At 44.1% G+C, this 65,111-nt stretch overlaps 2 protein-coding genes across 3 annotated transcripts; one reads left to right on the top strand and one right to left on the bottom strand.

The window, feature by feature from the left end:
* Window positions 1–8,023: 8,023 nt before the first annotated feature.
* CPA1 (carboxypeptidase A1) lies at window positions 8,024–14,233 on the top strand (the record flags this gene model as incomplete). Its single annotated transcript, XM_079785803.1, has 10 exons — window positions 8,024–8,088; window positions 8,521–8,602; window positions 9,036–9,269; window positions 9,475–9,576; window positions 10,051–10,152; window positions 10,344–10,454; window positions 11,136–11,226; window positions 11,707–11,906; window positions 12,392–12,476; window positions 14,046–14,233. The coding sequence occupies 10 exons, from the start codon at window positions 8,024–8,026 to the stop codon at window positions 14,231–14,233; spliced, it is 1,260 nt and encodes a 419-aa protein (XP_079641929.1).
* Window positions 14,234–23,613: 9,380 nt separating this feature from the next.
* On the bottom strand, window positions 23,614–58,775 carry CEP41 (centrosomal protein 41). 2 transcript variants are annotated; one of them, XM_079786634.1, is made up of 11 exons: window positions 58,657–58,775; window positions 51,067–51,130; window positions 40,429–40,476; window positions 36,276–36,337; window positions 34,971–35,040; window positions 29,106–29,250; window positions 27,339–27,490; window positions 26,865–26,932; window positions 25,450–25,564; window positions 24,595–24,810; window positions 23,614–24,009 (listed from the first exon to the last, which is right to left on the bottom strand). In XM_079786634.1, the coding sequence occupies exons 1-11, from the start codon at window positions 58,687–58,689 to the stop codon at window positions 23,861–23,863; spliced, it is 1,122 nt and encodes a 373-aa protein (XP_079642760.1). In that variant the 5' UTR covers window positions 58,690–58,775; the 3' UTR covers window positions 23,614–23,860. The 2 variants fall into 2 exon arrangements, with proteins under 2 accessions (XP_079642760.1, XP_079642761.1); XM_079786635.1 differs by lacking the exons at window positions 51,067–51,130; window positions 58,657–58,775 and adding an exon at window positions 41,132–41,242.
* Between the last annotated feature and the right edge of the window lie 6,336 nt (window positions 58,776–65,111).

Genomic DNA, 65,111 nt, shown 5'->3' with positions numbered 1-65,111 from the left:
AAAATATATTAAAAAAAAAAAAAAAAAGAAGCACTGGCCTAGAGGCAGGAGTCTCTGGACCCTGGTGGATTTCCCAGTGACAGTGAAAGTAACAAACCCGTTTCTAGCACTTACTATGTGCCAGGCATGGTTCCAAATGCATGACAGGATTCAACACATTGCCTCCTCACAGCTCTCAGGGGTAGGACTGTTACCGTCCTTGTTTTCCGCTGAGGGAGCTCAGAGAGGAGAGTGGCAAAAGGGCACACAGCTCCTGAGTGGCAAGCCTGGGACTGGCCTTCAGGTGAGCCTGAGTCAGAGGCCCAAAGCCCCCTGGGACAATGGGCTGGGAACTTTTCTCACAGCCATGTTGGCATGATCTCTGTGCCGCCAGCAGCCCACAAAAGTTGGGGCTGAAACTGCTTTTCGGGTAGGCACCTTCTTAGAATGCAACTTTCTCCTTAAAAATCCTTCAATGACCTAAAATGCAACCTGCCCCCAGGGCCGCATGGCCGGCCCTGCCTACCTCTCCCGTCTTGTTTCACTACCGCGCTCACCAGCTCCAAGTTCACGGGCTTCCTCTCAGTTCCTTCCACTCCTTCCCAGCCAGAGGCCTTCGCATGGGTTGTTCCTTCCTGTCTGGAATATTCATTCTTCTCACTCTTCCTTCAAACAGCCACTTCTTAGATTTCCCCCTTCAGTATCATTTCCTCACTAGTCCTTCTAGGCCCACCCACTGGAAGTAGATCTATTATTCTATTTTCCAAGGCCTTATTTATTTTCTCTATAGCAGTGGTCGGCAAACTGCCACATGCGGCTCTTTGGCCCCTTGAGTGTGGCTCTTCCACAAAATACCACGGCCTGGGTGAGTCTATTTTGAAGAAGTGGCGTTAGAAGAAGTTTAAAAAATTTGGCTCTCAAAAGAAATTTCAATCGTTGTACTGTTGATATTTGGCTCTGTTGACTAATGAGTTTGCCGACCACTGCTCTATAGCAATGATGATAATTAATGGATGCCCTTGTCTATTTGTTATTGTTTGTCTCCACCACTGATTTGAGACTCTAGGAGAGTAGGGACCATGTCTGGGTTATTCATCCTCACTCAGTTCCGACAGGCACATAGTAGGTACTAAATATTTGGTGAAGGATTGTTGCTCCTCCTCATCCTAGTACAAATTAGGACTAGAGTTAGCATTATGTGACAGAAAGCCACTTCATAGTGGGTTAACCAGATGAGGGGTTTCTTTCTATCACAGAACAAGAAGACATCCGAAGTGGGCAGTTCCCTCTAGTTCAGTGACGCCTTCATGCACTGGGGACCCGGACGCCTGTGGCCTGATCTGTTTTGCCACTCTGCTGCCGCTCTGACCCCTAGACTACCTCCATCACATAACTGCATCCCAGGCAGGAGAGGCGAGGGGCAAAAAAATGTGAGCCAGCTACGGATTTCAACTCACACCTTCTTGGCTGGGACTGTGTGGGGTGGCCACGCCCAGGTGCAAGGGAGGCTGGGAATCGCTTTAGGGCTGGGCACCTTGCTCCCCAAGTGAAACTTGGGGTTCTGCTGGTCAGGAGGAAAGGGAGAATGGATATGGGGAGGGCGGCCGGCAGAGTCTGCTGCAGCTGCTCTGAAGAGGCCTCCACATCAGTTTCTTTGCTCTCGTTTATCAAGTGACTGAATTACAAGCCGCTGAACTAACTCTCCAGATGAAAGGGTCCTTTACATGCTTCTAGTCCAGCGCCCTCGTTTTGTCGTTATAAAAAGGGGGGGGGGGCGCCTCTGGATCATCCAATTTACTCAAGGTCCCACATGGACCCAGGCAGGGGCTGCCTCCCAGGACGGGGCCTCCTCAGCAAGCCCAGGGAGGCGAGGGCTGGCGGTGAAGTTTATCAAATAAAAGCTCAAGACTTCGACACACAAGTTGTAGAGATATTACAGAATAATCTCTTTTTCATAAAACCTTAACTTTCAAAAAAATTTATTTCGTAGGTATAGAATGCTAAACAAGAGTGCAGTTTCTCTACATCCAGCTTCGTGTTTTTTTTTTTCCCCCTCCCAACAAACTGCTCCTTTTAGGTATGTTTTTTCATCCTTTTCACCAGTAAAATTTATGAGCATTTATTTAAAGGAAAAAAACATTGGAAAAACCGAAGAGAGAAAGAGCGATTATACATATGGAAAGCCATAAAGAGCCGCAGTGAATGTGCTGCGGTTATTGCCTTCTTACAAAAACAAACCGGGCGGCGGCTTGGAATGTGAAGGCGGCCTGTGTGAGGGCAGGCGGAGGCCGGGGCCCTGGGCCCGGGGCCCGGCTCCAGGAGGCCCGCGAGGGGCACCCAGCCTCTTCTGTCTCCCCTCTGACAGCCCCAGACAAAGCCAGAGAGAAAATGACTTTACCAAAAATTTTTCAATTTAAAAAAGCTTCTTTATTTAAAAAAAAATAAAAATCTTTTGTAGAAACCTAAGGAGGCCCAGGCAGACATTTAGTGCGAGCTGAGAGAGAATCCCCCCAATGGGCCTGTCAGTGCTCCCCAGACGGGTGAGGCCACACCACAACCGAGCGTGTGTATGCGTGTGTATGTGTGCGTGTGCATATGTGCGTGTGCGTGTGTATGTGTGCGTGTGCGTGCATGCGTGTGTATGTGTGCGTGTGCATATGTGTGTGTGTGTGTGTGTGTGCGTGCAAATAATTGTCTTCTGGGGAGGGGGTGGTGTCCTGAAGAGCAACTTGGGGAGGTTCTCCTTCCCTGAGTACTTGGGACAAGCCTTGGGAACGAGGACATGTTTGCAAATCCATTTTTGGCTTGTTTGCCCCCCCCTCCCCCTGCCACCCCTGAGGTCTGGCGTTGGCCTCCTGCTCTCCCCTAACCAGCTTCACTAAGCTCTGTGGCTCTCCGTCCACCCTCCTGCCGCTCAGCTCACCTCCCCCAACTCCCCAAAGCATAGCTGAGACCACAGGGTAACATTTTCTCAAAAGTGTACTTGGGAACAGAAGGGAAAGGCAGCGGAGAAAATACACCCCTTTTCCTGCACGCTGGCGTCCGAGTTGGTTCCTGTCCTTGGTGAGGCACGCCCTCCCTACAGCGCTCGCTGCCCTTGACCCTCGGCCTGCTCCCCGATCCCAAGGGCAGCCCATTCTGCTCCCCAAGTCCAGGAACGACCCTCCCCACTCTCTCTCTCTCAGGCGAAGGGAGAAGCGAACCTCCCCACCCCCATATCCCCTTTTCCTCCGTGGCCACTCTCTTCCAGATCTCTGTTCTGGGATTTGGGCTGCGACTTGACGTTCCCCAAAGACCCCCTGGAGCACTTCTGTCTTCAGGTGACTCTTCCTCCAGAGACCTTCTGGGCCCTTCTGGCGACGAGCACCACTGGCCACTGTAAAGCCACAGTTCTGCAGCTTCCAGTATAACCAGCAGTAGGCTCTGGGCAGTCAGTTACGGAAGCACAGCTCAGAGGACCCCGTCGGAACCTCCTCCTCCCAGCCTGCCAGGCACCCCAAGCTCCAGACCCCCCACTGGGCCTCAGCAGGATGGGGGCCCCTCTTGACCGGCCCTGCCCCGGGAGCCCTTCTCTTGCGAGTAGGCCGCAGGGCCCCTGTGGCTCTATTCCGGTCTCCACACACCGGGGAAGCCGCTCCGCCCTGCCCCGAGCGGTCACCGCAGCTGTGATCCGAAACACAAGTGCCCTAGCACCCATGTCACCGCTGGAAAGCACCATGGAGGTCATGGTGCCCACCTACTCGCTTCATCACTGAGGGAAGTGAGGCCCAGGGGTGTGCAGGGCCCTGCTCGGAATCAGAGCATGGGTTTGAGGCAATCTCCTTTAGAAGGCATTCCCTCCTTCCTTTTCCTCTCTGCTGAAGCTGGAGAATATCTTTGTGTTGCTGTGCATTTTTTCAGTCACATGGGACAGAAAACCAACTTGAAAATGCTTGAGAAAGAAAGGAATTAGTTGGCTCATTCCTAGAGCTGGGGTGGGTGAGGGTGGGTTGGTCCTGAATCACATGGCCTCCGATTAAGGGAAATGGAGGTGCTGTTACCAGAAGGAGGAGGATGCTGGAGGGGGAGAGTGGGGTGTCTGTTACAGTCCACCTCTTGGCTGCCCTAAATTCTCATCGACTTCTCTTCCCATACACACAACTGCGCCACATACAACCTTAAACACGCTGGCCACGGGAAGACAGCTGAAGTCTCCCCCTTTACTGGGTCCAGCCATTCTGACCGCGCCCGTTGGTGCGCTCTGCGAGGATCTCCCTGGCCCACTGTCCCCTTTGCTCCCTCATATGGACACGGGGAACTGGTTCTTCTGCCTCTTTAACAGCCTGTTCTCTAGGTTTTGGTCTGAGGGTCTCTGAGCAGCGTCCTAGAGCCTCTGCTTACCACGTTTGGGCGTTCTCTGGCCACAGGGCTGTCGGGGTGCTTGTCCAGCTTGTGCGCGGACAAAGGCATTCTGCTGGGAGGATGAGGGGCTGTGTCTGCCCAGAGGGGAAGGGGCCCTGTCCCATGTCACATAAAGGTTCCCTAGGCTGAACATTGTACTGTCTCCTGACAGTACAAGCACTTAAAAGCGTAATAAGTACATCATTTGGAATGCTTTTCATTTTAATCGATTAATTAATTAATTTATTTAATCCTCACCCAAGGATATTTTCCCATTGATTCTTAGGGAGAGTGGAAGAGAGAGGGCAAGACACAGAGGAACATTGAACACATCGATTGCTTGCCTCCTGCAGGAGCCCCCACCAAGGCCTGGGCCAGGGAGGAGCCTGCAACCAAGGTACGTGCCCTGGACCGGAATTGAACCCGGAACCTTTTAGTCCGCAGGCTGACACTCTGTCCACTGAGCCAAACCGGCGAGGGCAGGGACCGGCGAGGGCAGGAGTGCTTTTCCCAAAAACAACAGAAACCCCAGTTAGTAAAAAGGACAATATGCCGAGAAAGGTACGTCTTTTTCAAGAGTGAGGAAGTGTCTTCTAGAAACTTCTTTGCTGGCCTCCCCCCACATCTCATTGGCAACACTGGGTCACACGCCCATTCCTAAACCAATCACCTGACTGCTCTTAGACTTAGCCCCTGCGCTGGGAATGGGGTGACTTCCCTGAGGGGTGATGGCTGCACACAATCTGGGTTGGTTCAGCCAGGAAGAAGGGAGGGACGCTGTGAACACCAGTCCGTGGGCCTCCATCAGGCCTCTGCCTATTTGCATTCAGGCACTTGCCTGGCCACCTGTCCTTGAATCTAGAAGCCAGCCTGGTGGTTTCCTTCTCATGCTCACAGGTCTTGGTTCTCTGCCTATTCCCCCAGCTTTCAGCCTTCAGCTCCGCCTTGCTTTGGACCCGTGTGAGACAAGCCCATGGAATGGGAAGGCAGAGCTGTGGCCCTCTGCCCCGGGTCCCATTCTAGCAAATGGGTCTTTACCAAGAGGCAATCAATGCTCAGCTTCCTGAGGTGCTTTGCAAAAACTTGGGGAGTTAGGCTAGTCTCCACCTGGGACCCCATTCCTCAGCTTCCGGCTAGTGCAGGCCCTAATTTGTTTACAGCATCGAGTTAATCTTTCCCAACTTTGCAAGAAAATAGATTCTATGGCTCCTGGATACCTTCGATGGCTGGCGGGAGGCTGCAAGAGGCCCTCCTGCGGAGGCTGTGCCCTGTCCCACCCCTCCCCCCTTTTCCCATGGGCCTGTCTTTTCTGGAATTCACAGAAGGCCGAAGCATTAGCCAACACCCCAAACATGTGTAGTGTACATAAAACAGAGTCAAAATTATTATAGGGCAGCTTTAGATTTAGACATAGAAAAATATTTTTTTAATAATGCAAACCAAAGAAGGCCTCCACCAGCCTTCTTTCCTGGTGGGGGCAGATTGGAAAGTTTGGGAAGACGGCAGGGCACTGAGATGAGACCATGAGGACCAGGTAAGACGGGTCCTCATCTGAGCACATTTAGAGTCTGGCTGGGGAGGTAGAAATAACACTCCAGCAACAATGAAGGAGGAGTAAGTGTGAGTTCGTGTGATAAGCACCCTTTCTCTTCCTGGCCTGGCAAAATCCTGTCATGAAGACGCAGATGAAATGTCCCCTTCTTGGTAAAGTCTCCCCGGGACCCTCCTGTATGGACCCATAGTGCTGAGTCCAAAGCCCTCCTGGTGCTTTTCATGCCACATCCCAGAGAACCCCCCCCCCCCCCCCCCCCCCCCGCTCAGGTCTCCTGCAGCGAGGGGAGCATCTCCCGGAAGTCTCGTGTGTCTAATTCTGCTTTGGCAACAGCTTCTTGGAAGACCTCTCGGAGAACCAGCACGTTAGTTGGTCACTTTCCCTCCAGACCGTGAGCTCTCTGAGACCGGGGACCAGTCAGCAGGGTACACAGCTGCCTGACCGCCGTGCGGAGACGAGGGCACACTTCCCACGGCTGTTCCCAGCTGGCGACAGCACAGCATGGGCACTGGGGCCAGCCTTCCTGAGGAATGCAGGACTCGCCGATGACATGGTTGGCTCACAGATCAATCACACAACAGCCTGGCTGTCATGGTCTCATCCTTCCCGCTCCATCCTCCCCCCTCCATCCTTCCCGCTCCGTTCCCAGGTGTCAGACCCCACATCTGGTGAAGGTTCTCCTGCCTTCCAATCCCTCCTCGTTATCCTTCGTGGGCATTTCTTCCCAGGAATCTCTGGCGTGTCTAGTCTTGTCTTGATGGCAGCTTCTTGGAGGACCTGAGAGTTGGTTATTTGTCTTCCCTGCTGGGCCCTGAGCTCCCTGAGATCAGGGACCAGGGGTCTTGGGCATCATCCCACAGTGGGGCACAGTGCCTGGCCCAGAAGGAGGACTGAACAAAGGGATGCGACTTCAGAGGAGGGGCAGATGAGTGGGGGAGAAAGAAGCCAGAGGAAGCTTCAGGGAGGAAGCGAGCCTTGCCCGGGCCTGGCGGCTGCGGAGTGGAAAACAACAGTCTTCATGGAGGCGCAGCACCTGGGGAGGGTGGGTTAGTGTTTCATCGCCTGGGTTCAGGAGGGGGCTGGGGGCTACTAGAATGGGTCACTCTGCCTCGCCATGGGAGGGTTGGCAGGTGGGGGTGGGGCAGAGAGGCAGAGCGAGCACATGGGAACCAGGAAGGGCAACCGTGGAGGCTCTGACACAGAGCAGGGCCCCCAGGTGGTGCCGGGAACTGCTGGGCCCCTGTGGATCAGGGCGGGTTTTCCTCACGTGTCTCCACGATGAGGTCAGCGTCCAGAGCCAGAGCGAGTTCCCCTTCGAGAGTTCCAGTGCCTCCTGGGCACTGTGCAGTCCCAGCCGCCTGGCCCTGGCTCCCAGCACCACGCTGTCTGCTCCGATGACATCTGTTTACAGTTCCCCTCCAGCAGCCCTGCTCCCAGAGCCCTGTGGTGGGGGCGGTGGGGGGAGACGCTGGCAAGAATTGGGCTTCTGCCCCAGCGGTGGCCCAACTCCCACAGGCCACCGAGGCTGATAGGAGTGGGGCTGGGAAGTGCCCTTCCAGGGACTGTCCCCGGGGGGGGGGTGGGGTGCCATGCACAGGGAAGGGAGAGCCCTGGATAAGGCCAACGTGGTGAGGAGCAGCGGGTACAGCAACTGGGAGGGGTACAGGGTCCCGCTTGCTCTGTCACAAGAACAGACCAGCTGGCCTCAGGGAACACTTCACACGAGGCCCCAGCTGGTGCGGCTCCTCCAAAGTCCTGGCTCCTTCTCCGCTGCCCAGGCCAGCTGTGGGCGCCTGGGCTTGGGGGCTGCAGCACCGTGGGCTGTGGGCGAGCAGGGTTCCAGATGGGGGGGGCCTTACACCCCAGTGACCTTCAGGCCCTTCATGGTCAAGGGATTGAGCCCCCGCTTATCTCTCCAGCTGCCCTGTTCCCTGCCACTTTATCAGGAAGGTATCGGAGCTCGGGACTCCCGCCTCTCCCTCCCCGTGGGATAGCACCCAGGTGCAGGGGGAGGCCAGCTCCCGGGCACAGGCAGGAAACCTCTGTCCTGGGAGCGTTTAAAAGGCCCCAGGATCTTCTCGGTCTCAGTTGACCTTCCCAACTGGCCTCAGCATGCGGGGGCTGCTGATTTTGAGTCTCCTGCTGGGGGCTGTCCTTGGCAAAGACGACTTCGTGGGGTAAGAGGGGAGATGGGGAGGACTCAGCCTCCAGCCACCATCTGGAGGAGATGGACAGACAGACACACTCTGGGAGGCAGGCTGACCAGGGACCAGGGCTGAGAAAGGGCCCGTCTGTCAGGGCCGCCCCCTGAGCCCTAGATACCTAAGCTCTGAGGAGGAATTTCCCGGAGAAGAGGCAGGAGGAGGCTTGGCTGGCTTTGGAGAGAGACAGAGAGTCTCCACAGGGATTTGGGACATCAGCAGTGTCCAGAAGGTTCGCAGGAGCCCAGGCCATCTATTGCGTAGACCCCTTGTGCTTCCCCCAGCTCAGCCCAGAGGACTGAGGCCCAGCCTGGGTTTCTAGGCACCTGCCGCCCTCCTCCCACCGGGGAATGTGCACGGCCAGTAGGGGCTTCGCAGACCCTCAATCTCCCCTTCCGCTCCGCCCAGGCACCAGGTGCTCCGAATCTCTGTGGCTGATGAAGCCCAGGTCCAGAAGGTGACGGAGCTGGAGGATCTGGAGCACCTGCAGGTCAGAGGACGGAGGAGCCTTCCCTGAGGCCCCGGGTGCCTCTCAGCCACCTGGGCCCGCCCTCGGCCCTCACCGACCCCTGGAGCCTGGGCTCTCCCCCCAAGCCTTCTAGAAACAGCCATGGGACTGATCCTTGTTAGGAAGTGATTAAACCCCCGGTTCCTGGATCTTGGTGCCTTTGATCACCTGAGCAAAGGGGAATCCCCATTCTAGTCCTCCCCCCGCCCCCTGTCCCGCTGTCTCCAAGTCCTCACCCCACTCTGCTTTCTGGGCCGTTTCTCTGATCATACTGGACTTTGTCCTGTGTCCAGGGGTTCCCTTCGTCCCCTGTCCCTAACACCCCGATTGTATGAGAAATTCTGCCACCAACACCCTTTCCCAGGCTGGCCCTTCCCCAGCCCGCTGGGACAGTGCCGGTTCTTGTCCTTCCCAGCTGGACTTCTGGCGGGGCCCTGCCCAGCCTGGCTCCCCCATCGATGTCCGAGTGCCCTTCCCCAGCCTCCAGGCTGTCAAAGTCTTCCTGGAGGCCCACGGCATCGAGTACACCATCATGATCGAGGACGTGCAGTCGCTGCTGGACGAGGAGGAGGAGCAGATGTTCGCCTTCCAGGCCCGGGCCGCCTCCACCGACACCTTTAACTACGCCACCTACCACACCCTGGAGGAGGTGAGGGACCTCCGGCCACGCCCGCAGGCACCAGGCTCTGGGTCAGGCTGGCAGAGCCTGGGTGTGCGTGGCACCTGCCCCGTCTTCACGTGGCCTGGGTCCCACATTGCAGGGCTCACAGCTGGCCGGCTAGTGGAGCTGTTAAGGGAGGCATCTGGGTGCCTGGAAGCCATTAAAGCCGGCCTTCCCTCCTGTCCCTTCTCAGATCTATGGCTTCATGGACATGCTGGTGGCTGAGCACCCACAGCTTGTCAGCAAGCTCCAGATCGGCAAAACCTATGAAGGCCGCCCCATCTACGTGCTGAAGGTAATGAGCTCCTGCAGGTGGTGTACACGGCACATACGCAAGAATGGGCACCCGCATCCGTGTGTAGGGGGAGCCTGTGGTCACGGGGAACACAGTGTTTAACGACGCTCCGTGCCAACCGTGGGAAGGTCTGAATTTCCATGCTGGTCTAGGTGTGTGCGCATCTGTATGCACAATTTTCACTTTTAAGTGACCTACGTGTTTCCAATCAAGTGTCACATTGTGGAAAGTATCCGGGAGTTGGGGTAACCCAGACCAAATGTTTTGTGATCTCCAATGGGGAGGAACAGGGTGGGGCTGAGGGCAGGAGGCCACGTTCTGTGGGGGTCTCTGTCCAGGCCGCGCCCCTATGCCTCACCTGAGTGGTAGCCCCACAAACAGAGTCTCAGCCTGTGATACCCAGAGAGCAGCTGGCCTCTGGCCCCGGGGCGAGACCAGGCCCAGCCGGACCACCTCTCTGCTCTCCTCGTTTAGTTCAGCACCGGGGGAAGCAACCGCCCCGCCATCTGGATCGACACGGGCATCCACTCCCGGGAGTGGGTCACTCAGGCCAGCGGGATCTGGTTTGCAAAGAAGGTAAGCCTGGGGAGCTGAGGGGGGCTCTGGCCAGTGGAGCACTGGTGTCCGAGGCCCATAGAATACCGGCCTCCTCTTCCCACCCAGAAACCGTGACGGCAGAGGGGGGCCGCGGGCAGGTGTCTACCGGTCTAGCATGGCAGACGCCTGAGCTGGCCCACTCCACCTCTCTGCCTTCCCACCCTCACCAGATCACACAGGACTATGGCCAGAACCCGGCTTTCACCGCCATTCTTGACAACATGGACATTTTCCTGGAGATTGTCACCAATCCTGATGGTTTTGCCTTCACCCACAGCAAGGTATCCGCCGTCTCCTGTTCTTGGGGGAAAGCAAGTTGGGCCTCTGGTTCCTGAGACTAAGTTACTCACCCCTCTTCTCAACCTCCAGAAGGGAAGGGAAGGGCAAACAGACCTGCCCCCCCTAGACCAGGGTTCTCAACCTCGGCGTCCTTGCCATTTTGGGCAAGCTGAGTGTTTAGCACATCCTGACGAGTACTCATGAGATGCCAGTAGCAACGCCCTAGTTGAGATCACCAAAACGCCTTCAAACATTGCCAAATGTCCAGTTGTGTGTGTGTGGGGGGGGACAAAATTGTCCCCAGTGGAGACCCACTGCCCCAGACCTTACCTCCTGGTTTTATTTCATTGTTACGGCAGGTACAGCATGCTACCAATCGAATGCGAATGGGGTGGGCACCTCATACCTTTTCACTTTCCACCAGAAGAAACTTCTGCCCATCTGCCACCCACTGTCTCCTCCTCCATTCTCCTTCAACCAAGAGCCCCCTCTACTAGTATACATCTTCCTCCCGACAGCCAGTTGAGAGTGGTTTCCGATCCCACGCCCTGTCCACACCCAAGCTCCGGATCAGGGTGCTCTGAGTTGCCTGAGGCCGCTCCAGCCCACACTGCTCCCCGCGGGTGCTGAGCCCCAGGCTCGCGGGGTGATGGTGACAGACTGGTGTCTGATTCCTTCCTCAGAACCGCTTGTGGCGCAAGACTCGATCCATCACGGCAGGCTCCTCCTGTGTTGGGGTGGACCCCAACCGGAACTGGGATGCTGGCTTTGGGAGTAAGGCCCAGTGTGATCTGGGAGCAGGGATGGGACAACTGGGAACGCCTTCTTACACGTCTGTCCTATTGCCCCCCATCCCTGTCCTGCCCCAGCAGCAAGGGCTTGGGGTGGGGGTGGGGGGTGGGCTCAGTGAGGGAGGTGGCACTCTGAGGCTTGCTTGCCCCTCGTCTGTAACGAGGAAGTTCCTCTCAATGGAACTGAGATCGGAAACCTCCCTAGGGGTCTTCAGGCCGCCCTTCTGTGGCCACTTCACTGCAGGAATGGGTCTGGCTTGAGAGCCCTTCTCACCTCCTGGGCGGGTCCACCATCTCTGCCCACGGCCTGGAGAGGTGGGCCCCCCAGGTTATAAAAGGCCTCTGGCCTTTCCTTCATCGGAGGGTGGGGTGAGCCCTCCTACATCCACCTCACCCCCGACTCCGTGCAGGGACACTTGGCTTCGCTGTGAGGAATGCCAACTACCCCCTCTCTCCTCCTCAGAGGCTGGAGCCAGCAACAACCCCTGCTCTGAGACTTACCATGGCAAGTTTGCCAATTCCGAATCGGAGGTCAAGTCCATCGTGGACTTTGTGAAGAGCCATGGGAACATCAAGGCCTTCATCTCCATCCACAGCTACTCCCAGCTCCTCCTCTATCCCTATGGCTACACAACAGACCCCACCCCCGACCAGGCTGAGCTGGTACGTGCTCACCCCTGCTTGCCCTTGGATCCCAAAGGCAGCTTTGGGCAGCGGGCCTAGGGTTTCACCCATCAGATCTGCATAAGGCACGAGGGTCTACACATGCCTGACACCCTGTTCCTCCCTGGGCCCCCGAGGGCTTGGGGAGACGGGAAAGACAGACCAGCCTCACTTTTCGTCTGGGAAACGGAGGCATCGAGTGGTTGAGTCACTTCTGTCACGTGGCAGACTGAGAGGAGGGGCTAGACTTTGAGCTTGTACCTCAAGTTCACACTTGGAGCTACAGTGTGACCCAAGGGCAGTACAGTGCCAGCCAGACATCCTGCAGGGTCAGAGGATCCCAGCTCCTGTGTTCTCTGCTGGGGACCTGCTTCTGTGGGGTGCGTGTCCCTGGTCACCCTGCCACCCCTGGGCTGCCCTGGCCCTGCTGTTCCGGGGGCTTGGTGTTGCTGGCCATGACGGGTTTGGTTTGGCATTTTCTCCAGGATCAGCTGGCCAAGTCTGCTGTGACGGCCCTGGCCTCTCTGTATGGGACCAAGTACAAGTACGGCAGCATCATCAAAGCCATTTGTAAGTGGGCGCATGGTCTCTGTGTGTGGCCCTGGGGGGAAGCTCAGTTGGCCAAGGGTGCCCAGATCCGGGGACCTGGGCAAGGAGCCCTGCTGATAACTGTGGGCTCCGTGGGCAGTGCTGCCCTTTCTCTGCTTCTCCAACACCTGCAAACAGACATGTCAGCTCCTCTGAGAACTCTGGTCCCTTGTCTTGGGGTTAAGTCCAGCTTCATGGAGAGTGAAGGTGGAGATTTCTGCTGGCATTCTTAGATCACCCAGAAATTCAACTTAAAAAACATCCCCTGCAGTGCCCTTCAATAAGAGAATACATCACTCTTTCCCCAGCTTGCTTATGCAGTGACTGTGGTAGGAACACGGCTACACAACAAATATTTGTCGAGCACCTACTGTGCACGAGGCCTTGTTTTACCTGCTTGGGAATAAAATAAGCACAGATTTAAAAAAACAAAACAAAAACAAAGCCTTACATTCTAGCCAGGGAGACTGACAAAGACCAAGAGTAAATGGTACAGTATGTTCAGGAGTAAAAGGAAAACTAGAACAGGGTGAGGGGACCCAGGAATCCTGGGGGTGGGAGTGGGCGGGTGAAGGGAAGGCCTCAATGAGGGAGTGACATTTGGACAAGCGTTGAAGGAAATACGGGAGGAAGCCAAGAGGCTATCTACCCGGGGAAGAGCTTCCAGACGGAGGAAGCTTCTAGAACAAAAGCCCTACCTTGTGGTTTGGCCCAGTGTTGTGGGACTAGCACAGAGACCCTCGTGGCTGCAGCCGAGTGAGAACACAGAATTGTGGAGGCAGGTGGGGTGCAGGCGGATCCGTGGGGCCCGGAGGGAACGCACCGAGTTAACCAGCTGACCGGAGGCAGGAGCACTGGAAAAGCAGGGCACAGGGACAGAGGTGGGGGGCGTGCACGTCTCACATCCTTCCTGCCCTCGGCCCAGGTTCTGGGGGGTCACCACCTTCCCCAGGGCTGGCCTTGCTTTTGGACTCCAGGCCTTCTTGGGCGACTGATTCAACACCAAGTCTGAGGCCTTTGCTTTCTCCAAGGCTGTCAAGTTCTGATATGCAGCCGCATGCCTCCTCTCTGCCCAATTTGAAACCAGCTTCCTAACTGCTTGGTAACCGCAAATCTGGGCCAAGTTTCTCCTGAAAAGACAGACAAGGAACTTTTGCTTTGACTCTGGCCCTTGCACTCCCCCCTGCAGACCACGGCCCCAGGGGACAAATCCTGGTGACCCCCGTGGGTAGCTGGAGTATTTGGAGGCTTGACCAAAATGGCTCCTGGAGGGCGGAGGCGGTTTTCAGTGGAGCTTTTGCAATCGCAGGAACTTTCCCGCATCCCCAGGGAGAGGAGAGCCCTTGCTGGTCTCCCTCTGGGGGCCTCTTGGGCTGAGAACCTTCTGGGGAGTTACTTGGGAGGAAGCCAGGCTGCTGGGTCAACAGCAGGCACGGAGTAGATGGTGACCCCATCAACCCTGCGGGGGCTCCGGGCTTTGGACCATCAGCCTGGCCCAGGAAATATTTCCAAGTGACTGACCTTGGCTCTCCCGTTTCTGCTCCTGCCCAGACCGAGCCAGTGGAGGTACCATTGACTGGACCTACAACCAGGGCATCAAGTACTCCTACACCTTTGAGCTCCGCGACACCGGGCGCTACGGCTTCCTGCTGCCGGCCTCCCAGATCGTGCCCACGGCCCAGGAGACCTGGCTGGCGCTCCAGACCATCATGGACCACACGCTGAAGCACCCCTACTGAACTGGCCCCGCGCTCTCTCCTCTTTAGCCCCCCTGGCCACCAAATAAAGCTCGAGTGTACATGGAACAGCATCTTGGGATGTGCATATGGGAACACATGTGGCGCGTCTGCTTTTTCAAGCTGGGGCAGGAGTGGTTTAGTTCCTGCAGGCCTCGCTGCAAATGTGTGGGTGGTTGGGCTAGCTGACCCCGAAATCCCGCCCCCGCATTCCAAGGGCCTGTGAATTTGTATCCAAGTGGCATCTGTTTTAATTAGACCACCCCGAGCTCAGCTCGTCAGTGGGGTGATTTGTTCATACCTTAGTAGCAAGCTGCAGTCACAGCTGCTAACCAAATGCCTGGCACCCTGCTGTGGCGAGGAATTCCGCTTGTACAATAGTCTAGCTGGTTGGACCCATTCATCTACAACAGCAATAACTTTTAGTATGAAATAGAATAATCGGGTGGCCACTGCGGCCCCAAATATAGATGTTGCAGCCAGGCAAAGCAAATTTCTGTAAAGCAAATAGGGTCTCCCCCTCCTGAATGAAATCGGAAGAGAGCAATTAGGTTAAATAGAATCATTTTCTGAAGATGAACACCACCAATCCCAGGACATCTTAAAAAAATATTTTTTATTGATTTCAGAGAGGAAGGGAGACGAAGAGAGAGAGAGAAACAGCGATGAGAGAGAATCATTGACCGGCTGCCTCCTGCACGTCCCACACTGGGGATTGAGCCCACAACCTGGGCATGTGCCCTGACCGGGAAGTGAACTGTGACCTCCTGGTTTGTGGTTGATGCTCAACCACTGAGCCACGCCAGCCAGGCCCAGGACATTTTATTAATTGTGGTTCATCATGAAGACTGCCTTTAGGGACAGAAGTAGTTTCCTTTACATTTGCACATCTTTTCCAGAATCTTTTGGTCCATTGTCTCTGCGCCCTTTCCTGCCCCACCCACCACCACTCCTGAACATTCACAAGCTTTCTCAAACATAAGGCTCTCCTCTCCATACCCTCCACAGAACCTAGAACTTGCCTTCCCTCATTTGCCTTGCTGGTTCTGATGGCGGTGATATCCTATGAGTGGCTAGCACAACAATATATAGGATATCTCAATCTTTTTTCAAAGCAAGAATCTACATTGTTTTCTCCAAATCTCTTAAGATGTGACTGTAGAGCAGCGGGTTACTCCAACATCCCAACTGAAGCCGATGCTTTCAAGTGGCCCTAGTTTCTATTCAACTAAGATGGATTCCTACAGAAGTCATTGGGAAGTGGGTGGGATGGATCGGCAGCTCCCCAGACAGAGGGGCAGGGGGTGGGGATGGCAGCCTCTTCCTGTATCAGTCGGGTTGGGAGGTCACAATGCATGCAGCTCTACTTGTCTTTTCCCACATAAAATGGCCTAAAGGTCAAGTGCCTGTTTTTAAGGGACCCTTGGGGAATTTTCATCTTGAAGTTGTTTTTTTTTTAATATATGTTTTTTTTGCTGCCAAACAAACTAAAAAGTGAAAAGAATAAAATGGACTATACATACGATATACGTAAACTTATAGGAGGCAAGGTAAAATAGTGTTTCCGCCTTTACGGAAACATGACCTAAAGATTTTAAACACTTCCTTCAAGTTACCTTTTGGCAAACATTTCCCTTCAGTCTATGAAGATAAGCTGAACCCCATTTTAATGGTTCAATTTGCGCAAGTAAAAAGCTGATCAAAGTTTTTGTTTAATAAAGAATAATAAGTGAATAAATACTGTCAGTAAGAAAATATGTCATTTTACAAAACTGGATTACTTAGATTTCAAGGGGTCAAATTGCTTAATTTAAAACTGTGCTCCCTGCCCGGCCGGTGTGGTTCAGTGGTTGAGTGTCAACCTATGAACCAGGAGGTCACGGTTCAATTCCCCGGTCAGGTTGTGTGCTTGATCCCTAGTAGGGGGCATGCAGAAGGCAGCTGATCAATGATTCTCCCTCATCATTGATGTTTCTATCTCTCTCTCCCTCTCCTTTCCTCTCTGAAATTTAAAAAAAATGTATTAAATACACACACACACACACACACACACACACACACACACACACACACTGTGCTTCCTGATAGTAGGAACACTTGACATTCGATTTCCAAAACCATCAATAGTACTTGATATACAGATGCCCAATATATATTTGTGGAATGAATGTTCTCCACTTTTTCTAACGAACTCATGAATTTTATAATTTGTCTAGTATAGACTTGCAAGTTATTTTGAATTCCCCAAGGTATAGTTTAGAAAGTAAGGCTCTGAGCAAGTAAGAGTCAAGGACATGGAAAAGACAAAGAATGAAGCACTAGAATGAAAATTCCATGAGGGCAAGGATTGCATTGCTCTTGTTAATATTTAATCCCTACTGGTTGGCCAAGTGCATGGCACATAGTAGGGACTTAATAAATGTCCGTTAAATGGAGACATAGAAGTCATTAATACTTTTCTTTCATATTTTCAGTGTAGAAAGAGCATTACATTTTGTTTGCAGATACGTATTTTAAAAAATCTATTGGTGAAATTTTTTTATTTTATAAATAAAAGCACAAAAGCTGAAAGAAACAATAATATTAGAAAGTATTGTACCAGATATGAAAAAGCATAAATAACCTTGAGGGGAAAAGAGCTCTTATAAGTAAAAGGAGTTCAAAAAATAGACTAATATTTCAAAAGAAAAATAGGCAATTCCCAAAAGAAGAAACACAAAAAGCCAATAAATGTATGAAAGATACTGATCCTCTGAGTAATCTTTTGGCCAATAAAGAAAAACAAATATACCATTTTCTCCCATGATTGACAAAAAATAAAAAGACCAACAAGGGTATGAAGAAATAAGACTGTCTTCCCCTACTGGTGGGAGGATAAATTCACACCCCTTCCTAGAGGGCACCTTGGCAATGTGGGTAAAAGTTTTCAACGTATCGCCCCTTTGACCCAGAAAGTCCACTTGGAATAATGTATTTTATTAAAATATTCAGATAATTTCAAATATATGTAATTACACGGTTGCAATAATAAAAATTTAAATAAAAAGGAAAAGAATCTAAGTAGATACCAGCATTGATACTAATGTGACAGGTTTACACACAGAGTATCGTGAAGCCACTGAGGTCTATGTTGACGTGGGAAAATGGTCACAACATCCTAAGTGAAAGAAGCCGGCCGTACGATGGAAATGTTCTAAAACAGGACTATGTATGGTTGCACAACTCTGTGAATTTACTGTAACACTGAATTATATATTTTAAATGGGTAGTGGTTTTCCTCTTTATACTTTTCTGACTTTTTTGCAATGAACTTTAATAATGGGGGTTTCAAACACGCCATATAACCCATAGGTAAAGTTATCTAGTATCAACATCAAACATCTAAATAGCCATCTAAATTTGAGCCCAGCCCTGACTGGTATTGCTCAGTGGTTAGAGTGTTGGTCCATGGACCGAAGGATAATGGGTTCGATTCCTGGTCAAGCACATGCTTGGGTTGCATGTTCAACCCTCTCCCCCTCCTTCCATCCCTTCCAGTCTCTCTAAAAATCAATGGAAAAAAATATCCTCAAGTGAGGATTAACGACAACAAATAAATAATAAAATTGAGCCCAGATTCTTTTTTATACTTTGTCATTTCTTCTACTCTGGCATCATATTCCACCATCAATTGCCCAGAACAACGCAATTGTCTTATCTTTGGAAAAATTTACGCTCCAGATAGAGCTGGAAGCAGCAGTGTTTTTACGAAGAGAAAGGGTTCCTCGTGCCTCCAGTGGGGGACCAATCCCTGAAGCGCTCTGCCGTAGCTCAGAGGAAAATTCCCAAGAGCTCCTCCTGCTCAGATTCTGTTCCCCGAGCTTCTGGGGAATTGACTATGGTAATTGATTATGTCTATTCTCCAGGGCTTTTCAAAAATCCTTCTTTTTCAATGAACTCATTTTACTTTTTTTCTTAGCCCTTTATATGTGGCCTGTGAGCCACTGGTGGTCCATGAGAACCCTTCGGGTGGTCTCTGCACTAACACACACACACACACACACACACACACACACACACACACACACGTCTAGCTTTCTGGCTTTGGCCTGAAGTTAAAATTGAAATGTCACTGAATGCAATCCAGAAATGACCTCACTGGTCCCTCATCCAGTGCAGGCTATTCATCATCTCAGCAATTGTTTTGCAAGGGTGAGTGGGACTAGGTGGATTTGAAGATGCAGATGGGCTCTTGCTCTCAGGACTCTAAGGACAGAAACATCATCCTGTGAACACACTAAGACCCAGATGCTACTTTAAAAAAACTGATATGACCAACTACAACATTCACATTGGCCGGATGAAGGAAGAGCTCCGAGAAAAAAGCACAGGGCACCGTGAACTCTGAAAAACCGTCAAAGGGTAAGGAATCCTCCCCAAAGCTTTCAGGATCCGCATTAAACTGGGAACTCCAACTGTGAGCATCATTTAACAACCCCAGAGACTGAGGCTGCCCGATGTTTCTTGCCAAACTAAAAGAAGAAAATTAAAAGTCGTCTGCTTAACCAGAGTAGCGGTCCAGCTGCATTTCGGGAGAGAGCAGCGAAGGAGGCCTCTGCTAAGACCCTGGAGGCACAGAGGGCTGCTGCTGCTCCCCCCGCCCAGGCCTCAGGCCACGAGCCAGTTCACACAATTTCTGTCTCAACCTAAATCAGAAACATCGCCACAGAGGAGAGAAAAGACCAGACACAAATCATATCAATATGGTTTATTGAATGAACAGTTGGACCTCTTGGGAAAACAGCCTATTTTTTCCCCTACAATCTAATGAAAAGTTTGTAACTCACTCCTTAAGTGACACCTCGGAAGGTGTTCACGAAGAAACAAAACAAACCCCAGAAACCTTGGAACACCTGTCTTCAGGACGGGTCCCCAGACACGGCCGGCGGAAATGCGGAGACAGAGTCCCAGGAGCAGAGGGCGGTTCCTGAACCTCCCTCGCCTTTGGCGCAGCAGAGGAGGAGAGCTTCCTGTGGAGTCTCAGGTGAGGGGGGGAAGCCAGCGGCCAGGGGAGGTTCCATTTTCGTTGGTAAATCGGAGGCATGGCGAGGGAGAGCGTGGTTGTGCCCAGCTGACGGAACTTGCTCTGGAGCCACAGTTCTCCAGCTGGGTCCTGGCCTCCCGACCTTCTAGCTCACTGACTCAGCGCGAGTTGCTTCGTTTCCACTCGACCCTCCGTCTCCTACCTGAAAATGACAGTGCCTCCCTCGTGGGACTGCTGTGAGAACTAAATGAGTCCAAACACAAAACAAAGGCTCTGGAAACACTGCCTAACACATAGTAAGCTCTCCATAAATGTCTGCTAGTATGATTGTCTGGACATCTTCAAGATTTGAAATAAGAGAGAAAACATAACTCACTCTCAGCTGGGGATGGAGTGGGACCCAAATTTGGTGACTGCTGAAGGCAGACTGCAGACAGCAGGGAATAATGAGGCCCTCACAGCGCTCCGGGGCCTCCTGCGGAGGGTAATCTAAAAACCTCAGGGTTGTGAATGCCTCTCCCACAAAAGCAGGACGTGCACAAGGGGATGAAAGAGAAAGCGCTTCCCGGATGTCCAGAACGGCGGGCCAGCATTGAGTAGCCCCACAATGGGCCTCACATCCCAGACTTCAGACTTGACAGGTTCAATTCACTTGGTCACACACCCTGATTAAGGGCCACTGTCATAGAGTTGGTGATTTTCACCCTCTAGGAGCTTATAGTCAGAATAAAATTTCAAATAATTAAAAAAATGTAGCCCACCAGGTAACAGCATCTGGTAAGTGACCTCTGTTTGCCCCACATTTTACCAAGCGCCTGAGGATGTTGCACACGTGAGAAGAATCTGCTGCTGCATTTGGAACAAAGAGGATCTGCATCAGAGAGGGAGACCATCAGGATGGTGGCGTGACCAACAGAGTTTTGTAAACACATAAAACCATGCAATGAATCCTGTTCTGTCAGAATTGAATGCTGAGAAATTTCCGTTACATATTTTCTGCTATAATTGACCTGTGTACCAGTTTAAGAACACCACAATAGACAATTTCAATAATTACTACAATTGTGGGAAAGAATTGCTAGCGAATGTATTATGAACACTTTGCAAGCACAGCCTGTCTTATTTACTGTTTTTATGAGGAAAATATATTTGTTAATCAAAAAAGTAATTGAACTGCATGTAAGCATGTCATCATGCTCACATAACCAAACTGATGAATTAGAATCCATGTTTCTGATGTTCCTTGGGAAAAAAAGAAAAGTATTATGGAGTTACATCTTAGAAAAGAATTGTGAAGAAAACAAAGGCACACAAAATACACTGAGAACATTCTGGAACTGGGAAAAGAAAGGTTCTTAATGGTTATCTTCAGAGTAGAGCAAGAAGGGAGTCATGGATTTAAATCCAGGTGGACAGAAATTAATTATCTCCCTTAAAAAAGTCAGATAACACAAAAGACAGAATCTATAACCCATAAATAACATGACAGAAACCAAAACCAAACAAGAAAAATTACCTCCATATTTCTTCCTAGTCTAGGACTCTGATTTCCCTTATATTCCAGAAGGGAATTAGAGAAAAGGAGGTTTTGTTTTGTACTGTGTTCTTGGTGAGTAGCCTAAAGTCTAAAGAATTTTTGCCTGGTCTCAATAGCACCATAGGAAAAATCCCTCAGCAACTAATGAACATTGTTTGTTCTCTTTTCATTCTGATTTACACCAAGTCCAAAATGATTGTGCTGGTTCTGGCTTTCCACTCAAGGGAAAAAATAAAATGACTTTAAGGTCATTTGAATCATTCTTTACCTTTCAATAGATTAAATCTGACATTATTACAGCCCAAGATTGTTCTTTTTGTTTTTGAATGAGTAACGCAGCTTTTCCCTCCCGCCCCACTTCTTGCCTCCTCGCCTCTCCCCTTCCTTCCCTTCTTTCTTTCTTAAATACATAACCCTTTAGAGCATTGAACGTACTATTTAGACTTGGGCCCTCACCGCTGCGCAGGTGGAGCTGTAGCTGTGCATTGATAAAGCACCTTCCATTTAGGGGGTCGCAAGGCAAGGGCATCTTGTCAACCCCTGAAACACTGTCAATAAAGCCCTGCTGTCATGTGTTTAAGGTGGCAATTAGTCCCTGCCTGAGCGTGACACCCAGGCCTCTGACTGGAGAGCTCACGTCCCTTGCCCTCACCGGATTGGGTCCTGATTTATTTACACAACTATCCCCAGTCTCACATGGCTCCCCAAAATCATCTCACCAGAGAGGAAGAGAGAATTTGGCAGATATTAGCATATTAATAGCAAACAACAAATTAATAACTACGTACTTTAATATTCAACATTCATAATTGCACAGAGTATCACTGATCACTTAAATAATACATGTCAGTTAACCTAACGCAGAAACGAGTAAAGTCAAACATTCAAAGCAATACCTCGAGCATGTAAAAACTGCGAGTGCCACTTAACACCCGTAGTGCGGAGTCAGAACAGGTCTTTAGGAATAGTTACTTAAAATCCTTACCAACAGGGCAAAGCACTATGGAGAACGACACATAAATACACACAGCCTGCCAGACTGCTCAGCTGAACGCACAGCAATTCTGATGGGTTTGGCTAACCTGACTTTCCACGTAGACACAGTAGTTTCCAACACTCGAGTGTCGTTTGGTGATGGGGATGCAGAATAGGAAGAAAGGGGGGCTACCATTTACTCTCAAAACAGAATCGAGTGGGGAAACCTAAACTCCTGACTAGTCAACTTTAAAATGGCATAACCAGAACTTTGTTACAGAGAAAACATTTTTTTTTCTTCTTAAAAATGTATGTGTGTCAAAAAGGCTGAAAATCTTGTCCGTGCTAGGGGAAAGTTGAGTGTGGAAAAATTTGCATTTAAAAAAATGTATGTTGTAAAGAAAATAAAAAGCCAGAGCATTTTGGCATTAGCAAAAGGCTGCACTAGTTCTCAGGCAATAAATTTATGGGGAAACATGACAGGCTCCTCATTAAAGCTATGTGTACGTTGGCTGAATTTTATACAAGATTCTTGAATCTTGTGGAAAACTGGGCATGGCTTGACATCTGAACAATGTCGCTGGTTTGTTTGATTTCTAAAGCATTGGAAAATGTTATACTTTGGAAATCAAGGAGAGAGGAATAAACATACTGCAACAGAACTGGGCTGAATCGGAAAGTTCTTTTTCCATATGAATCTATGAGATATTTATTACCTTTACTTCTCTTACAAACACAGCCCCCTTGCTAGAAATACTGTGGTCCTTTTTTTTTTTTCTGATGGCGAGAAAATAGTGCCGTTAAGGCAAATCTTACCCAGCAGCAGTAACCACCTAAGGATAGGCAATTTTCAGTTGGCTTTTCAGAAGCTGGTTGCCATGACAAAAAGCACAATTTATTCCTCAGTTCCTTATCACAGCTACAGATCACAGACCATAAAAATTAACAAGGCTCTTTTCCTTTTCCTGATGATTTCAGAGTTCCTCATCCTTACCTGAGGTCTTTTGTTCCCCCAATTAAATGGAATGAATGTCAGTCATCTAGCAATTCAATTAATGCTGATTCAAAATTCTGGCCCAAACCAGAATCTATAATCACAACCTCCTAATCACAGCTCAGCCATGAGAATGAAAAGTAAGTAGGAAATTGCACTAATTACTCAATTAGACTAATACTGTATTTTAAGCAAGGGCTTAAGGGGCTGTCAGCTCTGACAAAGGGCCGCGGAGGCGTCCTCACCTGTGTGCCCTCGGCGGCCCGCCCGGAGCTGATGTTTACAAGTGGCCCTAATTTCTGCCCATCTAAGGTGGGATGGGCGAGCTGGGTGATGGAAATTCCTAACAGAGACACCAGTGAGGGGCAGCTCCAGGGGCTCCAGCGGCTCTCCACAGCCCTGCGCACGGACAGCCAGGGCTTTCTGGGAGGCCGTGTCCGGTGAAGGCAGCCGGGCACGCACCTGCACCGGCGCTGGCTCCAGGAAGAGCCGAGGGGAGGAACGTCCAGGACATGTGAGAGCTGCTGCGCTGAATCTTAAAATGGAGCGATGCTCGCGGAACCAGCCTCCAAACTCACCACAGAGCCTGTATCCTCACTGGGGGGAGCGCCCGACCTGCGGCCCTCCCCTGGGGGCTCTGGGGAGGCTGAGAGCTAAGAGTCACCCGCACCCCAGGGCCAGCTTCTCAGGCAGCAAAGCCTCTCTGGACAACCTCCGTGGAACCAAGAACGTGAGTGGAAAAGAACTGGTGGGGAAGAACACCCCAGATGTGACTGAAGTATGTACACAACAGCACGGGATACACACCCAAACAAGCTGGGCCCTATTTCAAACACGAAACCCCCCCCCCCCATTCCCCCCACCACCACCACCACCGAGACCCTTTCTTCCTACTCAGTTCCAGAGCCGTGAATATGGTGCGGATGACGGGCGGACACGAGCCTGCGCTGCCCCTGGTTCGTGCACACACCCTTCCGGAGCTGGAGAGGAAGAGGGCAGGGGCCCATCACACGTGTCCTGGTCTGAAAAGGACCAGCTGGGGAACTGCTCAGGGGTCCGCAAGGAGAGAAAACATTTATTTGAGTGGGACAGACCACGTCTTTACTTCCAGGGTTTGCCTTGCAGGTGGCCGCTGCCTTGGGAGCGGGGGCTCGCGTGGCTGGCAGGGCCCCCGGTGGACAGGTTCTGACCGCCGCGGGTGCCGGGGACCTTGGAGTCTCTTGCCGAGGCGTTAGCGTGGCTCAGCCGGCCTGAGGGAGCAAGGAAGCAGGGAGAGAGCTGCAAGAATGGTCCCAGGAGCAACCTGCCAAGTACACTTTTCAGTCAATGAAGTCTCATGCTACAACCACTTTGAGGCTAATAAAGTCATACTCAGTATTCACGTAAGGCTAAAACCTACTGTTTATCCTTGGGGCCAACTTAACGGTGGGAAGAGGGCAGAGACGAAGGAAACCCAGCCAAGCTAGCCTGTCCCACCTTCCTTCTAGGCAGAGAAGTGAGCAGGAGCGGTGAGAGGGCGGAGGAGGGGGTAGTGTGCAGAGGAGAGGCCTGAAGTGCTTTGTGTGCCTAGAAGCAACGGAAGGAGATGAAGACTCTGGATGCTCGAGCCTGGCCTCTCAACTCTGCCTGAGACACACACTTTGATCAAGTCTCTTCTCTCCTGTCTGTGCACAAGGCCTAATTCTTGCCACCATCTTGGCTCACCTCCACTTGCCCCCCTCCCTGCATAGCTCCTGTACCCTTCCAAAATATGGGAAGACTCTGAATATATGACAAGGGATCACAAATCTCAAGCTCTACAGAGAGTGTTCTCTCTAAAGGTCAACATGTCTTACTGAGATTGTCTGTCGGACCCTGCTCCTCTTCCAGGTAATATTCTATCTTTTTCAGGTCTTCTGGGGTAAATCTCCACTTATTCTCAGCAGGTGGGGGTGGCACTTTGGGGCTGGGTCGTTTCCGGGCAGAACCAGGAGGAAGGGCTTGCTGGCAAGATGCTGGCAGGGAACCTGTAATCAGTCCTTCTGGGAATTTCTGAGCTAAGACTTTGAGACCTGGGTGTGGAGAGCACAGAAAAAGCAGCGTTACCACTGTGACGCCAAGGCGAAACCCGACAAGGAGCCCGCATGCCTCCTAATCTCTGGATTCCAAGTCGAGGCCGGCACAAGGACGCCGAAATCTCTCTCAACTGCTTCGCTATTAAGAAAATTACACCAGAAAATGTCGCTTGTTATGTGGGATTCTGAGAATTCCACCAGAAATCCTTCTGCGTAAGTCCTCAGCATCAAAGCTTTCTCACAGAGCCCTGATGCAATGTCAGAATTTCAGGAATTTGAAACATGTGCCGATAAAGCTCAGGGAGGTTTCACAGAACTGCCTCCTTTCAGCCTCACGGCTCTCTCTCTCCAAAGCACAGGCAGACCTGGTTCTAGTGTGCTGCGCTTCACTGCACCTCACACATGTTTTTTATTTTTATTTTTTACAAACTGAAGGCAAGACCCTCTACCAGCAATAAGATTATGACTCGCTTTATGGGGATACTTACTTGGTAGTGGTGATCTGCGTGTGCCCGAGGTATGCCTGTACTAAATCCTGACCTCCCAGGAAAAAGGGGCTGGAGTGGGGGTGCAGGATTGTGAGCCCAAATTTCCGCCTTTAAAGTCCGGAGCAGAACACAGTCCCGGCTTGCTCACCTCCGGAAAGCATGAAGAGGTTTTCAAATCCCCGCTCGCACATGGTGGTGGCCGCCTGGCTGGCCAGTCTCTCATCGTCGTCATACAGAATGATGATCTTGCCGTGAGCATTTTTCTAAGAGTCAGACGAGTTAAGGTTTGACCACGCTGAGTTAATGCTTCTAGACTACAAGAAACCCCCAAGGAACAGAGAGCTGTCCCAGTTCACCTTTCTGAATTCAGGGCAACACCAGACGGTCCCTCTCTTTACCCATCACACTGGCAATTAGTAGAGTTTTTCATGTCAGGGAACCCACTGGAGCCGGTATTCTTTTCTCTTATAAACTAACAGAACCCTGATTCAAGATGCACTAGGTACACTGTACACCCTTTAGCTCTGTTATCATCACAACCCTGGAGAATGAGTATTACAAGTCCATTCTCCAGGCAAGGAAGTAGAAAAACTTTTATGTTCAATATGCTCTAACACAGCCTTGTTTATCATAGTAAAAAAAAAAAAACTACAATAAAGCGGAACATTTTAGTAAATTATAGTACATCTGAAGACATTTACACTGCATCAAAAATGGAGTTTATAAAGGCCGTGTGTTAGTGTGACAAAGTACATTGTAATATCAAGTGCGAAAAAAGCGAGATACTAAGTTATATAGACAATATGATTTCTACTTTGTTAAAACATGCATAGAAGACAGTCTGGAGTAAAATATACAAAAAATGTAATAAGAGTTGTTCAAATGGGTGATTATAAAATATTTCAATTTTCTTTCTCACATATTTCAGTATTTAAATAATTTTCTACTTGTATGATTTTTATGAGCAAAAATATTAAAATTTTAAGAAGAAAAAAGTTAAAATAGAAGGAAGAAAATTTACTTAAGTTTTACTTGGGAAAGCTTTCTGGGGGAAAAACGTCTTAGGACTCTTTTGAGAGAGAAGAAGGGAGAGAGAGAAACATCAGTGTGAGAGTGAAACAACCATTGGCTAACTCCTGCATGCTCCCCACCAGGGAACAAGCCCACAACCGGGGATGTGCCCTGCCCGGGAATCAAACCTGGAACCTTTCGGTGCACAGGACAATGCCCAATCACCTGAGCCACACCGGCCAGGACAGGACTAACTCTTAATGGATCATAACCTTTAACCTGATGTTCTTTGGCCCAGTGCAGTATGGCTTGGAACCGTCTGCCATCATAGTCAGCATGCTCAGTAACAGCTAAGAATCCAAATTCTAAAATATGCCAAAATAAGCTAATTACTATAAAAAGTCATTCAGACATTGCTTCTCGGTCTTTTGGCTAAGATCAAGTGACGTATCAAAAGTCCTTCACAGAGTTTTCCTACCAGGAGCATGATTCCTGGTAAGTTTATTACAAACCTCATCATCACCCAACTCCTTAAAATGCAACAAAGGATACATATTCAAGAATGTCATTTGAATAAGGGTTCATTGTTCTAGACAGAGTTGCAATTGGGTAACTGTAAGCTGTAAAGAAAGGAAAATTAGGACGTTTGTAGCTCTCCTAGTACAACTTGACCCCCCCCCCCCCCCCGCCACCCGTGGGGTTTAAAGTCTCACTAAGAGCTTAAAGAAATATATTTTCAAAACCAACAAGCCATAAGCCTAAATACTTTTGTGAAAGAAAAGAAACAGGACACTATAAACGAAATATGAAGCTTTACTTGACTGTGTCTGATGTTAGCCCTGGGCCCTGAGCCATGTGAGAGCGTCATCGGCCTGTCTCACAGCATTATAGTAAAGCCAACTCACTATGGACCGGGCTAGCACATGGTTCCTTAACTGTTGACCATGGGATGTGGTCAGGGGGCCAGGATGCAAGAATGGGCAGTGTTGTTGGGAGTGAAACACTCTGAGGCCGCCTCTCTCTTACCTCCAACAATGTGGCCCTGCTGGTAAGAGTCTCTATCGCGCACATCCAGCAGCAGGAAGGGGCAGTCGGGATACGGCTTGTCTTTGCTGTTGGGCTCTGCTTTCTTCACTAGCCCTTTGTCTAGATCCAGTTCTCCAACACCACTGATGACGCTGCAAGTGGAAAAGGAGGTCAGCAGCAACTAGTCTTAAAGGTCAGATGCTTTTCTTCAGAATAGCGAGAGAGTGCTCAGTTTCTTTTCAAAAGACACTTCAAAGAAAAAGGAAAATGGGTATAGTGTCTCAGTTCTGCTTCTGAATACAAGATCCTGTGGATTCCTATTCTATCTCACTGGACCCCAAGGAGAGGGTCCATAATTACCTTCCGACAATGTATGTTAGGTCATTAGCCTGGCTGAGGGGGTAGAAACTGTAGGGTGCATGCTGCCTCCAGCAATCAGGGCAGCATTCAGAGAAAGAAGAGGCGAACAATTAATCCAATGGAATTTTGAGGGGCGTAAGAAAGCAGAGCAAAAGGGGAAAGAATAAGGTTGATGGGGCAGGATAAATGAAGGCATTTCTATATGTAATGTAAAGTAACAACAATGTTTTAATTTATTCATACAGTCTATCCAATATGGATTTTGAACCTTAATGTTTTTAGTAGTTATGTGTACTTACTTCCATTTTATAGGTTATGATGTTGAGGTTGAAGAGGCTTTTAGATTTGGTGATACTCATACAATCAGACACAGGAAAAGCTAGGATTAAAATGAGGGAGTTCACCACTGACAGTTCTATTATAAGGTCATAAAAATCACTAAAATTGGTCACCATATTAATATTATAGGCAAAATGGGGTTAAAACAAGGAATAAGAAGAGTAGGTGTTATGAACAAAATGGCAAGTAGTGGAGTGTCTCTAGTAGAAGACGATTACTTTCCTGGCAAATATGAAGACAAGTATGCCAAACCACAGACTGACTGCAGTATAGTTCCCACCACAGCAAGTCCAATTCTGCATTTGAATCTGATAAGCATTATAACTATATGCCATGTAGTGCATATTTTGTTGAACCACAGGAGAAGAAACTCTATCCTCAATGCAAGTCTCGTTGGTCTATCTTGTTTTGAATGCAATTTTAGAGTCCTTGCACAAAAGTAGTTATAAAAATAATAATAGTGGTATAGATGATAGCAATTCTTTCACTAGTTGGACTATTTTACCAGTAGAAGGGATGGGTATGTGCCAAAAATTAGCATTGTCTTATAATCAACAGTTACTATCGGTGAGAAAGTGTTACGTCACAGGGTATGGAGGAAGGACCAGCCACGTGCAGCTGGAGAATCGACACGCGGGCTGCTCTCACGCTTCTTTGCACCCATGTGACAGCAGAGCCCTGTGTGTGCCTCTCCATTTTCCTCCTGATTCTAGTCAGGGTACTGATAAGGGGCAACAGACAGAAAAGGCGAAGAGAATCATGCTCTCTGAGTCAAAAGACGGTAGTTGTGAAGCTAGGTCCGGATAGCAAACGTGCGTACAGGAGGGCTGAGAAGAGTGGAAGCGAGGTGTGAAAATTAATGCTCTCCCATCAACAGAGTCTTCCATTAACCGACGGGGGATGCTGTGTGAAGATTCAGGAGGAGGCGTTTACATAAAGGGAAAGCAGAAGGCTGGTGCGAATGTGGGGCTTCACCATTGCCAATCTGAGGTAATTAAGCCACTGAAATCGGTCTCTAGCCTGATATGAAGGTAAGATGCAGGGGAAGCACGGATCCGATTGGAGTACCTCTGGAGTGTCGAGCGACTGGAGTCCCCTGCTCCCACGCTATTTATGAACTGGACAGGGCTCGGCGACTGCTCACTGGGGCTCCCCTTCCCATTGGTGCTGGCAGTGACTTCAGCATCAGCGTCTGAAGTCGCAGAATCATTGTCTAAAATGTGCAAATGAAGAAATAAGTACATTTAATGGTACAATCTGTATTTACTTATCAGGCAGGGCCACTGAAATTAGGTCAAGAAAAGGAGCTCACATCACCTTACTTAAATTGGTCTATAAATTCTCAAATTAGGTCTATAGGTTCTCAAAATGCCATCTGTGTACCCCAGGAGTCCCCAAGGCCCTTTCAGGGGATCTGCAAGGTAAAAATTGTTTTCATAATGATGCTGAGATGTTACTTATCGTTTTTACTGTGTTGATATTTGCCCTGATGGTGCAAATAAAATGGTAGATAAAACTGCTAGTGCCTTAGCAAAAGCCAGGGTAGTGGCGTTAAGTTTTATTAGCAATCATCCTGTTTTCACCAACCTGCAATCACAGTTAATATGGCAGTCTCGCTTAAAAATCGTCCCTGCTGACGCACTAATAATTAACATCTTTATTAAATTTTACCTTTTTCATATTCTGTGTGATGAAATGGGGAATTGCATACGGGCCGTTTGCTACATACCCAAGTCCCATGGTTGTCTCAAGGAAAAGCATTAGTCTGATTATTGCTGCTTTTGCCATGAACACCATTTTTACTTGGAAGAAAATCTGAGAAAAACTGGTTACTTAGACTTGTGCATTTGGCAGACATTAAAAAAAATGATCTAAGTGAAAAGTGAACTTGTCATTTCAAGGAAAACAACTGATGGCATTTGTTGCAATGATTACATTTTGAATAAAAATCATAATTTTGAAAGCTATGTACCATCGGGAGCTTGACTGTTCCCCATACTTAATGCTTTTTCTGATAAGATAGGCGGTGAGATTGATAAATGTGTGTTTTTTGCTGATGCTGTGTAATGAAATTTGTCAACATTGGGAAGATCTTCATAACTCAGTGAACCAATAACTTTCGCACGACCAAGGCATGATGTTATAAAATCATACACGGATAAAAGATGCATTCAAAGCGCAAGACAGACCGATGGCTTTTAATGTAACAGGGTGTGAAAAATTCATTAATATGGTTTCAGATTCTACGTTACAACGAACCTTTAGGAAACTATCAGTTGTTGTTTTGGTGTTGTATCAAAGAAAAATACCAACAATAACAGAAAGGGCTATTAAAACACTCTACCCTTTTATATCTGCAGGTCTGTGTGAGGCCAGGTTTTCTTCAGATGCTTCAACCCAAATAGCATATTGCAACACATTGAATACAGAAGATAGGAGAATCACCTGTTTTCTATTAAATCAGACATTAATGAGATTTACCCCCAAAAAGGAAATAATTCCATTCTCAGAAAATTTTTTGTTTTAGAAATATAACTATTTTGCATAAAAATATCTTACTTAGGTTTGTAATGGGTGAAATAGTGAGTAAATATTTTTAAGTTATGCTTAAAATTTTAATACGCTAAACATTAATAGGTATAATTTACATAAACCAAAACTTTTTGAGGTTCTCAATAATTGTTATAATGTGGAGGGAGATTATTACCAAAAAGTCTGAGAATTTACTGTTCTAACCAGTATAATTAGAGAAGAAATGAGATCTTAATTTGGATATGATAAAATATACAGAGCAACTTCAAGAGACTCCTATAAGAATAAGGAAAATAAATAGGTGGTTAGATAAAAATATAAATTCTAACAAAATATTTTTCCTATATACCAATTAGAAAATAATATGAAGATCTCATTTACAGTAACAATTACAGATATACAATATACTCGCCTACAAAATAAACCTAATTAGAAATGTAAAGGTCCAGTAAAAACTTGTAAATCCTTTATAGGTCTTATAAAAATTTACTTAGGGACATTAACCTGAATGAAGAGAGTGGCATACATTGAATAGTCCTGACTGGGTGACTAAAAGTTAAATGATTTAATCCTTTCTGGATTTATTTTTTAGCCTTAATACAAATCCCAATAGGATAAAAAAAAAAGTTTAAAAGGATTTTAAATATAAGAAGAACAAAAAAAATTATACATGCATATGTAAAAATTTAGAGAACCTGACTCATCAAATAGTAACATATATTGAAAAGGTAAATGATAAAAGCAACGCTGAAGTACAACCAGAACAACAGAATACAATAGAGAACACAGAAACAAATCCTAGAAAATATATAAGAAGCTAATATATGTTCAAGGTGGCATCACAGATCAGTTGATAAAGGAGAACTATTTTTCTAGATAGTTGACAGATGATTTCAACAGCTGTCAACTATCTAGAAAAATCAACTTTAGCTAACCTCTCACATCATATACAGGGTGTCCCCCCAAAAAAGGTATACACACTTTGAATGATCATAAATTCAGTGTTTATTAACATACAGTTCATTAAAAAAATTTAAAAGAATCTACAGAAATGAATAATTTTTTGTGTGTCAATGCCTGTTTTCAAACTGATGACTGTTCTGGTCCAGGCACCGCTGATAATGTAAAACAATGAAATCACAAATATTAAGAATCATTTTGTTCAGTATTTGTGTGCTCTCAATTTGTTGACTATTGCCGGCTTTGTGCCGTAAACTTTCTTTTATGTATCCTCATAAAAAAAGTCTAGTGGCACTTTAGGATACATTTTCTTTGTTCAAAGCTTAGTCTGGCTTCACCCATTATTTCAAATCAGTTAAACTTGAAAAGGAGTGAAAATTAAGTGATTATCAGCTGGTAAAGTGTGCATACACTTTTTTTGGGACACCCTATATATGTAACAGATAGATTGATATTAAAACAAAAACATAAATAACAAGCAAGCTGACAGAAGAAAATAGAGGTAAATAATTTATCTTATTTTAGAATTTATGAATCTAAAGCAATAAAACAAAACATAACATGAAAGGCTGATTTAATCATGCAAACATGCAAATCTCATATATGTCAAAACCAACACAAAGAAAATTAAAAGGTGAATAACAAATTAGGAAAAAATACCTGTAACATATATGGATGAGAAAAGGTTCATATACTTAATTTACCGAGTTTAAAAAAAATTAACTAGCTCTTTAATTGAAAAAAGGATCATGTGTATAAGGTAAAAATGCAAACAACATAAATTTATGTGGAAAGGAAGCCTTCTTCCGATTCCAGACGCACGGCCCTCGGGCCTCCTCCCCCAAGGGAACCAGCTTCACATAGTTATGTCTCCTTCCAGAAATAAAACAACTACACACTTCTGCATATATTTTATTTCCTCCCCTTTTTACATGTCCAGGAGAACATGATTCATACTGCTCTACACTTTGGCTTTTGTTTTGTTGTTTTATTTTTACTTAATAATATAGCTTGGAAATTGTTCCAAATCATCAAGTAAAGATTTTTCTCCTTTATTTCCGAGGCTGTATTGGTTTCCAAAGTAAAAAGATATCATAATTATGTAACGCTTTCATAAATCAGTAAGTAAAAGGTGAACATTCCATTAGAAAAAAATGGGAAAGGACCTGTAACATCCTCGAAAGAAATACGTATGACCAACACACACACACACACACACACACACACGCACACACACACACACACACACACACACACACACACACACACACAGAGCTCACTGTCACTATCAGAGACATTCAAAATAAAACCATGTCAGCACTGGCTAGGATGGGTAGAAACATGCCTTCTCGTGCACTCGGTGGGATGCAGAGGTAGAACCTTCAGGAGAGGCTGTGGAATCAGCATTGAGTGCCTCTAAAACAGTTCTACCCTTTGTCCATCTGCAGCGATTTGTCTCCAGGAAATAATCAGAACCACACAAGCACTTACGTATTTACACGGCAGCGTTATTTTATAAAAGTGAAAAATTAGAAAAACTGTAGTGCCCCAGGAATAGGGAAATAATTAAATAAATTATGGTATGTCCAAAGGGTTGGCATTATCTGACCACACGACCTTTACACTGAAGCTCTGTGAGTCTATTTAATGACACAGGAAAGTCTGCATGACAAAATGTTAACTGGAAACAGCATAATACAAAACTATATACAAAGAGTATGGATTTGGGTGGGAGTTAGATAGGGGGGACAATAGACAACAAAATTTAAAACAGGGATTATTAGTTATTTTAATTTTCTTTATATATTTTTTGCAGTTTTCTAATTTTCTAAAAATATACTTTTAAGTCAGGGAAAAAATAAACATTACAAAAGGAGATTTTGTAATCCTTCAAAGATAGTCAATATGCAAACAGATACAATCTGTCCTACAGGCATTCCTGAGTGAGTTATTATTCTGTGTAGAGCACTAGAAAAACACTAATATTACTCACACATTATGGTGTCCTATTTTACAAGAGCCTATTTTGCTGTGCAAATTCATCTCAGAAGAGAAAATTGCATGAGCCCATATGTCCTGGTGCTGCAATCTCTATAATGAATTAAAAGACCCAATCCAGGTACTTATATAACCAGGTTAAAATTGGGTGTATTTGTATGAGGAGACTCAATTATCTCTATTACAAAGAGCCCTTCTTTCTCTGCTGTGTGAGAGGCATCTGTCAAAGATAAATTCCTGGCTTTTTCAGATTCCCTTTATCCTCGCTAACAAAAACAAGCCCAGGGAAATGACAGTTGAGTTGCACAAATCCAGTGTTCAGACTTCCTGAGAAACTTGTCTTGAAATCAGAAGTCAAATTCCTGGCCTACATCAACCTTAACAAAACACATTCTCCGTCAATAAACAGCCACACATTGATTGGTGAGTGCTTCAGGATAAAATAAAGACCTTAGCTCTGTGTATGCCTTTCATGAGAGTACAACGAAGAGGTTTTATTTCGACTGGGCATTTAAGAAAGGAAATCTGGAGCCTACCTATCTTTCTGGTCTTATCTCCTACCGGGCACCTATTCCTCCCTCAGACCACAGCCAGACTGGATTACGTGATTCCCCCGGCACGCCGGAGTTCTCTCTTCTCCCTGCCTGTGCTCAGCCTTTTCTCCTCGGTGCCTCTCCTCAGCCAGCAACAGCCTCACCTGGGAGGTCTGGTTCAGAAGCCTTAAGAAAGTCTACCTGTTTTCTAACTGGAAAATACCTTCCCTCCCCCGGCACTCCCCAGCAGACACAGGCTGCCACGGGAGACGCACAGAGTTGTGTCCTCACTGGCTGTATCACCTTCAGCAAGTCACTGCACCTCTGGGCTTGGGCTTCTCACCTGTAAAGAGTACCTTCTTTCTAGAGTTTCTGCAAAAATTAAATAAGAAAACTCAGGTGAAGTACCCAGCAATATACATGAATTCAACAACTGACAGCTTCCTTTCAGTGCTCCAGTACTAATTTCTGCCGTGTTAGTGATTTCGTGTTTCTGCTATCATTCTCCTCACCCAACATGCAAACACATGTGCACGCGTGATTACAAACTCCACGTATGTAGAGCTGGGTTTTATTCATCTTTGTAGTCTCATAGCACCTAATTCTGTGGCATGCACATACATAGAAAACACTAAAAATATTTGTTGGGAAAAAAAGTAATTAGTATATCAAACACATCTAAAACATTTAAAACTACAAATGCTAGAGCCAGAAAACCACATGGCTTTTTTTTTTTTTTTTAAAAAAAAGAAGAATTAACAAAGCAGCAGATAGCATTTCTCAGAGAGCAACAATCTAATTACAAACAGGTACATCAAAGTCCCAAGTCGCTGCAAACGCCCCCACAGAGGGCGAGCGCTTCCGTCAAACGGTCAATCCGTTACTGTCCCGCAGCCTCAATTCTCATTACCTTCTAGTCTTTGAATCTCCTCAGCTGTCACTTCCAGTGTTTGATCTGACAAGGAAGCAACCTGGATGACCTGAGAGAAAAAGGAATGAAATGTGGAGATGTGTCTATGTTTGTTTGTCTTTAAACAGAGGCAAGCCTGTCTTTTACAAAAGACAGGGGACATCAAAGATCTCTTGTTTTAAGAAACTGTCAGTGTCCTCAACTAGAGACTAAATCTCAGGTCTTCTTACTCCGGGAGTGGTCATTACACTGAAGATGACCATTCCAGAATAAAAAGGTTCATTTAAGACATTGCACAATAAACTTAAAAGGCCAAAAGGATAATTTAGAACAAGAAATATGAATTGAGTCTAAAACTGCGCCCATATATATTCTAGTCCCAACATAACATGTTATTACTTTTTTTTAAAAAAATCGTTACTGTTGAAAGTATTACATGTTATACTTTAACATGTTATTTCTTAAAAATGCAATACTTATAATAACAAATTGTATCAGCAATTCTTCATGCAAGGAAGAAATAAATGTAATTATGAGTACATTGATGATAACATTGTATACCTATATAGATTTTTTTTTTAATCCTCACCTGAGGATATTTTTCCATTGATTTTATTTTATTTTATTTTATTTTATTTAGAGAGAGTGGAAGGGAGAGGGAGACAGACAGAGACACACCTCGATTGGTTGCCAACTCGGGACCCTTCAGTCCACAGGCTCTATCCACTGAGCCAAACTGGCTAGGGCCTTACATATAGATTTTGAAGCAGTTTTTAAAATTTAGCTCATAAGACCCAAGATCCATCTTGAGTTACATCAATGGAACTCTTGTTTGGGTACCAGAGAGACACGTGGTCCATAATTTTCAAATGAAAGGAGAAAGTGACTTTCCCAAAGTAACAAAATAACCCAAGAAAGGCTTGTAAAAAGAACTCAGTCATCGGAGGGCGATCACCTGGTTTACACAGAGAAAAATGTCCAAACAATCCCGAGTCCAGAATCCTAGATTCTAAATATTAAATTAAATGGACAAGGAAAAAACCAAAACCTAAACCACAAATTTGATGATTTAAAAGTAGTATGCACATTTTGCTTTATAAAATTCTTATCAAAGAACAGAGAAAAATTTCACCCTGTCCTCCAATGAATACACACATCATACACCGATTAATTCTCTCACAGGTAAAATATAAATAATCAGAAGAAACCCACTGCAAATATTACCTAGAATCAAATTTAGAGATACTCACATAAAGCAGCACAAATTAGACAAGTTTTACTCCAAGGGAGGATCATTAAACTTACCAGCTGGGCAAAGGTGGTAACTTTTAGTCTCTTGAAAAGCTCATCTTTTTTGTATCTGTAATCTGAAAAGCACAAATATTTTTCTAGGTTTATTTTGCTTTCTCAGAGGTATTCATTCTTTCTAATCACCAAGTTATATGGTATATTTCTCAAGTTATTTATGTGCTTTTACATACCTTACCTCATTGAATCCTCATGATATCCTCAAAATTAAAAGTGGTCGGTATTATATAATTTTTTCATCTCCCCCCCCTCCCACCCCCTTTGCTTGGGCTAGTAGAAAGCCTATAATTGAATAGCCACCTCTTTGTGTCTAGAGACTTTATCCCTTGCCTTTATTTCATTAGTCTACCATTTTTCTCTTACCATGCTATCTCTACTTTGGCCATATTGTACCTCATTTTTGGAAACTGCTTTAAACTATTTTCAGAATAAAGGGAAACAAATCTACATTTTATAAACAAGGACAGAGACCCTTAAGCTGAGTGGCCCCAGGTCAAACCCTGCCCTAAAAAGAGGACAGTTACATTCCTGAGGTTACAAACTATGCTAGAGACCCAGGACACACTTCCTCCCCGACCCCGGGCACAATGCTGAGCACAAAGTCCTGACTGATGCTGACCATCTTTTGTGTCAGTTTCTCTTCAACTCCACTTCAATAAAAAGCAACCTGTTCAGGTTTGCAAGATGAAAAAGTTCTGGAGATCTACTGTACAACAAAGTGAACATACTTAACACTACTGAACTGTACACTTACAATGGCTAAGAGTAAATTTTATGGTATGTGCTTTTTACAATTAAAGTAAAAATCAACCTAAAACATCAACATGTATTCAGTGCTATCTTTACAGTTCTGAGACATAACTCCTCCAATGAGGGTACTCCTGGAATTGTGATAATAATCCTATGTATTACATTAAACAGTTTTTAAAAATTTTTAGCCAATATCACTTTATCTAATCTCTGCCCCATTGAGGCATGTTAACAGTTAGCTTCCTTAAACTTTTCTGAAAATGACTGCCAATTCTGAAGTTTTCAGCATTGAACTCCCTCCCACTCTTACCCTTTACTCCTCTCCTCTTTTAGGTGTTTTTATTGGAGCCCAGGGCTCCTTAAAGACTGTGTCATTACTTCAGAATTACTAAAGGTCAGTTAGCTGGATAATTACCGTGGCCTTCATAGCACAAAGTCTCATAAGCCAAGACTCCTAGCAACAAAGGAAAGGATTAAGATATTTAAGACTGTTTACCTGGTGTACTAATCATTTCTATGAATTTTCCAAAAAACCAGCACAGACTGGATAGTTATTTTGGAGGATAATGTTTGCTTGATTTACCAAACACCTTATGACTCAGAGTCAGGAACTATTACCTTAAAAACTACATGAGATTCTTGTCTTACAGGGAATTAAAGCTTTTCTGTTCTGAAATGTCTTAAAGATAGAGATTTGGCTAATAACTGACCATTATTTCTAGAAAATTCTTAGAACAGCTTCTTCTGGATACAAGGTAACAAACCTAGATGCAAACCAGCTTCTAAGACCCACCAGGATGTAGACCCAAACAGGCTGACCACAAGCAATAACAAGTGCAACTGAATCGCCACCAACCCGTCCACCAAAAGTCACTTATTTAAATCAAAATGGTGATAAATCAGACAATGAAAACAGTCAACCGCTTTCAAGTAGTTTGCACTGTGCCATTTATCTACCGATATTCTTTTTGTATAGTTACATAGTTTGAAATACTTCTCCAATTCTTCACATTCTAAGTACATTAAAATCCCCTTTAACTAAGTAGGAATACCTCAAACAAAAAAACCGGTTCAGCTGTATTCTAATGATTGACATTTCTAGTGTCCTCTCGCAAGCACGAGAAATCCCACTGCACATTTGAGCCTCAACTCTACATACCTGGTTCTGGTTTAGAAGGGCAGCCATCACTAGGACTTTCTGACATTATTACTCAGAGATAAAAAGATCAAACTAGACGCTGTACAGTAAGTTTTAAAGTTTATAAAAAGGATGGCTTGGAAAGCTCTGTCAGTCTGTCCTTGCAAGGGCGAACAGAGCTTTAAGAATGGAGCTTCTGCTACTGGTAGCTTCTCCCAACTCCGTGATGGAGACAATTAACCCGCGTTTCAGATATGCTATCAAGTTTTGCTTCTCCAGTAAGTCTGGAGGCTCAGCCTGTCTCTCTCGAGTTACTGGAAGGACAGAGACCTAACTATCTAGGATGTTTCACACCGGGTCCAACTAGTGTCATCTAACCACCAGAAGCCAAGAATACGCTTTGTAAGTGGTCAATAGACACAGAGTGTCTGTTCTCCCCAGGCAGAGTTGAAAGAATATTCAGATTACAAAGGAATTCTGAGTTTTCAGGGTTTTGTTAAAACACGTTATTAGCAAAGGGAAGTTGGGCTCACAGTGGAAGACAAATCAAAGGAAGTAACAGAACGAGGTTTGTGATTTCACAGAAAGACATGGCATCTGAGGTAATCCGAGAAAAGTGATGAGTCTAGGGTGTCATGAAACAAGGCAATATTCTCCTCCCTTTGACCCAAAAGAACACCTACCACAGAAAATGGGATAAGAGAAGGAAATATCGTCCAAAATGTAGATCCCAAACCAGAATCTGAAGTAATTCTAGTCAGGGAATCAGCACAAAGTGTGTGAAACCAGGTGAGAGGAACCTCCTGTCTTACTAAAAGGAAGCCCACAACTTCTAAAGAGAAAAGCATTTTCAAGGACTCCATTCCAGAGGTATTTCTTTGGGGAGAAAAGCTCCATTTAAAGTTTAGATATTCAAGAGACCACATTGTGCTTTTAAGAAGTGTTTTAAACAGGGTTTCCGCAACCTGGGTGGAACACGACATTTTGAGGGGCCACATTTTGGTGTGGACATGTGAGCTTTTATGCTCAGCTACAAATGGATCGGAGGTGAAAGGGACTACCCTCCGAATTCGAAGCAGACCAGCTGGATTTTCCTGCCATGGATGAACTAAGGGCGACAATAATGCAGCCCAGGTGAGTAAACAAGATTTTTTCCTTCACTTAAAATGTTAATATATCCTTAAAATACACACTTATACAATATAAAGTGCGATATAATGTGTAAAATATAATATAGAATATATAAGAAGAAAAGAAAAGGCTACTGTGACATGACACATTAGAAAACCGATGTCTCCAGCATTAGTCCTATAGCTCACTGAGGCAAACGGCAGAGTCAGCAGAAAGCTGCTCCAGAGTCCACATCTATTATCTGGGGTTTCTCAGCAATTCAAAAGGAACAGAAACATTATCATTTAAATTAAAAGGCCTGCTGTGTGAAAACAAAGTTCTCTGAATTCTGGATTTGTAGTAATCTCTTCCCAGAAGATGTATATTACCAGAGCCAACTTCTGAACTGTTATCTGAGTGAGTCCCTCTTTCCTCGCATTAGCTAAATACTCCCCTCGCACTGTGTTGCACTGAAGATAGGCGCAAATCCGTCTGAGGAGGTAGATGTTTCGGCTTCTTCTTTAAGTCTGGCCTTGATGTGTACATTTTACATCTGTTTTGAACACAGACTGAAAAATCATGATTTTGTACAAGAGCAATACACTCAGTGACGAGTGGCATATCTTTGCAGAAGATTAGTTTTTAAAAAGAATGTGCATGAAATATGATTTTTAATTAAAAGAAAGCAGACTACAATGAATTTATAATGTATAACATCGCTTTAAGAATAAGCTCTTTCTCATCTCTAAGGCTTTCATGAGTACTAATTTATACTCAAAAGAATGTTATGAAATAAGATATTATTACTCCTATCTCAGGTATAGAGAAAGTAGGAAAGATTAAGTACCTTGAAAAAGGCTAAGAAGACTGTAGAACAATGAAACTAAAGCGCAGGTTCTCACTGCTCACTCTACGTTCCCACAGTAACATCTCCTCTGAGATCTAAGTCAGGCACAACTCGACCCACAAGCCACAATCCTAGCAGCTAACCAGGAAGGTAACGTGTTTCCCACATCTCTCCAGCCACCTGCCAGTGGACTCCCATAGCTCTCCGTGTGTGCCAGTTCTAGAGTATGATTAGGACTGTTAATAACCAACTGATAGAGCTACCACAGGGTTCCATTATGCCAGCCCATCAATAGTGCTACTTACTTTTTTTGATCTCTTCTAGCTTCTCAATGTATTTAGTCATACTGTTACCTAAAAAAGAGAATAAAGATTTTAGATATGTTTTTAATGGAAGGAAATCAATAACACTGTGAAAACAAAATGGAGTACGAGTATTCCCTAAGCCTTCCTATCTGTTCTTACAGAATTACAGGAGGCAAATGGGCCACACATAGTAATAATCTTTTTTGGATTATACAGTGTCATTAAAAGATGATGAATCATGGGAAATGTTTGGTCAAATGTGTTAAGTTGGGGAGCACACCCGATACACATTAAGAAGTCCCAGGTAGTAAAGATGATAATTTGATGTAATTTTTTTCCTTTTCGAGTCAAGGCTTTCCTCCCTTTATTCCTTCCATAATCTTTATGTGGGAGAAAGAAGGAGAAAGAGAGGCAATGATCTTCAAATGTCTAAAATGCGCCGTTGTGGCTACCCAAGCAACCCTTTCCTCTCCACTTAAGTCTTGTGGTTTCCCTCTTTCCTAAACTTGGCCTTCCCCTATTCATGCTGATGTTGCAGCCTGAACGAGACCACACAGTCTGTACACTGGAATTCACGGTGGATTTGATTTGCTGAGAAATAACAGCAGATTCCCACAGTGTGGAGAGTCCCCAGCCCTCATGTTTTATAGCCTGGTTCTACAATACTAAGTTCCAGCCAAGGTGGGTTGGAGCGTTTTCGTACATTAAAACTGGGCCAGGATCATTCTGGTTTCTGAATGAACTACAGTCTGGTTCTCAAGGCAGAGGTGATTTTCACTGGACATGCTTTCATTTGCTTCAAGTCAATAGAGCAAGCTCTAGCTGGCACCTAAAAGGTATAGCAAAGAGGGAAAAACATGCAAAATAATTTCTTATTTCTAAAATTGTGCTCCTAACTTTTAGACCTTGAGAGGAGCCCAACTTGAGATAACAAAATGCTTTTCAATTAATGGCAAGAACTACTGTTTTTAAGGAGTATTCTGAATTTTTCTTCATGTTTAAGTCAGAAGCAGAGAAAGAAAAGTCTTGCTCTGAAACCCAAAATTCATTTTCAAAAATAACTTATGTCATTTGTTATTATTCATCATGGAACTGAAGTCCACTGAGCTACATTTCTTTCTCATCTGAAGACACACACTCTCTGGGATCTGGACTCGGTGTGCAGCCTTAGAGCCGGTGTCTCTCCTCCCAAAGTTCAGAGACAGAATTGCCTGCGCCTTCTCAAGAGACGCAGAAGAGACCTGCATAGCACCAAAGAGCAGGATTAGAATCAAATAGGATCTTTTCTAGGTTCTTCAGGCTGGAACTGACTCGAGACGTGACCAGATTTCCAGAGTGGAAACCATGATTCTTCCCAGACATTATCCTCCCTCTCCCTGCAACTCTGAACTCCAGTGGGAGCGGTGTGGTCAATGCAGTGGGGGGAGAAGACAGGGCACACCGTGTGCCGCTCAGCACCCCACAGTCTTATTCTTAAACTGTTTTACAGAACAGCTTTGGTTCTATGTCCCCAAGTCCCTGGCAGTTGCATGTTGCTGGCATGCAGGGTTCTTTCGGCCAGGGCAGCTTCAGACGGTCTCAGCAGAATACCAAGGCACAAAGGGAGAGTCCTGGCTTGTCCTGACACAGCAAGTGAATGACTAGATTAACAGAGTAGTCCTTTGTGACTCTAACATGGCTCACAAAAACACATGGCTTCTCTAGTTGTAATGTTTTAAAAACACGATTTAACTGTGAGGTAAATATGTAGGAAGTGTTACTTCCTTAACAGAAGCAGGTGGGAAGCATTTTATGTTCTAAATCCCCCAGGGCATACTATGCATGGAAAATAACAGCCAACCTTATTGTATAGTCTTTATTATTAAAACATTGCATTTCATGCCCTAGCTGATTTGGATAGAGTGTCGGCCCGTGGGCTGAAGGGTCTCGGGTTCGATTCCGGTCACAGGCACATACCTGGGTTGCAGGCTCCATCGGGGCACATGCGGGAGGCAACCAATCTATTGTCTCTCTCACATCAATGTTTCTCTCTCTGCCTCTCCCCCTCCCTTCCGCTCTTTCTAAAAATCCATGGAAAAATATCCTCGGGTGAGGATTAACAAACAAAACAAAACAAAAGACCACATTGCATTTTCACTAACAGTCAATTATCAACATTTTCAGAGTATTTACACAGCAATTCATCTTTGTACCAGCAGTGCCTCACAACAAGCTGTCACTCCCACTGTTTGTTTTTCCCACTAAAGGAAAAGGCAGGGAAACAAAGTCTTTTGCTCAGGTAAACAAATGTTTGGCAAAATTAAGAACAAATCTAAGAGGGCCATTGATAAAAAGCTGTTTTCACTAAAGATATTCATTCTATCCACAAAGGAAGAAAAAAAGAAAATGGTGGATTTCTGCATTGTCCCAGTTGGAGAAATGAGACAGCAGGATGGCTGACTAATGACACAAGGTTCCCTAACAGCGACTTTAGAAGGTATGAAAAGTAGTATTCCACCCCTCTTCGTATAAAGTCTAACTAATTAGCTTATCTTACCAGATCTGATTTCATCTGAAAATAGTTTTCTGACTACCTTTTAAAGAGACTACAAATAAAACAATTCTATAATTGATTAACTTGTAAACATCTTTGTTTTATACAAGAGTAAGGAGCCTAAAGGAATATCAACAAACCAGTTTTTAAAAGAATTAAAATTACAATTATTGCACGATAAATTTTCCTAGACAAGATTTTGATTTAAAAAAAAAAAAAAAAAAGTCAGTGGCTCCCCATTGCTTACTGGCTAAAATTTAAACTCCTTGCTCTAGTGTTGAAGGCACCAATATCTTACCTACACTTCAATCTTGCCTTAATTACCAAACTTGACAAAATCTCTGCTAGTCTTGGATTCTTGAACATGTCACCTTGTCCATGTAATCATAATAGCTCACCAGCTGGGAGGGACCTTTCCATCCTCTGCGCTTGGCTTCACACTCACAGGCATTTATCATTTCACTGCCTTATTTGTGTGCAAGTTTATCTACCTTACTATTGGGAAAGCCAAGGGCTATTTACACACATACACACACACACACACACACACACACACACACACACACACACACACGAAGAAAATATCTCTCTCTTCCACTGTCTAGCATAGGAGGCACTAAAAGATATCTGAAGAATCCTCACGAGTTATTTCCATAATGCAAACACTCATACCACAATCTGGTTTGAGTTTTGTACACCCGCTTTTCTTTTAATGTACAACCTGATTTATATGCAGTATCCGTTAAATACTACCTATACATCCCATATTGTTTCAGGAGTCAGGTAACCTAGAAATGTATAAGGTGGTATTTAGTTTCTACTTAGTTTACAACTTAAGTTGCAACAAAAGATTTATTTATAAACTTTTTCAATTTGAACCAAGAGAAAGAGACAACCCAACTATATTATATCAATAGTGTTATGCAAAGATAGAGCAGAGTCGATGAACTAAGTGACTCATTCAGTATATTTTTTTCTTTCTTTTCTGATAATTTAATAACGTTATTTGCACTAAGCCCGTAAGAAAAGCAAGTGATTTTGAGCAGCAGTAATCTAAAGTAAGATTTATAAGGCAGACCCGGTTGCTAAGAGACAACTCCATTGCTTTATTTTTCTTCAATATTCCCCTCCTCTATGGAGAAGTTCTTTTGGCTCAGAAGGAGCAGAAAGCGTGAAAGAGGCACAGTGGTCCTTTGTTAATCTCAATAAGTTATACGAGTGTATAGTGCTTTCTGGTTTGTAAAAGGCTTTCACATACATTTCTTCCTTTGACATAAGAAAAAGAATTAAATACTGAAAAAGATGAAGAGTACCTAGACTGTAATGAGTTTGACTGCTACAGATCAAGGTTATTAGCAAAAATTCAGGAAAAGTAAAGACTAAAGAAAAAAGAAAATACTAGTTTGTGCAGAGATAATAAAAGTAAGGTGAATAAAAAAAAATAAGGCTAGAAAACACTGAGTGGAGAAGGCTACAGAATTTGAGAGAGCTAAAGAAATTGGAAATTAGACTGAAAATGGAGTGAAATGAGGGGATAATACAAGCAATGAAAGAGGGTAGGAGACTAACAAAGGGGGAGCCCCGTGGTTTGGAAAGTGTTCCTCAATCAGCCTGCGGTGCTGCAGAACAGAAACACAGAGAGGGTGCTTGAGAATAAACGAGAACCCTGCAGTGGAAACTGAACAAAACGCCGCCAGGGATTTCATCAGAAGCATAATCCATTCATGGTACAGTCTGGCAATGCTGGGGAGCTGGTAAGATACACCCAGGCACCTATGGAACAAAAGAAATATTTGAAGTTCAAAATAATTCTGACATTCCTAGCCATGGCCTATACATTGGTGTTTGAGTTTATAAGAGAAGTAGAATCAGAAGTGTAGACATAAAAAACAATCTTTACCAAGGAAGAAGGAATCAGTCTTTGAAGAACTCAGTAGCCAATGATTTGGGTGAAGATAGGAGATACCAGGAAATTCTCGATTTCTTGTGATTAACTCTGAATTACTCATTGTTTGGTCAGAAAAGATCAAAGACCTACCTATTTAGCCTAGAAATGAGAAATGCTCACTCATTCTGTGCCTGTTTCTATGGCTCTGATGGCAGAGCTTAAAACACACCGCAGATGGCAACTCTTCACTCTCACTTGGGCTATAAGGTCACTCCTGTGTTTTCTTAACCAGGTCTCCTCTCCCTTTTCGCCTTATGGCATACATATAAGTGATAAGATCTGGACAGAACACAGGTTTGCACTGTCTCAGGCTCTGATGGCTACCAAGAGGGCTAAAGGGAGCTGTAAGTATAACTTGGCATAAATACACAGGCCACTCTACTGAATGCACAGGGAGGTTAAGTCATAAAAAATGCATAGAAAAAAATTACAATCTTTTCCCTAATTTGTCTTTAAAACAATTTAATTTGAAACAACAAAAGAAATTGAACACCAGAATAAAACTACTCTCCCACACTGAGTTTAAACTAAACTTTGAGTTTTAAGCAATGAAGCACACTTTGGCCCTTCCAAAGCGATTAAAAACTAGTTTGGGAGACATTTACTTACAGGAAGATGAGGTGGATGTATTTTTCTCTACTCCTCCAGCTAAATACAACAAAAACCCTGGATGACCCACAAAAAGGGAGAAAAGAGTTGCAAATCATATTTCTGATAAGGGTCCAGAATCCAGAGAATATAAAATAACTCTTATAACTCAACAATTAAGAGAAAAATAACCCACAATTTAAAAAATGGGCCCATGGTTTGAATAGCCACTTTTCCATAGGAGATTTACAAATGCTAATAAGCACATAAAAAGGTGCTCAATATTATTAGTCATTAGGAAAATGCAAATCAAAACCACAATGAGATAACACTTCACACCTACAACCATGACTGTGATCAAAATGATGGACAATAAAACATTTTTGAGGATGTGGAGAAAACAGAGCCCTCCTGCATTGCAGCTGCTTTGGAAAACAGTTTGGCAGTTCCCCAAAAAAATTAAACACAGAGGTAACATACGACCAACTATTCAACTCCTAGGTATATAACCTAGAGAACTGAAAGCATATGTTCACACAGAAACTTGTATACTAATGTTCATAGCAGCATTATGGCCAAAAAGTCTAAATGAACCAAATGTCCTGATGAGTGGATAAACAAAATGTGGAATATCTATACAAAATACTATTTGGCAATAGAAAGGAATAAAGCACTGACACATGCTATAACAACACTGACCCCTGACACACTGATGCTAATTGAGTGAAGCCAGTCAGGTATAAAAGACCACATATTGTTGGGCTGGTGTGGCTCAGTGGTTGAACGTCAATCCATGAACCATGAAGTCACAGTTTGATTTGCGATCAGGGCACATATCTGGGGTTGCCGGCTCGATCCCCATTACAGGGAGTGCAGGAGGCAGCTGATCAATGATTCTTTCTCATCATTGATGTTTCTATCCTTCTCTCCCTCTCCCTGAAATCAGTAGAAAGAATGTATGCACCCCTATGTTCATAGCAGCACAATTTACAATAGCTAAGACCTGGAAACAGCCCAAGTGCCCATCAGTGGACGAGTGGGTAAAAAAGCTGTGGTATATTTATACCATGGAATACTATGCAGCAGTAAAAAAGAGAATCTCTTACCCTTTGAGACAGCATGAAGGGACCTGGAGAGTATGACTGAGTGAAATAAGTCAGTCAGAGAAAGACAAGTATCACATGATCTCACTCATATGTAGAATCTAATTAACAAAATGAACTGATGAACGGAGTGGTTCTAAAGACATGGAAGCATGGAACAGAGTGCAGAATCTCAGAGGGAAGGTGGGGGAGGGTGGATGGGTGAGAGGTAATCAACTAAAGACCTTGTATACATCTATGCATAACCCATGGGCACAGACAATAGGGTGGTGAAGGTCTGGAATAGGGAGTGGGAGTGGTCTGGAGGGAGTCCATGGGGGAAGAAAAGGGACATACGTAATATTTGCAACAATAAAGATTTAAAAAGAAAAAGAATTATACAACATGACTACGTGAGGTTTATCTCATGGATACAAAACTAGTACAATATTGAAAATCCACTATATTAACAAGTTAAAGGGGAAAAAATCACATGATTAATTGATGCAGTAAAAGCATTTAGTAAAATTCAACAGTCATTCATGATAGAAACTCTCAGAAAAACATCCATAGGAGGAAATTTCCTTAACCTAATATAGCTAACACTATACTTATGATGAAAGACTAAATACTTTTCCCCTAAGGCTGGGAAAAGACAAGGATGCTTACTCTTTTCACTTTTATGTGACATAGTGCTGTTACTTCTAGCTATTGTGATAAGGCAACAAAAGAAAATAAAAAGTGTAAAGACTGGAAAGGAAGAAATAAAACTGTTCCTTTTTGTAGATGACATGATTGTCTACACAGGAAAGCCCAAGGAATCTACAACCTTCTCCTTCCCCCGACCCCCCCCCCCCCCAAAAAAAAAAAAAAACATACACCAAAATGCCTCCTGTCCCTAAAAAAAGTGAGTTTAGCAAGGTCCCGGATACAAAATAAACATACAAAAATAAGCTGTATTTCTATATACTAGCAATAAACACTTAGAAACCAGAATTTAAAATATAGGACCATTTACAATTGTTCAAAATATTACATACTTAGGTGTAAATGTAACAGACCATGTACAGGATTTATATCCTGAAAACTATACAATGCTAATGAAATAAACCAAAGGAGGTGTAAATAAATGGAGAGACATAGTATATTAATGAATTGGAAGACTTAACATAGCAAGATGTCAATTCTCCCCAAATGAATACACAGGTTTAATGCAACTACTATTAAAATCATCGTACTGGTAATATTATTGTAGGTGTAAATAAGATTATTCTAAAATTTACATGGAAAAGCAAAGGAATTAAGATAGTTAAAATAATTTTGTAAAGAAAAGTACAGTGGGAGTAATCAGCAACCAAGTTTAAGTATCTAATTTACTATGTAGCTACAGTCATCAGGACTGTGTGGTGCTGGCAGAGGAATAGACATATAGATCAATGGAATAGAATGGAGAACTCAGAAATAGATCCATATAAACATGCCCAACTGGTTTTTGACAAAGGTGAACATGCAATTCAATGGAGGAAAGGTCATCTTTTTAACAAATGGTGCTAGAGCAACTGAACATCCATAGCTAAACGTTAATCTCACTCTAAGTCACATATCTCACGCAGAAATTACCTGAAAATGTATCACGGACTTAAATGTAAAACTTAAAACTATGTAACTTTTAGAAAAAAGCATAATAGAAGATCTTGGGGATCTAGGCTAGGCAAAAAGTTCTTAGACTTGACAGCAAAGCATGACCCAAAAAGGAAACATTAAAACTGGACTTTCCCCAAATTAAAAACTTGTGCTTTGTGAAAGACCCTGCTCTGAGGATGAAGAGACAGGGTACAGAGGGGGAGAAAGTATTTGCAAAGCATGTATCCAACTAAGGACTGGTGACTAGGATATATAAGGAACCCGCAAAACTCAACAATTAAAAAGCAAACAATTCAGTTAGAACATAGGCAAAAGCCAGGAACAGACGTTTCACTGAAGAAGATTTACTGATGGTAAATCAGCGCATGAAGAGATGTCCAACATCATTAGCTACTAGGGAAATGCAAATCACAACCATAACGATATGCCCCTGCATATCTATCAGAATGGCTAAAGTAAAAAACCAAGTAAATGCTGGTAAGGATGTGGAGAATCTGGATCACTCAGACATTGCTGGTGGGAATATAAAATGGCCCAGCCTCTCTGGAAAATAGTTTGGCAGTTTCTTAAAAAAACACAACTGCAACTACCATACAACCCAGCAATTGTACTTCTGGGCATTTATTCCAGAGAAATGAAGACTTATATTCACACAAAAATCTGTTCACAAATGTGTATATCAACTTTATTTGTAATAGTCAAAAGGTGGAGACAATCCAAACCTCCTTCAACAAGCAACTGGTTATACTGTAGTATACCACGGTATAACTCCTCAGTAACAAAAAGGAACAAACTACTAATAAATGCAACAACTTGGATAGACCACCAAAGAATTATGCTGAGCGAAAAAGCCAATCCGCAAAGTCGCATACTGTATGATTCCATTTATACAGCTTTTGTGAAATGACAGAATTCTAGAAATGGAGGACAGATTAGTAGTTGCCATGGTCAGGGAGGAGGTGAGGGTGGAAAGCGGACGTGGCTTTAAAAAGTAGCATGAAGGATCCTTGTGGTGATGGATACGTTCTCTATCTAGACTATAAATATCAATGTCAATATCATGGTTGTGATTTTGCAGTATCACCCAAGATGTTACCACGGGAAACTGAGTAAAGGGTACATGAAATCTCTCTACATCATTTCTTATAAATCCATATGAATCTATAATTACCTCAAAATAAAAAGTTTAATTAGCAAAACACTAGCTTAAAATGTCAGGATAGCTTTGGCCGGTGTGGGTCAGTAGTTAGGCCACTGGTCCACCCACCAAAGGGTCTCGGGTTCAATTTCCAGTCAAGGGCACATACCTGGGTTGCAGGTTCAATCTAAGGCCCTGGTTGGGGTGTGTGTGGGAGGCAACCAATTGATGTGTCTCTCTCATCTCTCTCTCTCTCTCTCTCCCCCTTCCTTCCACTCTCTCTAAAAATCAATGGAAAAATATCCTCAGGTGAGGATTAACAACAACAACAAAAATCTCAAAATATAAAAGGATATAGGTAATTACTATGTGTTATAAAAAGAAGATATTTAAAAAATTGAAATTAACTTCAGGTATCATATTGAGTCAAATTTTGGTTATGAATTGAGAAATTGAAGAGAAAGAAATGGATTTTCATTGAAATTTCAGTTCAATTTCCAAGAGACCAAGATATAAAGCCATAGACAAATATATGCTTTTTTTGGGAAAAAACCCTCAGCTCTGGGGAAAAAACAGGACAGTACACAGGACTGAAACAATACACAGGACTTTGCACCAGTTCTCCAACATCCACTTCCTCATCCTGCATACAAATCCCTGTTCTAGCTTCTTTACTGAACTTCATGTAAATCACATAATCTCTGGCCACAATTTCCTGCTTCTCAATAACAGATAATATTTTTTTTACCTCCCATCAAACAGGATATTTGCAAGGAAATATCTGTACAGCACGGAAATGTTTGAAAGAAAGATCCCCAGAAATTGTATCTGCAAATGGGTTCATTTAAAGCATTTAACTCTATTTTATATGAGGAAACATGTACAGTGGGAGATAATGATTTTGAAGGCGACTGGAAAAAGACAAAGACAAAATGAATGAGATTTAAACAAAGTTGACATCCCAATTTATTTTCTCAGTTGTCTTCAGGTTACTGGTGGAATGTTCAGTATTCTAAAGGCATGCAGTACCCCAATCTACTAGCGAAACCATCTTAATAGGATGGATTTTCCACAGCAGGCTTTAAAAGTTTGAAAAAAAACCCTAAACAAATAAACAACAAAAACATCACAAGGCTGCAAATCCACAAGGGGCCTGGTGAAAAATGTTAACAGCATGGAAATAAGCAGTAATACACTCAAATTTCATTTTACCTGAATTGCAGCACTAATTTAATTTTGTCTGGTATTTCAGTTACTCATTCAAGTCTGCCTGCCTCCACTTGAATCTAAGCTCTTTGATTGCAAAAATCACGATTCACACTCATCTTTATAGTCCCATAGGCCATAACTTTGCATGTAGCCAGAACTCTGCAAATACCAAATTGAACAAATGTACCCAAGTATAATCTATTACTCCCAGTTTAAAGCAACATACTTGAGGTGTCCCCAAATAGAAGTTGACCATCTGATATTTATTAGCCTCAGCCCTGCGACGTATTGAACAATGTTTTCATCAATTTCTCAATTTATAATAAGCGAATTATGTGAATGGAATTGTGGCTGACAATCTGAGAAACAGGTTTCAAAAACAAGTCCCTGAGCCCAGAAAGACATCAAACAAGACAGTGAGAAACTTTTAGCTGCTTCTTGTCATCAATTAGCTTTTGAATTTTTAAAAAGTTTTAATTTTTTAATCTTTACTCACCAGTGTCCAGTCTTGACTTGACATGCTGATACTTTGGGTTTTGTGGTATTCTTTTGGTCAGATACTAAAAAAAATTTAAAAATTCAAAATAAATTGGGTTAATGTAAAGATAAGGGTGGCAAAGTTAGGAGTCAGATACTTAAAAATTAGAACAAATGCTATAATTTCATCGAATTTATAGGTGGGAAGAGTTCAAGAGGTCCAACAATCCCTTCAAAACAGGACTATTTGCTACAGCATCTCTACAGGTGAAGATGGCTGTCTTGTTTCTGTCAAAAACATTTCCATATTTTGCCAAAATAATATCATAGCAGTATGTAAAAAAAGGACTAGGGAAAAAGGCTCTTAAAATTATTTCTGACATTGAGCCAAAATTGGTCACTAATTTCCATCCAGTCCACTGTTGCAACCCAGAATAAGCCACCCGACTCTGCCTCAAGAAATCAGTTAAACTAACTAAAGGCAGCTCTCTTGTTCTTCTTTTTAATTTTACTCTTTGTATGATGACTTGTAGGCCATCTCCTCTGGAGACCCTCTAGACTGTATCCACATCTCTCCTAAAAAAGGGGCACGTGGACCCAGACCTGAGCACAGCGCCCAGATGTTGTCAGGCCAGGACCCGGTTTGGCCGGCCTCTCCCGCTGCCTGCCTGGAGTCTGAGGCTCCACAGATGTCACTACAATGGCAGCTGCTCTCGGTGCAGCTGGGGCACATCCGGGCTCAGGGTAAGTTTATAGCCAGCACAAATGCCTATCTTGGGTCTCCCTTGTCCTGTACTCCGCCAGTGAACTCTGAATCCAAGCTCAGGACATCGACACACATTAAATTTTAGTGACATTTTCAAAAGCCATTAACGGGGGAAAGGCTGATGAATAAGGACATTGCAGAATATAGCTTTCTTGCTCAGGCATTTTTTTCTGGTCTGCAAGTATGAAAACCATATGTTCAGTCACAGGTAGCTGTAGAATATGAAGTTAAACTGGGTAATACCTTTCCAGCTTCATCTTCTGCCACTCACCCACATGTTGCCAAGTTAAAGTTGCCTGAATGTTCCCCAAAGTGTGCCACATTCATTCAGGTATCCAGTCTTAGCAAATGTCTGCCTAGGATGCCTTTTCTCAGACAAAACTTCACTTCCTCTATAAGCTGTCTCAGGTGGAATTAGGCACTTTCTTTTCTCCCTCCCTCCCGAATATGGACACCCTGTACCATTGTTTAAAACTCGACTTCTCTAGTCTAGGATTTCCTTGAAGGCAGGGACAATAACTTACTCAAATTTGCATTCACCAGGACTTAATAGTCAATCAATAAATGAATATATAGAATGAGGACTGTATTATAACAACTACCTGGTGGTTCCTTAGATGAGAACATCAAACTTTAAAACCTGTATCACTTACCCTTGAAAACATAGGTAACTACAGCATGTAGTTAACGACTCAAAACTACCATCTGCTATTTTAACACTTAAAAAGAAAGAAAAAAAATCTCAAAATAAAAAGAATGGTCCTTTATTACAAAACTCACTGACACTACCTGTGTTTTTCATTTCACTCTAGGTAAGTAAAACCTTCGCCATGGATGTGTTTGTGGGACCCTGAACTATTTTACCCTGAAAGGTTTCTCCATCTGATCAGTCACCTGCTGTCTAGAAGAAAAAGGGACTCTAATGCCAAATTCAACTCCTTCCTAGATGAAGATGGAGAAGATGCTTTTTTTTTCTTTTTCTTTTTTTCGAGAAGACTCTTAAGTGAAAGAAAATATTCAAAGACTAAAAAGGGGGACTTTAGGACAAGTTCCCAGAGGAAGACAATATCACAGCAAAACAAACCAAAAAACCCAAAAGCAAACCAAAAAAATAGGGAAAACATGTGTCTGGTAAATTGAGTCAAGAAAGGCTAATACTTGCCCTGCTGGTTTGGTTTAGTGGATAGAGCGTCGGCCTGGGGGCTGAAAGGTCCTGGGTTCGATTCTGGTCAAGAGCACATGCCCAGGTTTCGGGCTTAATCCCCAGTGGGGGACATGCAGGAGGCAGCCAATCAATGGTTTCTCTCTCATCGTTGATGTTCTATCTCCCTCTCCTTTCTTCTCTGAAATCGATTAAAAAAATACTGTATACTTTTTTTTAAAAAAAAAAAAAAGAAAAGCTAATACTGGAACTCAGTTATCTTAAGCTAGAATTTTCTTTTTTTCTATTTTGCTCTCTGTATTTTTATAATTCCTATATGCTATTTCCTGTTTTTACTTTTATTTTGTTTTTCCCCTAGTTGCCTAGCAAAGCTTCTTTTGAAAAATTCCAGGCTAGTCTCTGCTGAACTAAGGGGATTTGTCCATACCTAAGCCAACATAGCTAAGAAGTGAGGGTGTCTCTGGGGACCAGGTGTGGTGGCAGCAGAATGCTGGGGGGAGTGCGGACAGCTGCAGTCAGGGAGCCCTCCCGCCCCCGGTTTTCCCTTACATGGCCTAATGAGAAATCCATATGCTGCAGTAGGAAAACGTAGTATTTCTTCTCCTTTTCCTATTTTGGTCCAACTTCTTGCTCCTGACTTTCTAGTACCAATTGCAACGTAAAAGTATTTGTGCTCTACTCTAAGCAGAGCACCATGGATTTTATGGAACTGCCATACTTTTTTCATTAAAATTCTTGCTTTGGGGTGACTGTTTCTTGACCTACTGACCAACCGGCTTTTTTTCAATTACATAAACAGGATGGGGTGGTGGAAAGTGAAAGAACTGAAAAAGAAGCTGTTTCAAGGAAAACCATTCATTCAAAAAAGCCTTATTGGGTGCCAACCATTCATTCAGTCGACATTTACGGGGTGCCTTCTAGGAGTAAACCACTGTGCTGAGGACACAGAGGTAAAAAAACACATTCTTAGCCATCCAGCTCTCCCTGATGCTGGGAAGGAAGGCAAGTGAACAGATGCCACCCTGCATGATAAACAAGGGGAGGGAAGCTGAGGGTGCAACAGGAGTATGTAAAATTAGCCCCCAATCCAGACCTAGAGTAAAGAACCGTTTCCTGAGGGTGAAATCTGAGGGCTGAGTTAATTAGCTAAACTCAAAGAGTAGTGGGTGGGAGCTACAGGGGAGACAGAGAAGCTGAGAAGGTTCATGTCTGTGGTATTATAACAGGCTCTTTGAGGGCAGCCATAGGGGGCAATAAGGGGTCAAATGAGCTTGGAGAGACAGACAGGGACAGATCATAAAGGACCTTGTATCCATGCTAGGAAACGGGGATTTTATCCTGTAGATAACTGGTTCTCAAACAAGTGCAATTTTCTCCCCCCGCCCCCCCCCCCCAACTGTCAATGTTTAGAAACATTTTAGGTTGTCAGACTGGGTGGTGGGTGGGCTACTGTTGCTTAGTGGGTGGGGGGTGTACTCCCGAGCAACTTACTGAAACTCAGTTTCTCCATCTTTTTGATTATTTTTTAAATATATTTTTATTGATTTCAGAGAGGAAAGGATAAGAAGAAGAGAGAGAGAAACATCAATGATGAGAGAGAATTATTGATCGGCTGCCTCTTGCATTCCCCTTACTGGGGATTGAGCCTGCAACCCGGGCATGTGCCCTGACTAGGAATTGAACCGTGACCTCCTGGTTCATGGATTGACACTCAACCCCTCAGCCACACTGGCTGGGCACCAATCACATTTTTAATTTTTTGTTGTTATTGTCAATCCTCACCTGAGGATATTTTTCCATTGTTTTTCAGAGAAAGTGCAAGAGAGGGAGAGAGACACATTGGCTGGTTTCCTCCCACATGCGGGTGGGAACGAATGGGAAACCCAGGTACATGCCTTTGACCAGGAATCGAACCTGGGACCCTTCAATGTGCAGCCTATGCTCTAACCACTGAGCCCTACCAGCCAGGGTCCAATCACATTTTAAGTCTCCTACACGAAAACATAAATTAACAATTTAGGGATAAAAGAAGTCTGAGAACATTGATATAGACTGAATTGTGTCCCTCCCAAATTCATTCATTGAAATCCCAATCCCCCATGTAACCGTATTTGGAGATAGAGCCTTTAGGAAGTAAAGTTAAATGAGGTCGTAAGGGTGGACATGCTCTTATAAAAAGAGACACCAAAGAACCTGCTCCCTTCCCATACCTGCACACAGACAGGTCATGTGGGCACATCTGCAAGCCAGCAGAGAGCTCTCACCAGAAACTACATTGGCTAGCACTTTGATCTTAACCTTCCCAGCCTCCCAAACTATGAGGAAAGAATTTCTGTTGTATAAGCCACCCGATGTGTGGTATTTTGTTAAGGCAGCTCAAGCTTACTACTATAAACATCTCCAACAAAACAAAAAGAAAAATAGCAATATGGAGGAAATTGAGGCTATGAAGGGGAAAAATATTTAAAAACACTATTCGAGAAAACACATATCCACACATGAACTTGTACAGTCATGTGCCACTTAACAATGAGGATACATTCTGAGAAATACACAGGCGATTTCATCATTGTGAAAACATCACATAGTGTACTTACACAAATCTAGATGATATAGCCTACTACATACCTAGACTATATAGTATGTAGTATATACCATCGTCGTATATACTCAGTTTCTAAAAAAACGAAATGCAAGCTTACGTACAACTCAAGAACTGTACTCCTAGGCACCTATCCCAGAGAAATGAAAATTAACATCACACAAAGAACTATACCCAAAAGTTCATATCTTTATTTGTAATAGCCCCAAACTGAAAGCAGCCAAATATCCCACAATAGCTGAATGGTTAAATAAACTGTTATACATCCAAACCACAGAATACTAATCAGCAAAAAAAAAGGAATGATATTGCTACAGGCAACAACTTGGATGCATCTCAAGGACATTATTCTAGGGGGGAAAAGCCAATCTCAAAAGGTCACATACTACTTGATTCCATTTATGCAATATTCTTAAAATTACAAATTGAAGAAATGGAGAACACATTAGTGGTTGCCAGGGGTTAGAATAATGGGGGGGAAGAAAGTGGATGTGACTAGGAAGGGGTAGTATAAGGGAGATAATGTAGTGATGGAATAGTTCTGTATCTTGATTGCAAAATCTACACATGTACAAATCTTGATTATATTAAATCTACACATGTGATAAAAAGACCTAGAACTATACACACATAGTACAAATGCCAATTTTCTGGTTTGATATTGTACTATATTTATGTAAAATATAATCATTGGGGGAAACTGGGTGAAGGGCATATGGGACTACTTTGTACTATTTTTTGCAAATTCCTGTGAATCTGTATTTATATCAAAACAAGAGTTTTTATAAAGGATATCAGAGTCCAAAACAGAGCTCTTAAGGATTAAAAACATTATGGCAGAAATTAAAAACTCAATAGGAGGATTGGAAGATAAAGTTAAACAAATCTCCCAAAGAGAGCAAAATGACAAAGATGTGGTTAGCCAAAGAACATATATGCACAGCTAATGGACAAAGACAACAGTGTGGTGAAGGCCAGGGTGGGCAGGATGGGTGGTGGAGGTGGTGGTAGGGGGCTGAGTGGTGGTGGGCAAAGAAGGGGACAATGGGGGGCATCTGTAATAATGTCATCAACAACAAAGGAGATGAAATTTTAAATTTGAGAACGAGTCATATAGAAGCAACAACCAAATAATGAATTCAAGAAAGAGAGGATGGAGAAAATAGGAGGGAGAAAGTCATCAACAAAACAATTCAATAAAACTTTATAGAACAGAAAGACACGCATTTCTGGTACCTAACAAAATGGGTGAAAACAGAGCAAGGAATACCTTTGTGAAAGATCATAACACTGGGGACAAAGAGAAGATTCTACAAGTTTCCAGAGAGGGAAAATCAAGTCCCATACAAAGGAACGGAATGGCTTTGGACTTCTCCACAGCAACACTGGATGCTAGAAGATCACAATGCAATGTTTTCAAAATGCTGGTGGAATCCAACCAACAATTCTATACTCAACCAAACATTCAGGCAAGTAAATGTGAAGGTAGAGCACTAACATTTTTAGACATGCTCAATGTCTTAGGCATAAATAAAAAAAAAATATTTATTTCTTATGCACGCTCAAGAAACTACAGGAAACTGTGCTCCACTAAAACAGGAGAGTAAGCTGGACAGCTTCCGTTAGGATACAAATGTATAATCACACATCCCTGCTCCTCCCCCAATCCTCTTCCACCCATATTCCTGATCTCATTAGCATGGCATCAGCACCAATGAGGAGCCCAAGCTGGGAACCTATCACTCTCTCATTTCTCAAAACTAATGATGAAGTCCTGATGACTTTACCCCCTAAACATTCCTCAATTCTGTCCCTCATGCTGTGGCCTTCCTTGAGGTCTATAACATAATAACCACCCAACCAGTTTCCCTATGCCCAGACTTGGGCTCCTTCAGATCCATTCTCCACAATGTGACCCAGCCATGTGCCTAAAATGCAAACCAGATCACGTCACTCTTTACTTTAAAAAGCTTCTTGAATTCTGGCCAGCAGACAAGGTAAACATATGGCAGTTTGACTGCCACTCTCCCCACCTCCATGGCAGAGATCAGAGAGAATCCATCGTGGCACTCTCCTGCAGAGCCTAAGCTCAGCCTCACAACTTTTTCAACATAGCTCACAGGCATCCACCATGAGATTAAAAAAATAAAATAAAATAAATTGCAACTCCTGGTCAGTAAGAAAGGCCAGGAATTTTAGCAAGGCGAGGCCCTTCCGGACTTGACTCCTGGGCTCTGCAGGGAACTGCCCACTCCCATGTTCCACACCTCCTATCAAGCTCACGCCGTCCTATCTGCAGCGCTTCTTCACCTGGCTCATCACCTGGCCGGTTCAGGCCACTCCAGGGCCCTTCTCTCCCCAAGTGCAGTCCCATCTTTCCCCTGTGCTCTCTTATAACATGCGGCTCCCTAACCACACTGCATTCAAGTTCTGTTTACAAGTCTCCCTCACTAGACGGAACTCATTACAGGACAAAGGCCTTGACTTACTATCTCTGTATTTCTAGCACCTACTCCAAGGTGGGAGTCCAATAAACACTAGTTGAAATTAAATGAACACAAATGCAGCAGGGCAGTAGGGGCGAAACAGACAAGAAAGTAAAAGGGCCTATGGGGTGGGGGTAAAACTGTCATGTTTTGCGTCCTTTTCCAAAAGGCTTGGTCTGCTTATTGCTGCTCTTCCTGTTATCCCCATAATGAGAAATGACAGCTGCTGTTGATGGTGTTCCTTTAGTGTTCGGGGCTGCCGTGGTATGTCACTCATGTTTTGTACCTGCCGCTCCTAGATTGCAAGCCCTTTGAGGGGAGGGGCTGTGTCTTTCTTTATGCACTTCGCTCCTCTCGGCGACTAATACCGGCGTGCAGTGAGCAAGGGCGGGATGGGGGCCCATCACGGGAGGAAGGCCTGGGCTCCGCGCCCCCGGCCCGCCCCGCCTCCTTCCTCCCCCCAGACCCCTCCTCACGCCGACGCTTCCCGCCTGGCGGGCGGCGGAAGTCGCCGGCTGCTCTTCCCTGCCCACGTGGAGCCTTTTCCGGTGCGCCCGCCCCCTCCGCCTCTCCGATCCGGACCTGGCCCTCACCTCAGGATTCCCAATGTGCCTCCGGACAGACATATTTGCGCCAACCGACCACGTTCAGGGTTCTAGCCTCACCGGTTGCCTCTAACCCTAACTTCCTACCCCTACAATCTCCGCTCAGCCGCCTCCCTATAAACTCTCCTCCGATTGGCTGGCCTTTCCCGGCCAGCCAATGGAGGCCCCGTTTACTACCTCTTTGCAGGGTCCAGGTAGAAGGAGACGCTACTCCAATGGTTGCCAAGGGCAACGCGGGACGCCGGCTGCCAAGGCCTTTTGTGCTCTCGGCTGGGCCCCACGGGCTAGAGCGGTAGCGCGGGAAGAGGGGCGCGGGGGAGGGGCAGGCTGGCGCCTGCACGGGGGCGACTGCGCAGATGCGGGCGGGGCGGGGGAGGGTGTGAGGAAAAGGGGAGCAGGGGCTCGGAAGTGGGGAGGGAGATGGTGGTGGTGGTGGTGGTAAGGGAAACAAGCGTTCTAGCAAATGTGGAAGAACAAATACGGTTTAGGACACACACACCACCACCCTCCTTAAGGCCATTTCAAACATCTGGACTACTTCCACCTTAGGGAACAGATAAGGGACAGGATTGTTCAGCAGGGGTGGAAATCTGTAGCTTATTATTTTCAGGTTAAGTTAATATGCAAATTATGCAAAATATCGTGTAAATACAGTAATTAGTGTTGCTTTAAAAGCTTTTAGCTAGCTAGAGAACGGCAGCCTTAATTGCAAAGTACACACACCATTCTGTGATTCATGATTCATTTAACAAATATTTAATAAGCACCTTATGAGAAAAGCTGCAGAAGGTTTTGTGGAGGATGGGAGGATGACTAAAACCCAATCCCGTTGTCATGGAAACCATTGTGACTCCTGCCATCAGCCACCACCTGTTCTTATTCCAGATCTGAAAATTAAGTCCTAGCACCTTTATAAAACAATCACACACAGTTTGACTTGGCTCCACGATGTCCCACCAAATCCATCAAAATTATTGTTTCCTTTTACATGGGAGGAACAACACAGTAACTCTTTGTTCTTTGCTCTAAGTTGTTTTTTCAGGGACGTAGAAATGTTACTCTGAACTGTTCATATTCCTGGCTCTCTGTGAATAACAGCATCCATGTGAGCTATTTTAGGGTGTGTGTAGATGACCCAGTCAACAATATGGCCTCACATGCCCTGTCTTCTCAGACACTTCGGCATGCCACCCTCAGGGCCACACCTTTAATCCTGTTGTCACAGGTGGGTGACCCTAGGAGCTTACACTGCCTATAGCTGTCTCTTGCCTTTTCAAGCTTCTTACTGAGTTTTGTCTGAACTTCTCTAGTGTTCTCCAATCCTTCAACCTCTCTAAAATCCCGGTTCCTCACCCCTTCACTAGAAAAAGGAAGAGTTCAAGGGTTGCAAAAAATTGGAAGGGGAGCCGTGGGGAGGATATTTATCTAGAACCTTTTGCATAGTAAGTCGAAACTTGTGGACACACTACTAAGAATGTATGCTTATCCTTATCCAGGGCACTGTAAGGATAGGGTTGAATAAACAGGAGAAGGGAAAGAAGAGAGGAACAAAACTAAGAGGTGGTGAGAAGGAGCAGAAAATAAATTTAAAGACATTTGTTGGTAAAATTATTGTATACATGAGAAGAGGTAAGGGATGCAAGGAATGGGATGGCTGTAATTTTTCTAACTTGGAGGATTGAATAGGTGAGTGATAATTCATTAATCAAGTACAAGAAAAATTGAACATACATGGAGATTATAGAAACGTGGGTTCTTGGGCCCAGCTGTCAGAGATGCCGACTGTGTGTCTGCAGTGGGGTTTAGGCATCTGTCATTTAAATTCATGTCCCCTCTCTCTCACTCCTTGGTTCTGATGCAGAGTCCAAGAGCCATACCTTGAGAGACTGTGCTCTAGAAAAACCTCCAATTTCCTTTACATTTCTCCTCGAAATCCTTGGAAAGCTTAAAGCTATAAATCAAAAGGCTTTTAGCTTCATGAGTTTCTTTTTAGGATTCCCTTTGGATTTGCTACAGCAAAATTGCATCAAAATTAAAGCAAGTTGCTTACCCCAAATATAAAAAACAGTAAATGGCACAAAAAGATGATTCATAGAAGAAAAACTTTTGATAAACACGTGAAAGAAAGACAAAACCAAACAGCTAGATCCCATTTTTCAACTAACAGACAAAGATTTTTTTGTTTTCTCTCTCTTTTAAATGATAATGCTCAGTGCCATGCTCATACATTGTTAATGTGAGTAAATAGAAGTGAGACCATTTTGAAAAGTAATTTGAAAGTGAGTATGGAGAAGCTCTCAAATCTTAATAGTCTGAGAATTCCTCCTAAGGAAATAATCAGAGAGATGCACAAACATTACAGCCACAGATATTTACTGGAATTGTATTTAAAAGGTTAAAAAATGGAAATAACCTAATTGATCATCAGTTAAAAAGGATTAAAATAAATGGTGGCCATATCCATAAAATGTAACATTATGGAATAATATTTAAAAGTATGTTTTAAGGGATAATTAAGGCAATGGAGAATTGTTCCTGATGGAGTAAATGGAAAGAGCTGGAAACAATTTTTAATTTAATAAAACCTGATTTGTGAGGGGGGTGGGGCGGGAAGCAGTACCCACAAAAATATTGTTTTGAAAATATTTAAAATGTAAATTGTCTCTGGATTATGGATATTTTATTTTTTACACTTTTGTGTATTTTGCAGATTTTCTTAAGTGACTATGAATTATTTTATACCGTAACAAAACATCCACCCCCTAAGAAACCAAAAACCTCATTCTTATTTCAGTCTGAAAATTGTCTATGACATTTGTCTGGGCCCATTTAGACCTGAGCTGAATTCTGTGTAATTCCACTATTTGAAGTGCAGTTCGCTGGTTCTTGGCAGTAAAAGACTCTTCAAGCACTTGAGTCAGATCCTTGCAATCAGAGTTGTAATTGCTAAGAGGTTCGAGCTTTGTTTGTAAGAGAAGAAGTTCTGATTCTTTTCTTTAAAAGTTCCTACTTCCACTGATTAATCTCATTTTTCATGAAGTTAGAAGTGCTCTTGTGAACTTCCATTTGCGTGACGTCTTCTTTTTAACCCTGTATGTGTTCCAAAAGCGTTTAGTTTCTGCAGAGTTGGTGGGAGTCCCAGTTAGGTAAGTGTGGCTGGTTTAAGGATCGTTAGTGTTTTAGACGACTGTGATTGGTCAGTGAACGTTTGCATGTCAAGCAGTCCGCCCTCTTCTGAGCCTAAAAACCTTTGGACCCTCTTCATCCTGAATCCATCTTCTTCTCCGTCGCACGCCATCCAATTAGCTGCCTCCTCCCCTCACGCTCAGCTCAGCCTGGTTTCCTGGTCAGAGCCCAGGAGCCTCCCCTCGGACCTGTCTCAAGATGTTGCTTCTCAAATATGGGCCTTGGCTCCCTTCCTTGGCTTCATTTACCTTCATTTCCTAAATGACACACACTCAGATGCTTAAGAAGACAATTCTGCCCAATTCAGACCGGTCCTGGGGTCCTTCCTCTGCACCCCAGAAATGGAATAGCAGCTGAGGCAGTGAACCCACAGATCCACAGGCTCCACCCTGTGATAAAGTCCCTGTGGTTCTGGTAACAATTTGGTGTCATTCTACCTGGGGGTTGAATGTGTCAAGGGAGGAGCACACTAACCTCCAGCCTAAGCGGGAGGCCTGACCTTTTTCTGCCTCCCGCTTGGCTAGAGTTGAAGTACATGGCCTGAGCCCAAAGGCCTCAACCATCCTGCAGCCTCTCCAGGTATGTGCCCTTGACCGGGGATCGAACTTGGGACCTTTTGGTGTGTGTGTGTGTGTGTGTGTGTGTGTGTGTAGAGGGGGGTGGGGTGAGGGGTTGGGAGCTAGTGCTCTAACCATTGTACAGCACAGGCCAGGGTATAAATATCTTTTTAAAATGATCATTATATAGACTTATTCAGACAAACAAAAACTGAAGGAATTCATGGCCAGGAAACCCATATTACACAAAATGGTAAAGTAAGTTTTTTGGCAGAAAGAGTATGATTTTGACATACACAAATGAAGAGCAATGGAAATGATAAAATGAGGGCAAATATAAAAGACATTTTCTTTTCTTTTTAAAAAAATATATTTTATTGATTTTTTACAGAGAGGAAAGAAGAGGGATAGAGAGTCAGAAACATCGATGAGAGAGAAACATCGATCAGCTGCCTCCTGCACACCTCCTACTGGGGATGTGCCCATAACCAAGGTACATGCCCTTGACTGGAATCGAACCTGGGACCTTTCAGTCCGCAGGCCGACGCTCTATCCACTGAGCCAAACCGGTTAGGGCAAAAAGACATTTTCTTTTGATTTTTTATTCTCTTTAAAAGAAAATTTACTGTCGCAGTACAAATAATAATAACGTATTATGGAATTTATAACACGTAGAATTAAAATGCATGACAATAATAACAAAGGTTAGGAGACAAAATTGGTTCTTAAACTATACATGAAGTGGGAAATTATTTTAAGGTAGACTATAATAAATTTAGTATGTATATTATAAATCCTAGAGCAACTACTTTAAAAAAATAGTCATAACTAATAAGCCAATAGTAGGGATAAAATGAGTTAATAAAAATACTCTGTTATTCCAAAGAAGTCACCAAAAAAAAGAATAAAGACTAAATAGTACAAATAGAAAAGAATAGCCAGATGTTCAGATTAAATCAAACCATATCAATAGTTAAGTAAAAATGGTCTGAACCAGGGGCATAAATTATGGTTCTCAGCTCAAATCTAGTTTGCAGTCTGTTTTTGTAAAATAAGTTTTATTGGAATCAAATCATTATGTATATACATCAAACTAAGATAACGTTATATATCTGTTATATCTCAATTTTAGAAAACGAAGAATAAGAAGAAAAAAAATAAAATGAAAAGCATCCAGTTGAGTCTCAATCAATTGAAAGAATTGTGAAAAATAATGAAATAGTTATTTTAAGCTAAAAAGAATGTTTTGTTGGAACATAGCATGCCCATTGATTGATATTGTTCATGGCTTTTTTTCTGACTCCAATGGCAGAATTGAGCAGTTGCAACAGAGACTGGATGACTCACAAAGCCTAAAATATTTACTATCTGTCCCTTTACAGAAAACGTTTGCCAACTTCTGGTATAAACACCTCAGTTAAAAGGCAAAAGGGGGGGAGGACATATGTAATACTCTCAACAACAATGATGAAAAAAAGGCAAAGATTGTTAGATTGGATAAAGAAAATCAGCTATTATCTATAAGAAATATACTTTAAATATAAAAATACTGATTGGGCAAACGTAAATGGATGTAAAAAACTGCAAATAGTAAATGAAAGAAAGCTGGACGAGAGAGAGGAAAGTCTATTCAACAATTGGTGTTGGGAAAACTAGATATACGAAATAATGAAGTTGAACCTTACACCATATACAAAAATGATCTCAAAGTAGATAAAAAACCTAAATGTAAGAGATAAAACTATAAAACTCTTAGAAGAAACATAGGGGGAAATCTTCATGACATTGGAATTGGCTATTATTTTTCTTACAATTATCAAGGCAATTTATTAATAATATGATCTTTCAAGAAAAGATCATAGTCCAATGCAAATTACATTGAAAAACAATTACAACATTCAAATCTCTCTACATTCCCAAAGAGCAGTAATTCTAATTCATGTATTTATGCCTCATTTATTCCAAAGTTCTGTACTCATTAGCTGGGTCTCCCCCCATACCATTTGTTTGCTTCCTTTCGACTGTTTTATAAAACCTGGTGTTTTATAGTTGCTTTTGCTCACAACCCTCTCAGATGACCAAACACCATCTTAAAAAAATGTGTGTGCATTTCTTACTCAAGATCAGAACTAAGAGTAGAGATGACAAGTACCTTGACAACTAAGTATAAACATAAAATCTCCATGATTACATTATAAATCACTTTAATTTTAAGTCTAAGCTCCAACTTTTGATGCAGCCCATGGGAAGGTTGGAGAGAAAGGAAACTAGGAAACTGAAATCATGTGGCTTGTATAAATAATACATGATGGTTTACATTTGGCAATTCATTATACCACTCCTCAGGGAATTGACTATTTGGTTCTAGTATACAGCGAATCGGCTGTCTGGAAACACGGGACTGACTGAGGTGAAAGGCCATTGCCAATGGCTGGGTTCATGGGGCTCAGAGGGCCCGGATGGAGGCACACAGCTGTCTGTGTAGCTGGAAAATCCCTGCCTGATGCTGGGGAGACAGTAAGCAGAATTGCTGCCCAGGTTCGAAGGAAGCGTGCCTTGGTGTACAGTGTTTGGGGGGAGCGGCTGAGGTCCAGGAACAGTGCTACCGGGATCTGACACAGCTGCAGTGAAGAAGATGGTCAGCCATCAGGTTCCTCTGTAGACCAACACAGAAAGTTCAGCGCAAAAGTTCACAGGCAC

Source organism: Cnephaeus nilssonii (assembly GCF_951640355.1).
Source record: "Cnephaeus nilssonii genome assembly, chromosome: 12".
In the NCBI taxonomy this organism is placed as follows: domain Eukaryota; kingdom Metazoa; phylum Chordata; class Mammalia; order Chiroptera; family Vespertilionidae; genus Cnephaeus; species Cnephaeus nilssonii.
Note: the sequence above shows the minus strand (reverse complement) of the source record. Positions and strands in the feature narration are given on the sequence as shown.

Bases quoted from the DNA above. Each gene is read 5' to 3' on its own strand.
- CEP41 (XM_079786634.1), bottom strand. From the start codon at position 58,689: ATGTCTGTCCGGAGGCACATTGGGAATCCTGAG. The intron at 35,041-36,275 runs GTAAGTTTAATG...TTTTTCTCTCAG, and splicing joins TTACCACCTTTGCCCAGCTG to GTCATCCAGGTTGCTTCCTT. The intron at 24,811-25,449 runs GTGAGCAAGCCG...CTCCACACCCAG, and splicing joins CCTCTTCATGCTTTCCGGAG to GTCTCAAAGTCTTAGCTCAG.